The following is a 72,089-nucleotide window of genomic DNA, read 5'->3' as shown; positions in this document are numbered from 1 at the left end:
TGATGATAAAAAGATTGATGGACTAACAGATGAGGGACATCATGAAGGACTCAAATTTGACAACATTGAGATATACTGTGATGATAGTGAAGATGAGAATGATGAAGAAGGCATCTCAAGAAGAATTCAGAATCTGCCTTTGGATAATGCACAGAATGCTGCATCCGTTGAAAGTCATAATTCAGCGTCCGTTGAAAGAAGCAATGCAGCATCCGTTGAAAGACAAAGTGTATCATCCGTTGAAGTTAATAATGAAGCATCCGTTGATCACAGTCTGTTAACGGATAATCAATTCACTTCATCAGTTGATAGAGCTCCCAATTCCTTTTAAAGGATCAACAACTCAGGGGGAGTTTCAACAAATCAACATTCTATCTCACATCATGACAATACTGAGGTAACCTCATCTAGGGCTAATCTACCACCTCAAAGGAAATGGACCAAGAATCACCCTTTTGAACTAATCATTGGTGATGCTACATCAAAAGTACAAACTAGAAGGGCTACTCAAGATGAATGTCTGTATAGTAGCTTTCTATCACAGGAGGAACCTAAGCGAGTAGAAGAAGCTCTATTGGATCCAAATTGGATTTTAGCAATGCAAGAGGAGCTAAACCAATTTGAGAGGAACAAAGTATGGAAGCTGGTACCCAAGCCAAAGAACAAGAGTTCTATTGACACAAAATGGGTATTCAGAAACAAGATGGATGAAAATGGCATTGTCATAAGGAATAAAGCCAGATTGGTTGCTAAAGGCTATTCTCAACAAGAGGGAATAGATTTTGATGAAACATTTGCTCCAGTTGCCAGACTTGAAGCCATCAGAATCTTTCTAACCTATGCAGCTAATGCCAATTTCAGAGTCTATCAAATGGATGTCAAGAGTGCATTTCTAAATGGGGAATTGGAGGAAGAAGTTTATGTAATCCAACCTCCAGGTTTTGAAGATCCAAATTTTCCAGACTATGTGTATTATCTGTTGAAAGCACTCTATGGACTAAAGCAAGCACCTAGAGCCTGGTATGAGACCTTGTCAAAGTTCCTTCTAGATAATCACTTAACACGAGGTACTGTTGACAAAACTCTCTTCTTTAGAAATTTTAATGGCTCTAAGATACTTGTACAAATTTATGTAGATGATATTATATTTGGATCTACAGATGATAAGCTTTGTAAAAAGTTTGCTAAATTAATGCAAAGTAAATATGAAATGAGCATGATGGGAGAGCTAACTTACTTTCTTGGTTTACAAGTTAAACAAGTTAGTGGTGGAATTTTCATTAGTCAAACTAAATATATTTATGATCTTTTAAAGAAGTTTGACTTAATGGGTTGTTCACCTGCAAAAACTCCCATGGCCACTACCACTAAGCTTGAATTAAACAAGGCTGAAAAGTCTGTGGATATTACAAGTTATAGAGGCATGGTTGGCTCACTTTTATATTTAACTGCTAGTAGACCTGATATAATGTTTTCTACATGTCTCTGTGCTAGATTTCAAGCTGGCCCTAAAGAATCTCACTTAGTGGCTATTAAAAGAATTTTCAGATATCTCGTGGGGACTCCAAATCTAGGAATTTGGTACCCTAGAGAGTCTGGTTTTGATCTAATTGGCTACTCAGATGCAGATTATGCAGGTTGCAAAATAGACAGGAAAAGCACAACAAGCACCTGTCAATTTCAAGGGAACAAGCTTGTATCATGGTTCAACAAGAAGCAGAATTCTGTTTCCACATCAACAGCTGAAGCTGAGTACATTGCTGCTGGTAGTTGCTGTGCACAGATACTATGGATGAGGAATCAACTATTTGACTATGGTCTGACTGTTGACAAAATTCCAATATTATGTGACAACACAAGTGCCATTGTCATTACTGAAAATCCAGTGCAACACTCAAGAACCAAGCACATTGATATCAAGTACCACTTTATTAGGGAACATGTGATAAAAGGTACAGTGGAACTTCATTTTGTTCCAAGTGAAAAGCAGATTGCAGATATATTTACCAAGCCACTTGATGAATCAACATTCACAAGATTAGTAAGTGAGTTAGGTATGCTTAATTATTCATAATCTATGTCATCTATATAATCTGTCTTGAAGCCTGAAATGAATTTGCTGCAAGAACAAAGCTGGCTTTAATTAAGACTTATCCTATCAACGGATATTCTCTATCCGTTGAAAGCCAAAATTGTTCTATCAACGGATGTTTATTATCCGTTGAAAGACAAATACATTTCTGGTAATTTTATCCTTCAACGGATAAAATGGTGTTATTCATCAACGGATAACTATTTCCCTTATTCGTTGAAGTGTCACGTCAGTTACTATAAGTGAGTCACAGCCGTTGATTCTTTAACTCAACCGTTGATACATATATACAGTGTTGTATGTATTTGTATTTAAGGTAGTTTTCAGAATTTCTACAGTTTTATTTATTCTTGAACGGCTGTAACTTACTTAAAAGTATCATTTAATCATTTTATTTACGTTTTAATTCAAGAAAGTATAAAAGCCCAATTGAACTCTTATTCTCACTTTACGCTTTCTTGCAATTCTTATTCTCTTTCTCTCTAAATTCTCAAGTTTTTCTCTGCAACCTCTACTCACAACAATGGCACCAGTAGTCAAAATTATGTCTCAAACAAGATTTGTTTATGAAAAGAATAATTTCATAGCCTTGGTTGAAAAGAATGAAGCCCATTCTGATTATCACAAAATGATGGACTTCATCAAGAACTGCAAACTAAGCTATGCAATGCTGGAAGCCCCAACCATCTATTGTGAGGTGCTTGAGGAGATTTGGACAACTGCAGAGTTCAACTCCACAGATATGACTATTGCCTTCTCTCTCAAAGGTAAGGACTATTGCATTAATTGTGATGATGTACAATCTTGCTTTAAGTTGCCTGAGAATAATGCCATGACACCACACACTGATAAAGATGTCTCTGCTATGCTAGATTCCATAGGCTATGCTTTTGATTCTGCTAGTTTAGGTAGTATTAGAAGGAAAGGCCTTAGGAAAGAATGGAGTTTTCTTGGAGATGCCTTTATTAAGGTTTTCTCTGGGAAGATTAGCAATTTTGATGTTATCACTTCATCTCTTGTTAATATGCTCTATACGCTAGTTTCTGATAGGTACTTTAATTTTAGCAACTGTGTTATGCTAGAATTAGGTTCCAGATTAGGTAACAAAGCTAATAGACCACATAACATCTACTATGCTAGATTCTTTATGTTATTGGCTAACCATATTGCTGAAGGTTTGGTTATATCCAATGAGAATAATAAACTCAAATGCTAGGCAAAAGAGAAAAGGGTCCTTGCAGACCTTTTGAGAATGAACCTCAACAACCAGGTGCCATTGGTATACTTGCCAATCATGAATGCACCACAGGTAAGTGAGGTAAATACTTCTATAACCCCTACTATTTCCAACCCCAATATTTCTTTGCCTTCTAGTGTGGCTATGGAACTTGTGTCTTTGTCCAAACAGGCTCCTACCAAAGCCACCAAATCTAAAGTTTCCAAAGTCAAGTCAAAGAAACCTACCTCGGTTGTTTCTCAAAAGACAACAGTTGTAACAACTACCATAAACCCTGAAGGGAGTGAACAGGGTGTGAGTGGTGAGGGGAGGGGTGAACATCAAAAAGCCCCCCAGGATAAGGTGGGAGAGGTGAGTGGTACCCAAACCAGCCAAGCCACAGTCTCTCAAAAGACTGTGGTAGTTCAAAAGGAGTCCAACACATCCCTAGTTGCATCCTCCCAAAAGGTTGTAACTATTAATTATAGTCCCCAACCAGGGACACAGAACAAAAGAGGGAGGGACACTGAAGCCACACATTCACCATTTAAAGCCTTTTCAAGGAAGAAGAAGGCCAAGACCCTAGTTTCCACACAAGGGACACACACAACACAGATACATCCACCTGTATCTGTGCCTTCTCAAATTCAGCTTGATGTGATTCCAGCAAATGTGGAATAACAGCCCCATTCTCTCAATATAGAAACACACCATTCATCAAACTCTCCAACACCCTCTCTGGATGTGGATATGATATTCACATCAATTCCTGATTCTCCCTCATTAAAACTTAGGGAGGAGCCCCACTCAAAACCTGGTGATCATCATCTTTTAGATGCTCTGTTGGATCATCAGCCAATTATTTCATATGTAGTTGCAGAATCTGTGTCACCACACTTAAAATCAATCCACACAGATTCAACAATTATATCACTTTCTATATCTACATCTTTTCCTTCTTCAACGGATATCTCTCATCCATTGACAAGTGGTTGTTCTTCAACGGATAAGCTTAACAGTAGTTATCCGTTGATGCCATCAGTTTCCACTTCAACGGATATTCCCTATCCGTTGATGGTCTCTATACACTTAACAGAAACAATTCCAACTGTAGAGGACATGGCAACTGTACAATCACTTTTAGGTTTGAGGGAAGGGAGTGATCTTTTGAGTGAGAGGCTGGGTTGCTCCCAGGCAAAAGGAGAGGTTGAGAGTCACCATATGCATGATATTTCTTCCAGCATGGCAAAAGTGAGTGAGAGGAGTGCCACCTTAGAAGGTGAGGGTGAGGGTGTGAGGGTGTGTGTGAGCCAGGGGGAGCCCCTGATGCAAGAACAGAGAGAAATTGAGAGAAAGGCAGGTACAGAAGCTATAAGGGTGGATCCAGCCATTGCTAGTGAGTTAATGAAAGTGGATGATGCAGAAAAGGGAAGACAATTTCAGCAACATTACAAAGCTGTCATTGATAACATTTCCTTGGATGCTAACACTTTTACTCACCCTGTTCTAGCCTATCAATTATTGGCTGCACAGGGCAATGTGGAGGCAGAACATACACTACACATTGTACACACTTCAGAATCTCTTCTCAGAGACAAAGCTGCTGTCAACAGGCTGCCTTCTCAAGCTGGTGAGCCATCTGAAGAATTTGGAATAAATTCTAATGATGATGACTCTAATTCTTTGAATGAGAGCATGAACTTAGGGGGAGTAGCAGGCCCAAGTTCTGTTCCTGATCTTCCTGAATGGGCATGGGCAAAACCATCAACACCAGGAGAGTTTGGTGTCACTTTGGTCAGACAAGTTATGACAATTCAGAAGGCCCTTCAGGAGACTCAAGATGCTGGTACCAAGGCAATTCTTCAAGCTCATCTGGAATCTCTGCATCTCTTGCAGTTGCAGCATTACCAGCAAAATCTAAGTGTGGATGAGCTCAAGCAGGACATTGTTGATCTGAAATCCTACAATGCTGAGAAATTGGATTCAGTTATACCCTATGGTACTATGCAAGATTTGTTGGGGAAACTGAGGAAAATATCTGATGCTGACAAGAGGCTGGCCAGGTTGGAAGATAGGGTTCAAATCATTGAAGACTCTATGGTCACCATTCTTCAGAATCAACAATCTCAAACAAATCTACTCATGCAGCTGGCACAAGCACAAGGCTTGACCCCTACCCTTGATGATAACAAAAAGGGGGAGAATAAAGGGGAAGGGGAAGGGGAATGAGAGCCATCTACAACAGTTCAAATTTCTCAAGTGCTAGTTCCTGTCATCACAACTTCTCCAACTATTTAAGTCAAAGGAAAGCTAGATGGAATTGATCTAATCCAGATAGCAGCCGCTGAATTGCAAGTCAAAGAGCAAAGGAAGAAGATTGATGAAAAGATGTAACTAATATTTGGTTCTACAACTTCTCAATCACAATCTGTGAAGCATAGCACAAAAGTGGAATCAATTATTATGGAACTCAAGCCAGTAGGGAGGCATAAGGATGGAGAAACTTTTTCCAAAGATCTGCAACCTATGGTTCTCAAGCCCAACAACAGATCCAATAAGGACTCTATAAAGAATCCTCTAAAAGAGGTGGATTTTCCTCTTCCAAAAGATGATGAGGACAAGCTTTTAGGTAGAAGTATTGCATATCTCAAAGAGACCATGGATGAGGCTGTAAGAAGAAACATGGCTATTATCTTTAGAGAGGGAAAGAGCATATGTGTGATGCAAGGACATCCCAAATTCTCAATAGCCAAGAGGGAAGAAACCAAAAGGTTGAAGGAAGAAGCCAAACAGCTAAAGGCTGATAAAAGAGCACAAACAAAGCTTAAAAAACAGCTAAAGTCAAGTCAGGCTGTAGAACAAAAAGAAATTGAAGACAAAGGCGAAGATGAAGCTATGGGGGACATGGTTGGTACTGAGATGGAGGAAAGAAGTAAGGAAGAATGGCAGAAAGGGAAAAGAAAGAAGGTCAATGCAAAGAGAAAGAAGGTAGATAAGACTGAAGAAACCCAATCAATATCCAAACCACTACCCTCTATTCCTGAACCCATTATACCTGACCCCTTCATGAACATTCATGGTGAAACAATCATTCCCAAGGAGGAACCAATTGATTGGGACACCATCAAATTACCCACCTTTCTAACCTCTTCTCCACCATGAAAGAAGCAGAAAAGAAGAATCAAATCAACACCCTCTAAAGCCTCAATCAAATTCACACAGAAGCCTAAGCCTAAACCTCAAACCTCTAAAGATGATTATGTTCACATCTGTGACATAAAAGAACTTTCAGACATTGAACTCTATCTGGATGAGTTGGAGGATGTAAGGGGAATAGCTGCCTACAGACAGCTACCAAAAAGACTAGTGTTCAAATACAAAGGAGCTGGGGAAAGAACATGGCCTCTTTACAGAATTCTGAATGAAGGCTACTCTACCTTGATCAGAGTCTACTCAGCCATACAAAGGGATTCTGGCTTTACCAGGACTGCCAAGACTGAGATTCTCAACAAGATTGCCAACATAAGGAAAACTTGGAGGGAGCCCAATCTTTTGCCTAGAACTTTACTCATTCAAGAAAGAGGAATTACAATTCACAAATCACCTCATTGGTTCATGGAGTTCAGAGACAACAAAGGAGTCAGAAGATTTTTCAGAATTGAAGATCAGCTAAAGATTGCCAGTAATGAAACTCTCAAGGATATGCAATCTAAGTTAGATATCAATGAAGAAGATGAAGCTGAATTATACAGACAACTTCAACTTCAAATAGAGGAGAATGACAGGAGGCTAGGAAAGAAAACCATGGATCAAAGGAAAAGAACGTAATTTGCTCAGGCTAAAGGAGCACCCTTGGAAACAATATAATTCTTCAATTACATCTCAGCATATACATTTTTGTAGCACTTTTGAATTTCTGCTTTATTACAGTTTATAAATTTGTTAAGTGTTTTGTTATCATCAAGCTAAACCAAATTTATGCCTACAGTTCTAGTAGACATAAATAGGGGAGATTGTTAGGAATATGTGTATTAGCTTGATGATAAGCTACAAGAAAAAAGTCCATAAACATCGGTTTTTGGCCGATGTCTATGCTGTTTGGCAACCGATGTTGATGTCGGTGATGTCTATTCTAGACATCGGCCATAACCCGATGTCTTTACTGGTTTAGACATCATTTCTGGGGGAAAAATTGATGTCCATGCATTGTTTTTTTACAAAAAAAAATAGAAATAAATAATTTAATAAATAAATTACACCTATTACACCAGATTAAACATATAATGAGCTATGTTTTTTTCCACATAGACATCGAATATTTTCATTTAAGTGATGTAAAATCAGATATTAAACATCGATTTCTTTAGTGAAAGGTGATGTCTATGTCTACATTTAGACATCAGTTTTATCTCAAATAAAGTGATGTCTATGTTTCTTTTAGACTTGAACATGTTAGTCTTTGACATCAGTTTTTTTAGCAAAAACGATGTACACTAAATTTTTTGACATCAATTTTTCTTCATTAAAAGTGATGTACAATAATATTTAGACATCAGTATTTATTCATTCAAAGTGATGTACAATTATTTTTTTGACATCATAATTTATTCATTAAAAGTGATATATAACAAGTTTACAGACAAAGTCATCCTGTCTCTCATGCTCAGCAAAGTTACACTTCAACAGAAGTTCTTTATACCGGAAAACCTCAAAATAACTAAAAGTCAAGACAGGCGGTAACAAAAACTAAGTCTACAAATTTCATGGCCTTCCTAAACACCTACTATATTATCAACTGTATTATTTTTGTAGTCCATCTATCCGTGTATAATTTTATCATCAAAGTTTGGTAGATGGGTATATTTTATACAACAACTTTTGTAAGAGGCATGAACTCAATTTTTCCAGCTATAGCTTTTGGATCGTTCATCTTCTTCGTCTTCCATGTTATCACCAATTGTAGTAGAAGTCCTTCTGGTGGTATCAGTCAGCCGTAGTGAACCTTCAGGAGAAGTAGACTTGGAACGGGTTTGGGTTGATGATTCAGCATATCCAGAGATTCGTAAAGCTGATCCTAGAGTAAGTGCCGAATCTGCTGATTTTCTGGTTGGGGATCGATGGTCATAAAGTCGGTATTTCTGAAATAAACGGAAACCATTTTAGCATTTCACAAAAATTAAGGGATTATAGAAGATTATCTAATGGAGAGCTTAAACTTACTTGAAAATGACTCTTCACCTCATCATTTGTAAGGCCATCAACTTGTATTAGCTCTCTAATTAGTTCCAGGAGTCACAAGAGAAAGCCCTGCAACTGGAAATGCTTACTTAGCTTCTAACTTTGCCTCCATTCTAACTGCAGCTTGAAAACATAGGAAAATAACAAAGAAAAAGTTTTCTAACAAAAATAGAAAATTACAGTTGCTTGCTTTGACGGTCCAGAGACCATATATTTTGTAGTACATATTTACAATAAAAAATGAGCCATTAAAAATGCAATTGACAGAGAAAATGTAAGGCGTTCATGTTAATATTTATCATATTAAATAACTCTAGTCCTTACCACAAAGAGTGTCCAAGTATCAGCTTTGAAAGGCTTGTGAAAACCACATTCTGCACAAAAATATGTTGATTAAGCTTCCAACTCCAAACTTAGAATAGATAAATTGAAGTTGTCACTGAACCTCAGACTGTATTATACTTGTCAGAAATATTCCATAGTGGAAACAACAGTGTGCATATCTAAGCAATCAAAGATTTTTCATTCATAATTCTGTTGAATAACTACTGCACTTACGCGTGATCCAAACTAACAGATGATGTTTTCAAACCCTTGGTTCGATGATGATTTAAACTTACTCTGAGAAACATCAGATCCGAAGTAAATGTTGTTATACAACTGCAGTCATATTACATATTTGTTAGCTCTAGAAAAACATAAATTCAAATTAAAGTCAGGTTACCTCTTGGCTTATAACCAAGGTATGCAAAGCTTAGGCCTCATGTGAGGTATTTAAATTCCCGCAATTGACCGTTTCTATACACACAAGGTATTTATAATTTTAAAAAATTATGCTTCTTGATACCTGGCCCTATATAAAATTCCAATGATACACAGAACTCATTGGTAATACTTCCAACTTTATTAACAACCGTCTAGATTGTGGGATAATTTTTATGAGGATTAAAAAGAAATAAAATATAAAACGATGCAAATGAGGGATGTCCATAAGCAGAATTTTCTAAAACATGACACCATCTAACTGATAGACATGCAAGCATGTGCATACAACCTATAATTAAATGTCTTTTTCTAGGTATTTATTTCCAGTTTGTGATATGTAGTTCTTAGTCAGGAACCGCTAACCTAATTTCCCATTTTAAAAAAAGAAACATAACTATTAAACTATAAGGCGTTTCACAAATGAAGTCAAGTTCTTCAATTTGGAGTTTCAACAACCTTCTTACAATAGATGGTCAGAGACATAGATTAATACTTAAGAACAAATAAGGAAGATATACATTGACAAATCATTTAGACTATTGAAAGATTCAGGCGGCATTTTCCAGTAAAGGACATGCCCTGCAAAAATACTGCATATATTTAATTAATCATAAGTTAGAGATAAAGGGTCTAGCAAAGATATAGGAAAACTCTTTTCATTAAACTTTATCAGGAGGTATACAACCGGGTAAAGAAAAAAACTAAATAATACATAAATACTTATAATACTTAACTATCATTTCGAATGATGTCTGTGTTGTTAACCCAGGAGGAAGAATATGCTTTAACACGTGATCTATTATGAAGTATCAACCATTAAAGCAGTCAGTAACAGGTCCAATTGGCTAATCCATCAGATGAACTGATTTACATAATCAATGTAGTAGTAAAAATGTAAAACAGTGTACACGATTGTTGCAAGAAGATAAGGTTTAACAAGAGTGAAAGTAGTTGAGGGGTGGAGTTTCGTTTACTAATGTAATAAAAAGCAACAAAATATTTAAGGCAAAGTATACATACTTTACATGATGGAAGGAAACAACCATATTCATTGATCATACAGTTCATACATTTTATTCTGACGTGCGAGTCAAAACATCAATAAATATATGTATGTATCCGTCTTATTGCATGTGTTGCTTTCAAATCAGAGGCTTTACTTTTTATATTAACATCAACTAGGGTGCTTCTCATTGAAGCTCTAGCTTTTTAGTGGATTAGTCTTGACCAAGTAAAACACATAATGGCAGGAGGAGGTTCAACCTCAGACTCGTGAAGATACTCGACACAAATCAACAAAGCTTTCTTTAACAATTTTAGGTAGAAAGGTAAGACTTAAAAAAAAAGGAAAATGATAACATAGAACAACTAGAAGTTTTAACTGAAGCTTTTAAGTCAAGCTAGAATAGAATTTGTAATATCCTACAAGTCCCTAACAACTTTAAAGAAGAAAAGCTTACACTATATTCGACCAGCATATGCAGCCTATCCCTAGCTATAACAGGGGAGAGGAAATGCTTTTTTTAACCCATAAAAAATATAGTATATGACAGTAATCCAACGAAAATTATTATGAATATACAGATTTAAATTTACAGAAAAGTACCGATCATCCATCAATCATGTTCCTTAAAGAAACTCACATAACATTTTGAATTAATATCACTCACCTGCACTCCAGTAGGAATATTTGAGGGTCATCGAATAAGGGACCACTTCCACTTTAAAAAACTTCTTCGGTTCATCAATTTTTTCACTTGGAGTATCAGCTAATTCTGTTATGCAGAAAGATAAAAAAGACATTATTATGAGTTTACGCTGGTTACCCAAAAAATTACATATTCATCCAATGAAAGTTCTAATAGTCGATATTGTGTGTGTGTCGTGTGATACATCCTACTGTTTACATACCTAATACTCCCTCAGACCTCCCAAAAGAATGTTTTAGGTTTAAGTAAAACAAGAAAAGTTAAAGTAAAGAAAAGAAGAAACATGGGGTATATTTTAACCACAATAGATGCACTAACATATTTCTTTATTTCTTAGAAGATGGACTGTAAGTACACTTTAAAGTTCAGAGCAAGCAAACGTACAGATGACAAGAACAGGAAATCTGGAACCAGCAATACAAGTAGGAAGACCGAAGAAATTATAAAAATGGTAGCACATCGAGAGACAGAGAGGGATAGAGGGAGATAGGGAGAGAGAGAGAGTACATCGATGATTTGTTGCTCAAGGTGGGCAACCATGAGTTCTTCTTGAGTTTGAGCAATCATTTTGAGATACAATAATAACCCGGCCACAAGGCACTAGAGCAAAGCAGAAGTATATAAATCAAGTTATGGGTTTTAAAATTGTATTCTTTTCTGGAATCATGTACCAAGTAGCATTAGGAACAAATAGATCCTTGCTCAAGCATGAACTGCAATTAGGGTTTAGAATTGAAATATCCCCAAATTAAAACTAAATAAAACTAAGAATTCGAGTTTTGTAGCTTACTTATGTACCAGTTAGAGCTTTATATCTTCGAACAAATTGAATAAGCTTCCACTCGAACGAATCGGGTCATCGATAGTAGAACTTCGGACAAATTAAACCAAGTTCAACATTTGAGGGGAACTTCTGAACCTTCAGTGAAAGATTTAAGATTTGGGAGGGGGAGGGATGGAGAGAGAGGGAGAGAGGGGGGGTGAAGGTGGGACGAGAGAGAGTGAAAGTTTTAATTTTGTTTCTGAAAATTAGGGGGGGAGAATTGGTAAAGGAGGGGGAATCTGAAAATATTTCGCTAAGGGAAAATAAAATTGAAGGAGCGCGCCCTGATTTTTTTTGGTAATTTTAGACATCAGTTACTAGATAACCGATGTCTTCAAATAACATAGACATCAGAAAAATACGGGATGATGTTATTGCTTCTTTTAACATCAGTGGCAACATCAACCGATGTCTAATGTATGATGTCTATTCAACTTTTTCTTGTAGTGAGTTAAGCAAAACACTTAAGTAGAAATCTAGTGTTTGTAGCCTCAACGGATAAGACCATCTTGGCTATCCGTTGAAGGAGTAGCTTTACTTAGCAATAAGTTTAGTATTGTAGCACATTTCACTCTCTGGTTTCAAGCTGTAATTCTTAGATGATGTTAGGAAATAATCAGTCATGTTGACTACTAATGGATGTACAAATAGGAGGGCTAATTATAAATATTTCATGCCTTGTAATTTTGTATAAGTGAAGAAGTGTCAACGGATATTGAAGACCTTCAACGGATAAGAAACAAAGCTTCAACGGATGTCTCTAATGCTTCAACGGATAATATCCATCAACAGATAAGTGCTTCAACGGATAAAGACTTCAACTGATAATGCATCAACGGATAAAGCTTCAATGGATAAAGCCTCAACGGATAAGGCATCAACGGATGAAAGCTTCAATGGATGCTTAATTCATTAACAGTTGATAGTGACAATTCACAAGCTGACAGAGGCACATGGGTTGACAGAGACATACTGGAATGTGGAAGCCTCTAGGAGGAATCAAGAAAATACAGCATTTCCATTCTGATGCAAACAAGGAAGTATTCAAAGATTTACAGATTATCCTAGATTGCATTGGATAGAGAAATGAAGAAGAAACATGTGAAGAATCTTTTCAATTGTATTTTACAGTTTGTCTTCACTTGAGCAGCTAGTAATTATATATGAATTTTCCTGAGCTGTTTAGAAATATCAAAAGAGAAAATCATCTAGTTTGTACTAGGAAGCAGCTGTGATTTAATTCTTTGAATCACAGATTTTCTGAAATAACACATCTCTGGTGGAACAACAAATCCACCAGAAAAGTTTTTAAGTTCTTTGTGCTCATTACATTTGTGTTTGAATATATATATCTGTATGCATCAGCTTCAAGCAATTCACACACATTTGATCACTCAAACACTTAGCCTTAGAAACTGCTCAAAACTTGAAAAAGTTTTGAGATTTACATTCAACCCCCCTTCTGTAAATCTCATTGTTAGTCCACTGGGAATAACAGTTCTCGATAATGTAATTAGATTCTAAGTCGTTGCGTTATGTTAGCACATTTTATTAATTAGTCTGTAAAAAAATAAGAGTAGCAAAGTTCTCGATAATGTAACTAGTTTGTAGTCGTTGTTTTATATTCGCACATTTTGTTAATTAGTCTGTAAAAAATGTGATTGTTAAAGTTTTTAGGTTTCTCTTTGTTAGCTTAACTGTAATTAGCTTGTATAGTTTGATTTGAACATTATACTTGTTTATGCTGCTTATTGATAGTGTGACTGGTTTATAGTTCTATCAATTAATTTCATTTTGCAGATGGTTCTCATCTTGAGAGCTGGTCTTGCTCTTGCAGAACATGCATCTTCTATCTTACCTGCAACAAAGACAAACTACTTGGGTAAGAAATGGTTTCACCTTGTTTCAGTACAACTATCTATCCCAATGTGTATATTTCAATATCATATGATATAATGGTAAGCATGTAGTTTTTTATTGTATTTTTTGCTATGAAATAAGGGATGAGCAGATATGAGGTTTTCGTATTGTTTTGTTTATTGGTGTATATCCCAATGAGTAAGGTCTTCCATGCTGTTTTGTTTATTCATGTATGATTTTCATTGTTACCAAATGCTTTTATCTTGTTTCTTTTATTACAGCGGAATATTCTAATCTGATCTTAAGACTGCAGACTTTGTAAAGCTGCTGACAAGAAGCAGCCTCTGTAATTTAATTTTCACATCTCTCTCAAAGGTAACCCATTTCTTGCCCCCGATGTTGGTCATTGCATATCTCAGTGTTCCTGGTTTAGGGTTCATTATCTTCGATTACTCCCATGAAATGTACGATATCTCTAGGCTCATACTTAGATTTGATAAAATGACAACTTTTTAGCTATATTATTGGTTAAATCAGGTCATAATTAACTTTTTATAAGATATATTAATCTGAAATGAGATATAAATTTAAGTCATGTGACAGATTCACGTTTCAAGAACAATTTAAGGTCTCAATAGCTTAGATGTCCATACAGTAAAGAAGGGTTCACTGGTCAGCCTGCCTCTTTCATTTTTCTGATTGCACAAGAATGGCTGCCTAGACAAATTTGTAATTGATTACCCTTACCTCACAATAAATAAAACATCCCTTACATGAAGTATCATCTGCTCTAAATATTCACATTCCTGATAAAACTAGGGGCATAAATGGAACATAGTTGCGCAGCTATAAAGATTGTTATACTATATTAGTCATATAGCTAGGTAATCAGCACATGTAGTATCATTTTAAACATTACTAACAGTATCTTTGCACAAAGTTGAGAAGACAAAGCACGGATTCGGCATGAGAACTCCTAGAGCAGCTACATAAGTTCCAATCTTCTCAACCTATGGTTTTACTTGTGTAAATAATATGTATCGTAAAGTCCACATACACCACACTCTCAACTATTATATTATCATATATTCTTTCTTTTTGTCTATATAGTTTAGAGTTATGGTACAATGTTGTTCTAGTCTTGACTGCAGGGTATATGGATAATGCAAAGGTTGCTATATTTGCATTCTCCATCTGGTGAGAGTTCTCTTTATGTTTTCAATCTCTTTATGTTTTCTACACCAAAGAATCTGCTGCTAATTGTCATAGTTTTGCAGCCTCCACATTAATGGATGGGAATTTATGATATGCCTTGGATTTCTAGGAGCTGCACGGTATGTCACTCTTTATTAGAGGCGTACTGCTGATAATTTTGTAAGCTTATAGCCTTTAATTATAACTTCTACCTCTGGTAGTTCTTTGTTTATTTATACATGTCTTTTATCTCTATTATTTTCACCTGGATTAATTAAGGAAAAGAATTACAATCTTATGGATCAAGTGTTCCAGTTCAGGGGAATATTACATAAAAAACTCTCATCGGATTACCAAAAAAGCAGAAGGAACTAAATCAACCTTATGGAGCTATCTGTGCATCCCCTAGTTGGGTTCTTGATCCACATGGCTTACTTAACCTATTGCCTCTTACCATCTCCGCATTTTACTGCAAAATATTATAGGATATATTTAAAGATTAAAATTATCATATTCTTATTTTCTTCCGTTTATTTAGAACTTGTTAATTCTTTTTAATGTAGTAGATTACTAGTCTTGTACGTGTCTTTCTTGTGGATTCTGGTTTGATATTAACTTTTTGTATGACAGAAAATATTATACTGGAATTCAAGAAAATATTAATGTAGCTCACCATGGAGAGAAACAAGCACACGGAAGAAGAATCATTATCAAATAACGGCGAACAAACACCATGTAATTTCATAGCATTAGTAAACAAATGCATGAGAATATTCATATAGCATTGTAATAATCCTATCAAAAGGAAAAAGGTAGTCTTATTGGTTCAAGTTTATTTATATAAGGATGGTAGTATGGTGATGGTGAAGGTAGTGGTATTATTAGGTAACTGATGTTATGGTTGGTGGATTGATGTTATGATTTGTGGATTGTGTTGGTTTTAAGACAATGTCTTATTTATGGCATGCTAATTTACAAACAGTTTCTAGCATTTTTTTTTGTAAAAGCGTTGTAATATGTCTTTATAGTGTTGCTAATAATCAGTGTAAAATGTTACAAAAAACACTAAAAAGCGTTGCAAAAAACACTAAAAAGCGTTGCAAAAAACACTAAAAAGGGTTACAAAAAGGTTGCATTGATACCCCACATGCGGGCCTCATTGTGGGGCCCACAAATATTTACTGATAGCCCAAACCCTACTGTAACACTTTTCAAGACCTATTGCAACCCCGTTGGTGTTGCAATAGCACGTTTCTGTAACGGATAAACAAGGGTTGCAGTAGGGTGTCACCGGGGTTGCAAAAAACTCTATGGCAACGTCTAAAATTGCAAACCCGAAAAAGAGTCATCATAGCCTTTTTTCGGCCTTTAGCAACGCTTTTTTGGCCTTTAGTAACGGTTTCTTGGGATTGCGGAATTCAATCTATGGCGTAGTGCTTGTACCTCTTACGGAAGGTCACGAGTTTGATCCCTGATGTGTGCGTGTGTTATCAACAACATCTCCTAAAAAAAACTCACAACACAAGACAGAGAGGTCAAGAACTTAACAGTGCACCAAATAAGTTCAATGTTTGTTTGTGTAAACTCACCAATATTTCTATCATTGACATTCGATTTCTATGCTTGTTTATGGCCCACCAACCTTAAGTTGATAATTAATTTACAAGTTTCTGATGCTTGCGATTTGCACTTTTCATAGTAAAGTTTAATTAGTTAAAACGATGACATATTTTATATCTTCCAATGGAGTGGTAAAAAAGAATATATATAAGAAACTTCTCAAAATATAGAGTAAAAAAACTTGTTCGTAATTAAAGTCTAGCCCCCAATATTGAAGGCGGGGGCGGACCCACCATATAATTTCAAACGAGGCTCAAATATTTTTTCACTCTAACTCAAGAAACAGCTAATAAATGAGCAACATAAATTAAAAATATGAAATCGAAAGCATAATTTTATTCATGCTATTAATTTGAAATTCAACATGTAGGTTGAACAAGTAACAAGGATACTAGTTTATGACAAAAAAAATATTAACAGATTGATAAGAAATACAAGCTATGTTCGTCAACTATTATTACAAAAATTAAAATTTCCTGGTCTCAAATGGAGGTATTAACAATATATCCCATCATACTATATGTCCTGCTTCTTATTACTAAAGACGCTCTGCCAGGAGATGGAAATGATCATGAATAAATACTGGTGGAACTCGAATCCACGGCAAAATGGAGGTATGAACTTGCTTGTTTGGGGTGATATGAGCATTTCTAAACACAGAGGTGGTCTGGGATTTCGAAGCCTGTACGGATTTAATATTGCCTTGGTTGGTAAATGGTGCTGGAAGTTTATTAAGGGGCCTTAATCGCTTGTAGCTCGTCTTTATAAAGCTTGATATTTTCCTAATTGTAGTCTTCTGCAGGCTCGAATGCAATCAGGAGTAAGCTTTATTTGGTCAGGGTTGGTGACTGCGAAAGATTCATTGTACAATGGTTTCAGGTGGGTTCTAGGGGATGGGATGGATATTAATGCCGTCAAAGATCCTTGGCTCAGAAATAAGGAGGGTTTCTGTGTAGATCAGGGGCCTGCGTATGGAGCGCCCAATATCTCTGTTTCTGACTTCATCATGGGTGATACTAGACGTTGGGATGAGCCTAAGGTATGTGACTTTTTTTCAGAAGATGATGCGCGATTGATATTAGAAACTAGGATCCCTAATGGCTCTGTTAAGGATCGCATTGCTTGGACAAAGTCCTTAGATGGCAAATATACTGTCAAATCGGGGTATCAACACTGGTGTGACACTAACATGGGCAACACGAACGCTGTGCAGAGTAGTGGCTGGAGCAAACTTTGGCGTTTAAATGTCCGTCATAAAGTTAAAACCTTTCTGTGGAGGTTCTGCCGTAATAATGTTCCTGTACGCAATAGATTAAAATCTGGAAGTGTGGACCGGCCAATCATCTATCCCATGTCTGATTTAGACGTTGAAAACTTACTGCATGTGTTCTTTGACTGTCTGTTTGCGTCTAGTTGCTGGCAATATGTTGTAATATCTTTAGACATGAGTGAAGTTGAGTATGCTCCTGATTGGATTCTCCCAATGCTAAGTACGGCCGGGCAAGTTCAGTTAGTCCAATCATCTATCCCATGTCTGATTTAGACGTCGAAAACTTACTGCATGTGTTCTTTGACTGTCTGTTTGCGTCTAGTTGCTGGCAATATGTTGTAATATCTTTAGACATGAGTGAAGTTGAGTATGCTCCTGATTGGATTCTCCCAATGCTAAGTACGGCCGGGCAAGTTCAGTTAGTCCAAATAGCTAGAGTGTTGTGGGGGATCTGGTTCTTCCGAAACAAAAAAGTGTGGGATGACAAATCAGTTAACGGAAGGATAGCCATGAATTGGAGTTCTAAATACTTTGCTGATTGGAATGTAGCAAAGAAGAGTCGAGCAGCAACGCCAGCTACCAGCACCATAACTAGTCAGACCTCTCCGCACAAATGAAAACTCCAGCGATTGGTTCTTATAAACTGAATACAGATACAACAATCAAGCTAGGAGATAGTACTTTCTCTGTTGGCCTAATTCTACGTAATCACGAAGGTGGATTTGTTATGGGTAAAGTCAGGAAGCTGTTAATGGTGAGTTCTGTTTTTGAGGCCGAAGTTGATGCCATCAGGGAGGGTCTCCAGTGGGTGTTTACGTTGCCGTACCAAAGAATCAAGGTGGAATATGATTCTCTCCTTGCTGTTCATGCTCTCAGTCGTCCTAATGATATTGCTCTAGAAGTCAGTTTTGTCCTAGATGAATGTCGTGCTATTATTCATTTTAGACCGGATTTGTCGATTAATTTTGCTAAAAGGCAAGCAAACAAAGCAGCCCATTTGATGGCTCGACTTCCTTGTTTGCTAGAATGCCCAAGCATTTTTACGTCTCCTCCTAGTAGTTTGGTGAAGGCTCTGCTGTATGATGTTCCTGCTTAATGAAATTCATTTTGCTTAAAAATAAAATAAAATAGTAGTTAGTAATAAATGTAACTAGTTGGTCATTTCCCACCGTTATTTCTCTATAGGTGATAAGATCATTTCCTACCCCATGGACGTGGTAGGAATACCCAAGATAATGAGTCAAATTCATTAAATAAGGAACACTATCTTAAATTAAAATAACCCCAGATAAAACATATAAAAAACTAAAAATTGGTATTTAAAAACATGATATATCATATACGAAGTTATTAGAGTGATATAGAAGTAAAAAATAGTGAAATGAATACTCACACTCGTTGAGTTGTCACTGAACAAAGGTTGAGATAGGAGAGCCGCGGGAAGGCAAGTTTATAGGACAATCATTTAGGCCATTAGGACAATCAACAATTTAATAATGGAAAATATGAATTAAAAAATCATTCCTTACTTAAGTTGGTAGTGATGGTGTAATTAATGAAATCATTTTGCATATGAGAACTCATACAGACATATGCATGCACAATTGTAATAAACTAAAACTCAATCTGCAATTTGATCAAACCCATACAGACATATGCATGCACAGTTGTTTCTAAAGTTTTCTCATTTTTTACTCAAAAGGAAATTACAAGGCATATATAGAAAGGCACACATAAACGTGGCTGAAGAATAGAAAATAAACCAACTCATATAATGACTCCATTACTAATTCAAACTCTTACACCAGACTAATTCACTATAGACATATTTGTGTTACATAAGTAAATCACCCTTTTAATCTCTTAGTTAATTGCATGTTAGTTAATAATCTTAGTTATAAACAATCTCAACTTGTTATCATCTTAGTATTGAATAATAACCATGCCATCGTTGCATAAGTACATTAATTGAAATTAACCTAAACCAGTCTCTATGGGAACGAACTAGAATTAATTCAATATTACTTGCGATAGCGTATATTTGCGTGAATATTAGCGCCTATTTTCATCCTTACAGCTGTGTAGAGAATTTGAGATATGAATAAGTCATTTTACAGAATATTAAAATTATTTTATGTTCAATTATACTGAATATTTATTGTTGATTTATTGATTACAAATTTAAGTCAGAAATAGAGATTAACCGGCTAATGAAAGTAGATTGTGAATGGCATGTGCTTCTGGACAAAGGCAAGTTTACTCTATCCCCTTATTCATGCTTATTAAATTTTAAAAATCATTTTATTTTATGTTTATTTATCTTGAAAATATATTTTCCTTCTAAATCCTGAAAAATATGGACGTGCTATCCCTTTTGTACATAGAATATTCATTTGGGTAATTTATCTCTTTGAATAATGATGACTTTAAATCTAGGTGTGTTTATTTTTTTTGAACCACCAAATTGTCTACAACTTCAACTCAAACATCCAAGCCCTCAGAAGTGCCAGATGAATTTAAGGTGGATCATACAAAGAACTTTAATGGTGAGCCAATAGTTCCCAAGGATGAGCCTATAGACTGGGATAGTTTGACTCTTCTTGAACTTAACTTGCCAATCTTCAACGAGCTAAAGAAGACAAAGACATGAGCAATCAAGAAGGTCAAGCCTGTGAAACTCAGAACCAAAACCTTAACCAAAGCTCAACCAACTGTCAACAAGGGAGATCTTCTATATATCTGTGACATCAAGGAGTTTTCAGATATAAATCTTTATATGGATGAACTAGAAGAAGTGAGAGCAATTGATGCTCACGGAAATTTCCCTGAAGGACTGGTGTTTAAATACAAGGGTGGGAAAGAGATTATATGGTCCCTTCACAGAATTATTCAAGAAAGTTGTTCTGTTCTGATAAAGATCTTCTTATCCTTCAAGAAAAATTTTGGATTCAATGTGACTGCCAAGAAATTTGTTATAAAGAACACAGAAGAACTCAGGAACAGAAAAGCCTCAAATGCACTTCGAAGAACACTATCCATTCCCTTCACAGGAAATACAGTGCACTTTAGGCCTTACTAGATGATCGAATTCATGGATGACAAAGGTGTTAGAAGATTCTTCAGATTGGGTGACTAGTTGAGCATCTCAAGAAATGAGACTCTATTGGAAATGCAAGAAAAGTTGGTTCTATCAAATGCTGAAGAATTTGAATTTCACAGACAACTCCAAAATCAAATAGAAGAAAATAACTGGAAGCTTGGGAAGAAATCAAGATAATCAATGAAATAGAAATCATCTGCTCAGACTAGAGGAGCACCTTGAAAATGATTGTGAGAACTCTTTGTACACATTACTTTATTCAATCTTCAAATAAACTGTAGCACTTACTAGTTTTATGTACCATTATTCATCTGTTCATTTAGGGTGTTTTGTTATCCTCAAATTTCTCTTAATTTATGGCTACAGTTCCAGTAGACATAAATTGGAGGAGATTATTAGGAATATGTTATGAACTTGATGATAAGTTGAACAAAACACCTGAGTAGATTTAACTTAATGTATTTGTAGCTCTCGACGGATGTTCCAATATATTCCCGACGGATGAAGTTTATAGTCTCGACGGATAACAATTGAACATCCATCGAGAGTGTAACTTATGTAACAATAAGTCTTGTAGCACATTTTTGCTAATAACAATGCACTAGGAGATGTTGTAGAATTCTTTAAGTCATGTTGAGTACTAGATTGATATACAGAATAGGTTGGCTAAATGTAAATATATGATGTCTTGTAATTTTGTATAAGTGAAATAGAGTCAAATGACGGAAAGGCTCTCGACGGATGATCTACAAAGGCTCACGACGGATAATCACCAAGGCTCCCGACGGTTGACGAACATAGTCCCGACGGATAATCATATTTAAAATAGCAGTTGACCGTGACAACACAGTCACATGTGTCGAGTGTTTGCAAATGGAATGTGGCAGCCTAATTTCAGGATTTAGAGAGCAAATAGCATTACCATTTCCATGCAATTATGAAGATATTCAAAGATGTTGGATAGAGTAATGAAGAAGCATGGAATTAGACTAGAAACAATTTTTGTTTTATTTGTTTGTCTTTTTATCATGTAACTTGGTAGTATATAAACCAAGTGTAGGAAGTAGAACAAAAAAACTGAGTAAGCATAATTTTCAGAGAGATAGATAAAGTTGTATTCGTTAAGAATTTCTCTGTAATTTTGTAATTTCACTTGTAAGCAGCTGTGTGCTATTAAAGCATCACACAGTTCTCATCTTTATATATATCTCTGCTGGATAAGTTCAAATCCACCCGAAAATTTTAAAAGTCTTGTGTTTTATTACTTTGTGTTTTGATTTCTATTTTTTTTTATTTCGCACTTCTTACAAAATCAAACAAAGATATATATTAGGAAAGAACATTCTTAAAATCAGAAAAAGAAGTCACAATTACATTCAACCCACCTTGTGTAATTTTTGTTGCATTATTTGGGAATAACATATTGGGAATTGAGAAATGTTAACATATAATAGAAACCCGAAATCTGAATTTATTTAAAATTCATAATGCCAAAAATCCTAAATATAAACTTTTGTCATGACTGGGATCCCATAATCTTCAACATTAAAGGAAATTGAGATGATTGTACAAACAGATGTCAATAGATATATTACCACACCAGAGTGACAATATATAATCTAATCATCAAGCCTAGCTAATTTTGGTATGTTCAGCAACTCTCTAAGATCCCATTCCATGTACAGATGATCCCATTCCCATTGTGCAGTTTCTTGCATTTTCTTAATCCATGACTGGTTGGCTTTAAATCGTACCTGCTCGTGGAAACCCTGTTATATAACCAGATCAGCCAGCACCTTTTGCCTAGTATATTAATAAAACTCTAGAAGAAAATAATAATGCTTGTACCGACTGTTAATTAAAACTCACCGCACTACTGATAGGATTCATTTGAACAGGATCTGTTACCGTAAATTTAGATGGAGTTGGTGTATCATTTCTATACGCTGGCTTAACCTGGCCTTCTGCAACTCTACAAGAACAATCCATATATATGATTAAAGTTTGACGTGAACAAGAAAAATATCTAGTTGGGCAGGTGATTAAATTTATAAAAAAAAAAACTAGCATGGAGTGTTTTATCGCTCATAGACCCTTAATAGATATGCACAGTTGTATATGTATACAATGATAACTAAACTAAAAATTATTTATACACCTTTTGATGTCAGACCAAGAATTGATTTCTCGAAGAATAACCATTGCAGCTAGCTTCTTTGGTATATGAAGGCAAAAGATTTGTTATAAATTTGTGGAGAGAAGAATAAAAGCCTGAGCTTTTTTTATAGCTGTTTAAGTACCTACCTCCTGCAAGATATTCAATAAATTTCAGATCTCTTTTATTTATATATTGGTATTAAAATAGTGGGGATTATAGATACTGTATTATTTGGAATATTTGACCGTTTCTACTTGTAAATCTTTCGGTTTTACTTGTAAATCTGCTGATATTTGTAGTACTTTTACTCAAAAAATGTTTTGGAGATATAACATTCATATACTATACTTAAGCACATGATGACGTGAATGATGATGAAATCGATACCAAGTGTGTACTTGCCTGAGCATGCTGAGGTACATAATGATAAAATATATATGATTATAATTTCCCTACTTTGATTTTTATGTATCTTACCAAAAAAAAATTATTGTTCTTTCTACATCTATATGATTTTATGTTAGTAAAGGTGTTAACCGCCGAAGAAATATTTCAAAAATTATTGACATAGATAGTTACAAAACTGTAAACTTTAAAAGGATCATGGACATTAACCGAGAACATCATCAAAAAAAACTTGTGCATTAGTTACAATTTTTTTCTTTATCTTTGTAATCCTAATCCTAAACTTTGATGGTACTTCAGCTTTTATGGCTTTACTACTAGAAGCTCTCGACATCTTGACCAACCACTACAAGAAATATGGCTATTTGTGACCGAAAAACTGCGGCGGAAAAAAATGTGCGCCCAACTTACGACGGAAAAAAGTAAAACGTCGTAATTATTTATGACAAAACTCAAAACCGTCGCAAATCCGACGATTTGATTATTTCGTCGTAGTGTAAAAATTCCGTCGTAATTGAGCATATTTCTTGTAGTTAACTATAAATGAGTGCGGCTGCTTTCGATCGAATTTATGTGCACGAGTAAATTGAATCAACTACGATCGAATTTAGAAACGGCCAAATTCATCAATCGGTTATATTTAGCAGCTAAATTCAACCAATTTTTTATTCGATTGAATTTAGTACCTACCAAAAAAATGAGGGAAACTTCCCTCTAACAACTTGAGTTTTAACAACTTGAGTTTTGAAAAATGAATTATATCATATTTGTTCAAATTTAGTAAATGATTATAGCGGAAAATATCCCACCTTTTTTAAATTTATTGAAAGCGAAAAATTTGCCACTAAAGAAAAAACACTGAAAATTTTTCATTTCCCAAAGTTAAAAAAAAAATTATGCTCTGAGTTTTAAATTTTTTATGATGTCCCACTTGTATCTGTCCTTGTTGAACTCACTGTTACGAAAATAAAATGTTTCATACATGTCTGCAACCTTTTCATCATGTTATATTATCAAAAGTTACCTTATCATTCATGTACTTTAATATTTAGTTGATGTATTATTTATCTTTTTTAACGTACTTCACAAAATTATAGGATAATCATAACATATCGCGTGAATAAAAATAAAATTGATAAAAAGAAAATTATTTCGAGCCCTTTGTAACTACAAATTCTATATCTAATTCACACCAAATCTTTGGCTTGACCTCTTGCTTAGTTTGTGGGTGCAATATGCATTGCTTTGTGAATTTAGTTGTTATAAATGGTATTAAAGTTCAATCCGAGGGGAGTGGTTTAGTAAATTTTTACAAAGAGGGACAACTATCCAATAAATTAAGGTGATTGTAACATCTTGCAAAGATGAACTCACAACTAATAAATATAGCTCTGCCCGAGTAACCTGACATAATATATATAAACCTAATTAAACTCAGTAGATAGTATGGACTTGATGATAATAATTATTGGGTAATTATTTGATGGGTAAATAATTAATATTATAATTAAATTAGGTAACTTGTCATGACCACCAAGTTTGTGATAAATATGCTAAATTTGTGATGACTACACATGGACATGTTTTTTTAAAGAATATTTACTAATTAAATATTTTAAAGAAGACTTTTAATAATTTTTACTTGTTTTTAATCAATTTTAATGTCTAGAAATATATAGAATATATTAATATTATATTTTATTATTTTAACATATTTTATCATACTTTAATTTTACATGCATTTTTAAAGATGTAGGTCTCTAGAGTGTCCAAACTATACTCCTCTTTGAACTATTTTCTTCAGATAATCAAAACTGCCTTACTATATAGGATAATTAGAACACATGTATAAGTACTTTTTTATTAGCTGAAGGCATGTTTATTTTTAAAGTTAAGATGGAAAGAGTTGTAAATAAAGATTAGGCTAAAGTTCTCATTTTATCTTGTATAAATGATAATTTACATTCCATTTTTTTATCAAAATGAGTAAGTTTTGAGGTGTTACACCTACTATCTAAAATAAACCAATTCTTGCTTTCATGTTATAAAATATGAATTAGTACAATATATTTTGTTAAAATTGAAATATTGAGACATTTTAACAATTAACTTTTCATTATTAATCAACTTAACTGCTTGTGTCCAATTTAAACACAATTAAATTATTTATTTTTAGGTGGAAATGAAGTCTTGACTCAAAATTCTCACCCATTTTGGTCATATAGCTCAGAACTATAACTTTTAAATGGAAAATAATTTGAATGATTATCCTATAAATTCATTAAGCATGAATGATTATTATTAAACTTTTGGTTCAATTAAAAAAATAATTGTATTATAATATTGCAAATATAAACATTATTTTCTCACATGATATTTATCTAATAAATAAAAATGTCAATATGATTTTAAAATTTATATCTTTACAAATAATGAAAGACATTACCAGAGATAAATTTAAAAAATTGTAATTATAATGTAATTATATTTATGCATTTATTTATTCAAAAATTAGAAAATAAAAATTATTGCATTGCATAGGTTCCGTAAGTAATAACATACATTTTATTTAGGAGAGTCCAATCAACAATATAATGATGCTAATGTTAGGGGAATTAAGAAAAATATACCATATCCACATAAAAAAATGAAGAGAATCCACAATATATATAAATATATATAAATAAATATATATTAAAATTGTATGGTGTCCAGCTTTTTTTCTTACAGTCCTTGACTCCATCTATATTCAACAAATAAAATATCTTGTAAAAGTGTTAACTTACTAAACATGTTTCACAAATATTATTATATCAATATGCAATATTCAAATATCATACAAATACATTTACAAGTATTATGTTCTGCAACTAAACATGTATGTTATATGAACATTTATATAAACTAAGCATGTTATATAAAATAATATATTTTACAATGTTTTTGTAAAATGTATGAAATCCACAAGATTTATAATAAAATAGTGATATTTTAGAACATCGTGACTTGGATTTGAAACGCTTTTGTAAAATTGTATAGTAACGGTCATGGTACCCATTTTGGTTTGCTGGAAACTTGATGTTGGATTATGATTTGTTAATTGAATGTGTGGTTTTTATGCATTGCTAGTATTATTTACAGCAAGTATCTTTCATTTTTTTAAAAAAAATATTTGTTGTTATTTTATCGAATAATGTTGCTACAAAGTTACAAAATCATTACAATAGGGTCAAAATCATTACAATATCTTGATTAAAATCATTATCATTGATCTACAGTTAAACCTCGATTAAGTAATATCCGATAAAGTAATAACCTCGCTTAAGTAATAATTTTCATCGGTCCCAACTTGGGCCAATGTTGTAAAGTAATATTCTCGCTAAAAGCATAAGATAATAAAAAATTCGAAAGTCATTAAGGGCCCAAGTAATATGTAAAGTAATAATTCCATAATTATATATATATATATACTGTATAATGTATATGATTACAAAATTTAATTCTTATTAAAATATGAATCTATTGTAGCTTGTTTCTTCTTTCCACCAAAGCCAAAATTAATCTCGTCCTTGACTTTATGTAAAGCAAAAATAACTCCTGGTATGTTTTGCTCGTGTTGTAACAAGTAATTGTTCAAAGTGGTGAGTGCTTGAAATGCTTCCTTTGATGACACGCTTGGGATGACATTGCTATCGTCGGGTTCAGGATCAGTCCCTTCATCAGTGCTCATTACCGACTCAATGATTTCTTCATCCGTAGGTGATTCCATAACCGCATCATTCTCGTTTGGATAGTTTAAGAGATGCTCGACATCCATCACATTCCTATATCGTAAATTAGAGATAACTTCATTTAATCCTTCGACGCCTTCATTTATTTCTCCAAGTTCTTGTTCATCATTTTCTTCTGAACGAATCTTGCAATGCCGAAAACAATTTGCAATTGTGGTTGTTTTCACATCAATATTCCAAGCCATGTTAGCAAAACTAATAGCATTCAAGATATTAACTTTTTGGATATAAGTAATCATAATAAAAGTAATTTTAGATCAAGTACATTGCATGTGATTAATTCTAGTTTTTATACGTACATTATATATTATACTGTACCACGTAAACATAAAAATTCGGTAAAGTAATAAAATATTATTTTATCGATAAAGTAATAAAATATTATTATATCGATAAAGTAATAAATTCGGTAAAGTAATATTTTTTCCCGGTCCCAAGGGTATTACTTTAAAGAGGTTTAACTGTAATATTGTTGCCTTAAAGTCACTAAAATGACACGGATTTAAACTAATGTAATGTTATTTAGGCGTTGCAGTAGACTGCTATTTGTTGCTATATGAATTTATTGTAATGAAAAAAATTCATTACTATAAGATGTTATATTCGTTACTAAATCGAGTAATTACAACGCACTCGGATGCAACAACGCCCAATTTTGTCCTATTTGTTGTCATAGAATCTGTTGCAATATAAATAGCACATAAGGCAATATTTTTTCGGCGTTACTATAAGCAATCTATGTTGTAGTGGAACTTAATAACAAGCTGTAAGATAGTTTGGTAAATATTCGGTAGCATATGAAAATTAGTATTAGTTAGCCATAACATTTATTCCCCCTCCAAGTGTAGAATTTTATTTGGTACCATGTCTTTGGGATACTAACATTTTTGTAATAGTAAAAGTATCGATCAAATGGCTTATTTCTTGGAAATGCTGATTTGAGGACTCCTATCACTACACCATAGATTGCTTATAGCAACGCCGAGATAACATTGCCTTATGTGCTATATATGTTGCAATAGAGTCTATGGCAACAAATATGCAAAAATTGGGCGTTGTACCTGATTGCGTTGCAATTGGTCGATTTAGCAACGAATATAACACCCTGTAGCAACGAAAATAATTCATTGCAATAAAAGGAAATAGCAACAAATATTCAACGCCTAAATATTATTGCAGTAGCTTTAATTCGTTACTTTTTAATGACTTTCAGGAAACAATATTATACCAATGGCAATGATTTTAACCAAGATATTGCTATGATATTGACTCATATTGCAATAATTTTGACCCCTATTGCAATATTTTTATGCCTTTTTAGCAACATAATTCTATGAAATAGCAACAATATTTTTCTAAAAAAATTGAGCAGGTTCTTGTTATAAATACAGTTAGCCATGCAAATAAGCCACAAATTTCAATTAGATTAATTCATCAAGTCACAATCCAATCATCAAGATCCAACAGTCCAAAAGCGGTACCATGATCGTTAGAATGTAATGTTACAACGCATTCCCAACCAAAGTATGTCAATCTAAGTCGCATACGTAAATTAGCCAATAAAGTCTAAGGCATAATTTAAAAAAAAAGACTTAGTCTAGCTAGACAGAGCTAGATAATGAAAATTACTAAGTTCAAATAAGGCATAATAGACGATCAAGTAGCTAGCTAGGCAGATTCGTCTCCACCATCCGAATCGACCTCAGCACCATCTTCATCGCTCTCATCTCCTCCGTCCTCGTCCCCATCATCATCATCTTTGTCTTACTCATCGTCATCTGATCCATCAACCTCAACCGAGCTTTCACCACACAATTCGTCGACATTCATATTTATAGCAGGATTCATCTCTTCCGATCTCCGCAAAATCTTCATGAGCTTCTTATTCAACTTGTCGTCCATTTCAGCAGCAATTTCTTCCCTCACCTTTTCCACATCTGCAGAATCTGCGTGGCCAGTTTTTGCCAACTGTTTATTTGATTTCCTTGTTCTGCCACTTCTTCCCAATAGCCAGTTTGGTCCATGAGCTTCAAAATCGAGCTCTGCCGTCTTTTCACTATCATCATCGGCTAATTCATCATCTGGGTTTGCCTGCAAATATATGCCAATTCATTACTAAATAATTGCAATAACATAATCGACAAAAAAAACTGCAAATATGTATAAACAATTTTTACCCTGTTTGTATGACCCTTGCGAGTTTTTGGATACAATTGACGTTTTGCAGCAATTGTTGTAGATTCACCATCCAAGTTATCAATTTTCTACGATAAAAGAACCTAGAATTAGTATTCGTACATAAATGAAATTAAATACGCCAAAAATAGATCAGTGGCTTAACGTACCATTTTACCACTATAAGAAAAAAGGCTAAATTCGACCGAAAAAATCGGTCAAATTTAGTTTAATTCGACCGCACAACTAAATTCGGCCGATTTTGAATCGGTTGTAATAAAGGGAGTCGAATTTAGGAGTTCGGTCGTATTTAACTAAATTCGACCGGCTAATTACGACCGCTTAAATTCGACCGGAGAAATTCGTTCGAGGTCGGTCAAATATTAATTTTCGCTTCAAATTTAAAAATCCTGCCCAAAAAAATTGAATTTTTTGTAATGATTTAAAAGGCCCGCCCAAAACTCAAATACAACGGCATTTGATGCAAAATACCATCCTAAATTCAACAATATTCAGTGGAATTAACGAACACTGATTTTTAAAAAAAATCGCCGGAAACTGGAAATTTCCCAGAAACCGGTCAGATTGCTACATTCCGGTCAAATTTTTTGGAACAACCATTTTATAAATGAAAACATTCTAATAAAAAATGAATGACTATTTCTAAGAATAAAAACAAACAAGAAATTATTGAGTTTTAGGATTCTCTCAATCAAAACTATTGTTCAGGCCGACAAATACAGTGCCAAATAGTTCAGTACATTCGATTACATACTAGTCACTTATTTCAATTAACTAAAACACATTGCTCTGCTCTACCAAAAATACATATACCTGTCTGTATAATCACTACATATAATTCATCCCCCGCATGGAAGAACAACAATGACGGATGAAGAAACAAATTGACCGGTTCCGCCTATTCACCGGAAAAAACAACAAAACAGCCTCTAAAAAATCCAAATCCACCAACCCAAACAACCAAGCTCCAAATTCAAAAAGAAACATTCAGGAAAAAGATATAAAACAAACACAAATTAATCGCATCTTATCAATCGAAATGTGCATCGACATCCTGAATCGTATACTTACACTCTCCTATAGTGTTTCGTGGCTTAATCGAAAGTCATGGAAAGAACATCCTTAGTGTGGCCCAGAAAATGAGGAGCAGTGGTGCGGTTAGATATGTATCATAAATGGAGCTTACCGTCCTTGTCCCTGGAGCCGGAGAGATCAAAGTGACCATCGGAAAAAAGAACAACGTCTTGAACAAAGTGACTCCGCAATTTCTGAGTTGTTGATTGATGTTGCAACAATTTAGGGTTTATGTTGATTGAAGCTTTAGGGTTTTTTTTGTGAGTTAGTGTTAGTGGGCTGTGTTATGTTGATTTTGAAGGCCCAATATACGGTATGTTAAGATTTGGCAAAAAAAGTGTGCAGTGAATTTGGTTTATTTCAATAAAAAAAATCCTGGAATAGTAATTTTAGTCAATTTATTACAAATTCCCCCAAAAAAGTATGCAATGAATTTTATAATTAAGTTTACTTCTACCTTATTTATTAAAATTTGTATAATATGATGATTAAAATTTATATAAATTTTGAATATAACATTTTTTATCCATTTTAACATTTGTACGGTTGAATCGTTCAATGATTATTTTAATTAAATAGGAGGAATAGGGTTAAAACCTAGCTACTAAACTATAATTGCTATAATATCCAGGAAATGAATGTTAAGATAATAATTTTTTACATACAATCCTAACATTTTTTAATAAACACATCATTATGGTTGGATTATTCAATTTTTTTTAATAAAACATAAACTTCTGCCCTAATTCAAATTCATAAACCCTAAGTTTATCACCGCTAAATTACATATCAATGTAGTATATTGTTATTGCTACAAATCAAGATGTTTATTTTTTTTATCTTTTTTAAAAAAAATACTCAAAAAATAAAATTAATATAATAAATTTATATATTTTTTAAATTAATTTAATAAATATACTTTTTTTTAGTCCTGAATTGGTGTTTCGATTTTTAAATCCAACTGTATGGATATCAATAAATATATATATTAGTGATATAACCAAAGTTTCAGAGCAAAATAATTTTATTTTGTTTGTCATTTTAACAGTCAAACATCAGTTTGACTAGTACAACTAAACAGTGTTTAGTCCTGAATTGGAATTTTAATTTTTTAAAAAATATTTGTCATCATTCTGACCCTATGGATGTCAATAGATATATATTAGTGATATAACCACAGTTTCATATCAAAATAATTTTATTTGGTTTTTCATTTTAATAGTAAAATATCAGTTTGACTAGTACAACTAACTAGTGTTTAGTCTTGAATTGGTGTTTCGATATTTTTAAAAATATTTTTCGTCGAACCAACCATATGGATGTCAATATATATACATATTAATGATATAAACAAAGTTTCATATCAAAATATTTTATTTGGTTTGTCATTTTAACATCAAACATTAGTTTGACTAGTACAACTAACTAGTGTTTAGTCCTCAATTGGGGCTTTGATTTTTTTAAAAATATTTTTCATCGATCCAATCGTATGTATGTCAAAATATATACATATTAATGATATAAACAAAGTTTCAGATTAAAATAATTTTATTTGGTTTGCCATTTTAACAGTCAAAATCGGTTTGACTAGTACAGCTAACTAGTGTTTAATCCTGAATTAGGGTTTTGATTTTTTTAAAAATATTTTTCATGGATCCAACCGTATGGATGTCAATAGATATACATATTAATGATATAAACAAAGTATCAGATCAAAATAATTTTATTTGATTTGTCATTTTAACAGTCAAACATCATTTTGACTAATACAACTAACTAGTGTTTAGTCCTGAATTGGGGTTTTGATTTTTTTAAAAATATTTTACATCAATCCAACCGTATGGATGTCAATATATATACATATTAATGATATAAACAAAGGTTCATATCAAAATAATTTTATTTGGTTTGCCATTTTAACAGTCAAACATCAGTTTGACTAGTATAACTAACTAGTGTTTAGTCTTGAATTGGGGCTTTAATTTTTTTTAAAAATATTTTTCATCGATCCAACCGTATGGATGTCAAAATTTATACATATTAATGATATAAACAAAGTTTCAGATTAAAATAATTTTATTTGGTTTGCCATTTTAACAGTCAAACATCGGTTTGACTAGTACAACTAACTAGTGTTTGGTCCTGAATTGGTGTTTCGATTTTTTAAAAAATATTTTTCATCGATCCAACCATATGGATGTCAATAGATATACATATTAATGATATAACCAAAGTATTAGATCAAAATAATTTTATTTGGTTTGTCATTTTAAGAGTCAAACATCAGTTTGACTAGTACAATTAACTAGTGTTTAGTCCTGAATTGGTGTTTCGATTTTTTAAAAAATATTTTCATCGGTGCAACCGTATGGATGTCAATAGATGTACATATTAATGATATAACCAAAGTATCAGATCAAAATAATTCTAGTTGGTTTGTCATTTTAAAATACAAACATCATTTTGACTAATACAACTAACTAGTGTTTAGTCCTGAATTGGGGTTTTGATTTTTTTAAAAATATTTTTCATCGATCCAACCGTATGGATGTCAATATATATATATATTAATGATATAAACAAAGTTTCATATCAAAATAATTTTATTTGGTTTGCCATTTTAACAGTCAAACATCAGTTTGACTAGTACAACTAACTAGTGTTTAGTCCAGAATTGGGGTTTTGATTTTTTTAAAAATATTTTTCATCGATCCAACCATATGGATGTCAAAATATATACATATTAATGATATAAACAATTTTTTAGATTAAAATAATTTTATTTGGTTCGCCATTTTAACAGTCAAACATCGGTTTGACTAGTATAACTAACTATTATTTGGTCCTGAATTGGTGTTTCGATTTTTTAAAAAATATTTTTCAACGATCCAACCGTATGGATGTCAATAGATATACATATTAATTATATAACCAAAGTTTCAGATCAAAATAATTTTATTTGATTTGTCATTTAAACAATCAAACATCATTTGACTAGTACAACTAACTAGTGTTTAGTCCTCAATTGGTGTTTCGATTTTTTTAAAAATATTTTTCATCGATCCAACCAAATGTATGTCAATAGATATACATATTAATGATATAAACAAAGTTTCAGATTAAAACAATGTTATTTGGTTTGCCATTTTAACAGTTAAACATCAGTTTGACCAGTACAACTAACTAGCATCAATTTTATTTTTTAACAAATAAAGAAATTTGAAAATTCTTATAGCACATAATTTATTTTTTCAATAACTAATTTTTTTATTTGGATAACTTTTACTCTCTTATATATTCATATTTTCAAAATATTCACTAATATTAAAATACATTTTTGTAATAAAAATTAAAATTCTGAAAAATCCTAAATCTAACCGAATTCCATTGAAATACACCTTCAAAAAGGGCGGGAAATTTTCCTCACTTTTTTTGAAAATTTTAAATGTATAAGTAAATTTCCCGCCATTTTTAAATATACAATTTGACTGAAATCGGTTGAATTTAGGAGTGCCAAATAAATTATTTGCGGGAAAATTCCCTCCACTTTTTTATTGGGGCTAAATTCGACTGATCGAATTTAGGGGCTAAATTCGACCGGTTTAATTTCGACCGTTTTAACTTCAACCATTTTCAGTTAAAATTGGTTTCAAATACGACCGTTAAAATACGACCATTTGAATTCGACCGAGGCCGGTTGAATTTAGGAGTGCCTAATAAATTATTTTGCGAGAAAATTTCCTTCACTTTTTTATTGGGGCTAAATTCGACAGGAAATTTTTTTTGGTCGAATTTAGGGGTTAAATTCGACCGGTTTAATTTCGACCGTTTTAGTTCAACAGTTTTTGGTTAAAATTGGGTGTAAATACGACCGTTTAAATATGACCGTTTGAATTCGACCGAGGCCGGTCGAATTTAGCCTTGTCCTAGGGATTTGACCACCTGCGGTCGAATTTAATCCTAGTCGAATTTAAATCAGTTGTATTTAATCATGTTTTCTTGTAGTGTACTACGAAGCTGGGAAGAACTGGTACGACCAGCAGAGTGAGTATTAGTCAGATTTTTCCGGTTTGCTACACTTTTTTCAGCTTTGTCTTGCACAGCTTCATCACTCCAGTACTTGAGTATTACCATGAGATATTCCAATGGAATGTTTGCAGGCTTGCTTTTTATACGGTCCCTATCATTGTCAAACTTCTTAAAGCATCGTGACTTAACACGGCTTTTGTATACCCTCCAGTTGTCATCAAGCGTCTTCAATACCCAATATTTCCCTTCCTCGGTAATAATATACTTTGTCTAGTGAAATAATTAATTAAAAATGTTCATTAAGTATACACTAAACAATTAACAACTAGTTCAATTTAAAAATATAGTGAAAATTGAACAAAGCAATAAAAAACAAAAATAGTGCTTTTTACCTTAACATATTCCCACCAGCCATTTTTTTCTTCCTATGGAACTCTAGACCAATTAACAAAATCCAGTGGAATATATAGCCTTGCTATCCTCCCCAAGAAACTGCTCATTCTTTAACTACTTTATCTTTCTTTGAGTAAGGGTGAAATTCAGAATTTAAGCAGATAATTGGCCTATCGTCAAGCTTTCATGTGAAGATATGATTCATCTTTGTAGGTCCTCTGCGCCATTGATTTTTAGTACTACTTTCACCTATATGAAAGTAGACACAAATTAGTGGATTCATCTTGAGTGAAACCATTACTTAAGAAGCTTGTCCTTGGTCTTACTATTACATGGGGCTGGGTCTGACTTGCAGGCTCAATAGTTTTGTTATAGATCTAGGAAAGAACCATTTTTTATACCTTCTCCAAGACTATTTGCTTCTGCGTCAGTAGCGATTAATTTCTATCCACCACTTATTTTCTTTACATATACGCCTCCAATTTCACTATACCCGAGATTATCTTTAGCACATTCCATGATAATCGAGTAGGAAAATCTATCAGGGTCAACAGCTTAAGCAATAGTGATGCAGCTTCCACGTAAATACTTTTTTTTTGAAATTCTCCCTTATAGCAAAAGCTTAGAAAAAAATAGTTGTCTGCCATTTCCTGAGGATAACAAAAACATGAAAAAGTCATTAGTCCACACATTTTACCAATATAAGAAGGTAAAAATTAACAAGTAACTAAACTACAACTAATATATTACCGCTAAAACTTAACAAGTAAATTATAATTAATATATTAATGCTAAAAATTACCAAGTAAATTACAACTAATATATTAACGCTAAAAATTAACAAGTAAATTACAACTAATATATTACCGCTAAAAATTGACAAGTAATGTAACTGGTAACAAATCAGGGGATTAATTGTACAAGCATAATCTTAAATGGTACTGAATAAATTATAACAAATTAGCATTAATCAGTTACAAGTAGGGGAAGTACTTATTGCATTACAAGAAAGGAAATTGATAGAAAAACAAAGAAAATCACAAAGCCAATCATTCAAAAATTTCATCATCTGCTTCATCTCCACTACACAATTCAAGGCAGATTTCATCCAGAATGTCATCCCTATACCATCTAACATCATCATTCTAATTCTACAATTCAATATTGACTTCCGTATCATGCATAGTGGGTCCATAAACATCTTCAAGGACACCAGCATTTGTGCCTATATCATGGTACTCCTTCGGTAATTTCTTAACAACAAAATGCAATTTTTTTTCAATGCAGTCCTGAATATATAAAACTTGTTGTACTTGGGTAGCTAGAACATACGTATCATCATTTTGAACCTTTTTGGTGAAATTGACGCGTGTAAGCCCATAACAGTCCTTATCCTTTTTATACCAACAACACCCGAACAGAACGACCATAATTGCTCCCCAATAGTCTACTTCAATAATATCTTCGATTGCTCCATAGTAAGTAACATCCCCTACTGTTGTATTTTTATCCTTAGAACTCGCAAAACTGGTGGTTAGGGCTGTCAAAATGACACTGTTATTTTGTGTAGTACACTTGGAATCTCTTTTCTTCGTGTGGAATCTGAACCCATTTACGACGTAGCCAGTATACTTCTTAGATGCTTGTTGAGGGGCCCCTTGCCAAATTTAATAATTCTGATGAAGGTTCATTTATTTTTTGTACCTCATCTTTGAACCAGTGTTGAAATTCTATTGTATATGATCTTTCTCTTGCGTACCTCTTTGACTTTCCATGACTTTCAAGTAAGATAGGATGTTCCCTAAAATTTATACATTAATATCAGTGCTACATAGTACTATTTTAAGCTACTCTATTAAATTGAATAAATACTAGGAATATACACAATAATGTACCCAATTAGCTTTTCAATATCGGCGTTTCCATAGTTGAAAGGCACGTACCGATAAATCTTAATCCAAACCTTTTCTGCCTACTCTACAGACTTACCATCTCTTTTCTTCCATGCCCAATCGAGTATCCAATATTTGTTCTGATCAATCTTAGTTTTGATAGCATCACTTAGAAATCTAGAAAAAAAAATGTGACACACACTTCTGCCAAATAACCTTCAACAATGGACCCCTCTGGTTTACTCCATTGCGGACATACGATTTCAATTTGCTCAAGTATCATTCGATTCCGAACATCCATCTAAGGTGCACTGGTCCTCAAAATTCCAGTTCCTTACACAAATGAACTGGAAGGTGAACCATGATGTCAAAAAAAGGCAGGTGGAAAGATAGTTTCTAATTCACAAAGAATTTCAATTATTTGTTCTTGCAATTTTGGAATATCTTCCACCTCAATCACTTTTCCGTATAACCCCCCGAAAAAAGCGCTCAATCTCATTAAAGCCATTGCTACCTCTGGTTTTGAGGTCTTTACAACAGCAAATTAGAGTAAATATTGAAGCATAAAGTGTGCATCATGACTTTTATACCCAAATATCTTTCTTTCACCAATTTGCATCGACTAATATTAGATGCAGTTCCATATGGAAGTTTAGCATCTAGAAAATAGAGGAGAATAGTTTCTTTTCTTTTTTCATCATGTCAAAAATTGCAGCATTAATTTCATATTGATTGCTATCACCAATTCTCACAGGGTGAAGAACCTTACGAATACCCATTTCTTGTAGATACTTTCGAGCGCTGAGATGATATTTCATCCTTCCCCCAATATTCAACAAAGTTCCTAATATTTTATCACATATGTTTTTTCTATATGCATGACATCTAGATTGTGCCTAACCAAGTTTTCCCTCCAATCTGGTAACTGGAAAAATATGGACTTCTTTTTAAACGGACAACCTATCTCCCTTTTCTTTTTCTTCGAATCTCGCTTCTCAAAATAATTCTCATATTGAAATAGCAGTATTTCGACGTCCATTCCAGATAATGGAGGTGGAGGAACATCTGTTTCAACCAAACCATTGAATCTTCTATAATCAGATCTATGCTTATGGTCAAGAGGAAAGAACTTTCGGTGGTTCATGTAACAAACTTTTCGACTATGTTTCAGATAGGATGAAGAAGTGCAGTAGTGGCAGTTGGGACAACCTAATTTACCCTTGGTGCTCCACTCCGATAAAAGTGCATACCCTGGAAACTCGCTAATGGTCCATAGCAGACTCGTGTGCAACATAAATGTCTGGTCAGCAAAGGCATCGTAAGTTTCTAAACCTACGCTCATAATTCTTTTAACTCTGTAACCAGTGGCTGCATATAGACATCTATGTCATTACCAAGATACTCGGGACCAGGGATTAGTGTCGATAAAATTAAATTCTCTGGTTTCATAACTGACCAAGGAGGAATATTATAATTGACGAGAACAACGGGCCAAGTGTTGTGACTTATGTTCATTGATCGGTAGGGATTAATGCCATCTGCGGCCAAATTTAAACGAACATTTCGAATCTCTGCTGCAAATTCCGGATGACTAGCATCCATTGACTTCCAGCCCTGTGCATCCGCTGGATGTCTTAACTTTCCATCTTTCGTTCGTCTCACTGCATACCACTTCATGAGTTCAGAATACTCTTTACACATAAACAGTCCTTGCAGCCTTGGTTTCAATCGAAAGTATCCCAAGACTTTTGCAGCTTAGCACTTTTTTCTTATAAGTTAGTAGAAAAAGGTGCATTACTATCTTTCTTAGGGACTACCCACCGTAACACTCCACAAAATCTACACTGATTTTCGTTCTTATTATCATCCCAATATAACATGCAATCATTTGGACAAGCATGTATCTTTTCATAAACAAGGCCTAAATCTCTAATCATTTTTTTGGCAACACTAAACGAAGAAGGCAGGTTCACATCGGGGAAAGCTTCCTTTAATAGATGTAGGACACCACTAAACGCAGCCTCGGTAGAACCATGACTACACTTTAATTGATAAAGTCTGACTATGAAACCTAAACGCGTGAATTTTTCAGACCCGGGAAATAGAGGTTTTTTCCCTTCCTCGACAACCTTATAAAAATTTGTCGCAACTTTATTCATTTTGTTTCTAGCTCTACCTTCATTACAAATCATTTCATCAAAATCATCACCTAGGCTTGTACACATATCACGATCCATTACTACATCTTTAGGCTTTTTAAACTTATCGGTTGACACTTCAAATATCCAATTCACAAATGATGGACAAGGACCACTAAACACGAGATGTTCATATACGTTATCTCGAGAGAACCAGAAATGATTACTACAATCTTTGCAAGGACATCGCAATTCATTTCCTATAGCAAAATTATCAAAGGCATTTCTGACAAAATCTGTGGCACCATTCCTATAAACCTCATTGTGCTTTGGTAGTGAAAGCCAAGTCATTTTCACAAGATTACAAACCTAGTATCTACAAAAGGAAGTAAACAAAAATTATACATAAAAACAGAGGTGTAAAAATAAAGGTGTAAACTACCGACATTGACAGCTAGATGAGTGATTAACGCATAACTGAAAATGAAACACATAAGCACTTTGTACATGCTAAAATCATTAACTATCTCAACACAAACATATGCACAAAACAAAAAAGAACAGAGCATACAAATTTAAAAATCCCAAATAAAAGCAGAGCAACCAAATCAAAAAACACAATCACAATTGATGCTTACAAACATAATCATACAAGCTGTGTCCTAATATAATAGAGCACAATCATATTTTCAACATAATTTTTAAAACTTGGAGAAAATCACAATCGAAACCCAAATTTTAAAATCCCAAATTTAAAAGTTTCAACAACATCACAACTGAAACCCTAATTTTAAAATGCCCAATTTAAAAGCATCATCAACCTCACAATCAAAGCCCTAATTTTAAAGTTCGGTTCTTACCTTCGAGTTTGATTAGTGTCCGATGTTGAGTTCTCTTCGAGCTTGAGCTTCAATCTCCAAACTTCACTGTTTCTCCAGCTTCAATCTCCGAGCTTCACTATTTCCCGAGATTCAATCTTCGACCCTTCAAGGAAAGCCCGTGAATCACCTTTGTCGCCTCTAAATCTCCAAGCTTGTGAGTGTATATTTATGTGGTTGTGAGTGTTTTAACTTAGACTAATAATGTAATAGAATATTTTTAGTAATTGTACACTTGGGCGCCTATTTTTGGAAAGCCCGAGCAAAAATAATTGGAAAGCCTGCTTCTTTTCAAAGACCCGAGAAAATTTTGGGCCCAAAACTTGAATTGCTATGCAACGGTTGTTCAAATTCGTTGCAAATTGTTAATTTTTTTGCCAAAAATGTACTCTTTTGTAACAATTTTAAAAAACATTACAATAGTTATACATTTGTCCAAACTACTTAACAAATTGCAACAATTTAGGGTCAAATTTTGAAATGAGCGTTGCTATAGGAAATATATGGTGTAGTGTATTATCACTGGACCCTATGCCATAGATTGCATACTACAACCCTTTATGTCGGGGTTGTAAAGAAAAATGTAATAGTAGCCTTTTAAACAAATGTCTATCGCAACCCCTCTTTTTTGATGATGTAGTATAGTTGCAATGTGTTAACAAAATGGCATATATAAATTAAAGATAATTTTTTTAATTTTTTTAATTTTTTAATTAATAAATATTTATATATAAATGAAATAATAATTGAAATTTATATTTTATTTATTTTTATAAGTTAATAATATTAGTTACGCGATTTACAATATTATATTGATAAATTGAACGCTTTATATATAAAACTTAACAAGTCATTAATTTCTTGATATATTTATCATTTTAAAACACTTATTAACAAGTCATTAATTTCTTGATATATTTATCATTTTAAAACACTTACATATTATTTATTTTATTTATTTCTCATTTTTAAATTTTAAAAATAATATTTATTGAAAAAAGAAATATTAATGAATTAAATTTCAGCAAAAAAAAGTTGGGATGGGCTATTTTTTAGAATGAACTTGGGCCCATAATTTAAATTGGTGGGCGGGGGATAGAAAATTGGTGAAAACTAAGAGGGTGGTTTTCATACACACTTTCGCACACTCTCCTCTGCAAAAAAAGAAACTCTACACTCACAGTTAACACACAATCGCATTCACTCTCTCTCAAGATTTCAGGTTTTCAAGGTGTTCATCTCGGGTTTTAAGATTTCGGCGTTGATTTGGCTAATTAGGGGTTCGATTATTGATAACTAGGGTTTTGATTGGGCTTCCAGTTTGGGGATTCTATAATTACAGTTGAAGTAGACCAAGCTTTCGGGGTTTCGATTGATTTGAACCAGTGCTTTCTTATTTCATCAGGTATTATTCATAAATTGAGCTTGTATTTTTATTTCAACTTTGGGTTTCGAGTTGTGTTTATTTAAGCATAAGTATGTGTATTCAAGTATGTTTGTGTCTAGGTTATGTGTATTAAAGTATGCATGTGCTCATCTTATTCACTCTCTCTTTCTCTCTCTCTCCCCCCACTCTCTCTCCCGCTCTCTCTCTCTATGTCTCTCATTCCCTCTCTCTCACTCTATCTCAATCTATCTCTCCTTCTCTCCCTATTTCTCTCTCTCTCTCTCTCTCTCTCTCTCTCTCTCTATTTCCCTCTATTTCTTTGTCTTTATCATTCTTTGTCTGACTGTCACTCTCCATGTCCCTCCCTCTTCCTCTCTTTCCCCCTCTGTCTCTCGCCATGTTTGTGTGAAAAAATAATATTGTGTGTCAAATTTTAATGCTTGCATACAATTATCTGTTAAATGTGAACATGTAAATATTATTCATATGAGGTATCCGTATAATATCGTGTATAGTTATGTACCATTATAGGTTACTTCGTATCATGTAAACAGTATTCATATCATGTATCTTTATTATTAGGGTTTAATTTTTTTAAATTACTTCGTATCGATTTAGGTTACTTCTTATCGATGTAAACTATATTAGGTCATTGTAGAAATTTCTGCTTTTCTTCGAGTTAGTTATCTTTTAATTTCGTATTCTCGTGGTAAAAAAATGTAGCGAAGGATATATTCAAGGGATAAGGTCTTTTTTGTGGAATACATCTTCTAGATACTCTGTAGGTGATGAAATCACATGCCCCTGCAAAAACTGTGTTAATCACATGTGGGATCTCCATTGTTAGTGAACTGAATTTGTGAGATTTCAGGCCCACATTCCAAAACCTAAAAATGTAAATATGGAGTTTGATGAGGGCGTGTATTTCGGACATAATTTTGGTGAAAGGTTGTACCATACGCACAACTGTCAAGACGGGGTAGGGGTTATGGTATATCAAATAAAACAGGAAGAAATTTTTATCGCCTTATTGAAGAAGGAAAGAAGCCTCTCTATAAAGGTTGCACAAAATTCTCACGACTAGGTTTTATCATTAAACTTTATACCTTGAAATATGTACATAGGATTACCGAATCTATATTTACCAATTTATTAGAGTTGATTAAAGATGCTTTTCCAAAAGCACACATCCTTCTTTCATTTAAGGCTGCGAAGAATATCATTAGAGACTTTGGCCTAGACTACCAAAAAATACACGTGTGTCCCAATAATTGCTTGTTATTTTAGGAAGAAAATGAGAAGGAAGAAGTCTGCAAAGCATTCAATGCCTCTAAGTGCGCTGTAGTGGAAAATAAAGATACAAGTGACGACATTTAGCATCAGTTATTGCACAAAGTTTCGGCAAAAGTAATGCGTTATTTTCCACTTAAGCCGAGGCTCCAAAGGTTGTTTATGTACAAGGAATATGCATAATTTATGACTTGGTATTTGTCGCGATGGAAAAAGGTGGCAAACTTAGGCATCCGGCAGATGCCGAGGCCTGGAAGACGATGGATGCCAAATTCTCTCATTTTATGGAAGAAAATAGAAATGTTACATTAGGTCTAGCATTTGATGGGTTCAGTCCATATCGTACAATGAGTAAAACTCATAGTACGTGGCCGATTGTGTTGGTAAATTACAATCTCCATTTTGGTTATGCATGAAGCCAGAAAATTTAATTCTCTCAACGATTATTTCTGGTCCAGAATCTGCAAAAAATATTATTTAATGTTTTTATGCAGCCCCTTATTGCCGAGTTGAAAGATTTATGGGATAAAGTCATAGAAACTTAAGATGCTATAGCTGGAGAAAATTTTAATCTACGTGCAAGTATATTATGGACCATTCGCGATTTTCCGAAAAATACGCAATGCTATCTGGTTAGAGCACAAAGAACAATTTCGGATGTCCGGTATCCCACTACGGGACTTCTTCTACGTACTTAAATCATAGTAAGAAAGTGTGCTACATAAACCATAGGAAATTTTTAGAGCCGAACCACAAGTTGAGGTATAATAAAAAAGAGGTTTAATGGTAAAATTGATGTGAGAATGAGTCCACTAATTTTATCTGGGCTAGAGGTTGTAGAGTTTATTAACTAGTTTTCAGAACCAGTTTGGGGGTGTTAAGAGCAAGAAAAAGGGCATGAATAAGAAAGAGGAAAAAACTGATTCTCCGTTAAAAAATCATTTTTTTTACCATATTGGAGTCGGAACTTGCATCGACATAACCTTGATGTTATGCACATAGAAAAAAACCTATGTGATAGCATACTTGGTACTTCACTAAAATGAGTGGGAAATTGAAAGTCCATTTAAATGCTCGGTTTGATCTTCAAGAAATGGGCATCAGGAAGGACCTACATCCAATTTTAACATGTGATGGGAAAGCGTACGAGATAAGGGCGGCTATATTTGATACGAAGAATAAGGAAAAAGAAATTTTTTGTGTAATGTTGGAGAATGCTAAATTGTTGTATGTTTCTGTATCTAATATTAGATGGTATGTACATACGAAGGAAATAAAAATTACGGGGTATAAAAGCCATGACGCATATTTTATTCTTCATTACTTATTGCAATTTGCTGTTAAGAGAACACTGAAACCCGAGGTTGTGTTGCCTATGATAAGATTAAGTGCATTTCTAAGAGGCCTTTGGGCCAAAGTTATCAATTTGGCGGATATAAAGAGACTGCAACAGGAAATTGTATAAATCTTGTATAGTTTTGAGATGATATTTATACAAGCTTTCCTCGACGTAATGGTGCACTTACCCGTACATTTATGCCTGGAAATTGAGTATGATGGACCAACGCATCTCCGGTGCATGTGGTCCATTGAGAGATATCTGGGTAAGTTAAAAATGTATGTGTGGAATAGGAGTAGACCAGAGACTTCCAATGTTGAAGGGTATTTCGCAAAAGAATGCATAATTTTCTATTCAAGATTCTTAAATAATGATGGAGCAGGGAAATAGGCAAGTATTCTGGTACATCTGAAATATGTTCACAAAATGTGGAATATCCAATTGGTTCAAGAAGGAATGAAGATGAAAAATCCATTACTCTAAATGATTCCCAATGAATAGAATGGCATCGCTATGTTCATTTCAACTGTTCTAACAAGGAAGCAGAAAGCTTACTTGGGTAGGTTTTTTAAGTTCTATTATTTTTTTCATATAGTATTAAAGAATTATGATCTTTCTGTGCTGATTTTGATTAACTAGGTCATTATTTTAGGGAACATCGAGCTTTAATTGAAGGCCAAGCTATACCTAAGAGATTTAAAAGGGAGAGAGTTCATACTGATGATTTTTATAAGTGGCTGCAAGAACAAGTTGGAAAAAAGGAAGTTGTTTCACCAGAATTACAATTTCTTCCAATGGGCCCTAATCGAGTAGCTAAAAAAATTAGTGGATATGTCATTAATGGATATAGATTTCATACTAGGTTTAGAGATTCTAGGTGTACAACACAAAATAGTGGTGTATTCCTAAGAGCCTTGACAACCAGCTTTGCGAGTTCGAAAGATGAGAATCCACTAGTTAGTGAAGTCAATTACTATGGAAGAATTAAAAAAAATACTGGAAATTGATTATTGGGAATAAATTTAAGTGGTCTTGTTTAAATGTTATTAGTACCAAGAAGAGAGAGACTTGTGCAGCCTTAATCGTGTCAATTTTAGTAAATTTTTCCAAAAATCATATCCGTATGGTTTGGCATCACAAGTACAGCAAGTCTACTACTTACAAGATCTTGTTGATAAATCATGCCATAATGTTATCATGAAACTTCCAAGAGACTTGTCTGAGGTTGAAATCCCAGATGCAAATAAAGCTGGGTTAAGCGATTCAATTATCAATGATACTCACTTTGGTCATGCTGGCGTTGAAGTTAGTGATGTTCATTGGTGCAGAAATGCCTCAATAATAGAGATCCCTGTTATAGAAGAAGAAGAAGAAGAAAATGCTTCTTAGAATTTAAATCCAGAATATTTAATTAACATGCTAGTATTTAGATTATTGCTTTGTAACGTCATGATTTGATCTCTGAACCTTCTTTTTAGGCTTAAATTGTAATCACAGTAATTACGCTTTGGTGGTTTTATTTTTAGTGGTTGTTTTCTTATAAGTGGTTGTTTAAGTTATATTGTTCCATTAGTTAATTAGTGGTTGTTTAAGTTGCATTTGTACATTAGTTAATTATTGGTTATTTAAGTTGTAGTTTTCTATTAGTTAAAAAGTGGCAATTTTATTTGCATTTTTTTAGTTTACAAATGTTTTTTTTGTTATAAGCATTTGCTTTCTTATAAGTGGCATAATAAAAATTTTAGTGGACTTGCCTAATCTAATATTATGTCTGATTTTTTTCAGGAAGGAAGAAGATTCATTTTATGTCAAGATTTACCACAAGGGTCAATTTCAGGAGGATAGCTATGTTTGAGGAAACCTGGCTATTTTTAAGTAGGTAGAGCGTGATTAGGTGGTCTAATAAGGTACTAATAGAGTTTGTTAAGGATGACCTCGGATACTCAGAAATCAGGGGAATATATATAAACAAAAAAAGGTAGAAATTATGTGGCAATGATGCAGGACTTAATGAATATGATAAAGGAGTCAAAAATCTGGGATACCTGCATTTTTATATTGACAATGTGGTCGATCATAAGATCCATCCTTGAAAACAGATGTAGCCACATGTGGTGATGCGACCTAGGCCAAATCTATTTGCTGGTATTGTTATTTGAATTTGCTCAATTTTCACTGCTCAAATCCAGCCTACATATCACTTGCTTTTAGTTCTGATGATTATTTTTGCACCTAAAAATCCAATAAAACAGACATTTGTGACCACTCACCGACTCTAACAACAATAAAAAAAGAAACAAACTGATGTATGCAACAGTCCTCAGAAGTCAGCACGCCTTAACAATCCACGTGATGCATATGATATATTTCCTGATATTGGAGAAGAATCTGAACAAGGTTAGCATCTTTAATTTCACAATTATCGTTCTTTCTATTGTGTGTGCTTGAATTATGTATAAAATGATTTGGTGTTAATTGTCTATCTTTCATCATACATATACTTGACAATTACAGTTGAAGTTCTTAAAAAGAAAAGACGGCCAACAATTATGAATAAAGTTCATACAAGGCCATTTGAAAAAAGAATTGTCTTGAACATAAATAAGGAATTCCAACATATATTCGACAATGACAAAGTTGTGTCTGAATTTGGCCAATTTCTTGGGAAATTGAAGAAGTGTGTGCCACTTACCTATAAATCTTGGAAAGATGTTCCTGAAAATTTGAAGACCACTTTGCTGAATTACGTCAAGGTAACTTCTAAATTGCAATTTTTCTCAGTTTTTCTTGCTTATATTAAAATGTTAGTCATAGTAGGACATAATTAAATAATTAATTTTTCATTTCTATGTAAGCAACGATATATATTTCCCGATGAGTTGGAAGGCTGGGTGTTGAAGTCAATTAATGCATGCTAATTAGAAGGCGTAAAAGAGTCGTACCAAGAAGAAATATTTTACTGTATGTTCCACCAATGAGGAGAGGTTAGCAAACATGCCTGCTAAAATTCCACTCGAGCAATTCAAACTGTTGTTGCAGTGTTGGGGAGATCAAGAAATTTAGGTATACCTTTCTATAGCCCATTATCGTCACTATTGTGTATTCAGTTATACTGGAATAATTATATCATGTTTTTTGTAGACCAAGGCCCAGAAAAATGCTAACAATCGGCATACGTATGTGGACACACACATTGCTGGTACTAAATTATTTTCACAACTTCAACACAGGATGGTATGCTCTTGAATTTTTTATTAATTACTGCTGAAAATTTATTATTTCATTTCTTTCTTATAAAAGTCAATATTGGTTTATGGTTGTATACATGAACATACAAGTTGTATACATGGACATACAAGTTTATGACATGTTTTATCTTAAATTTGCATCTAGGTCAAGGATTGAGACGCAACAGTTTTTGTTAAGACTCGAAAGAGAAAACCCGGCCACAAGTATAAATTGATGGAAAAGTAACTAACTTCATAATTGTACGTATTCTTAATTTTGTTCATCACCTTCTAGTCTTGTAGTTTGATTACAATTATTTGAATTCACTTGTTTGTGGCTTTGTTTGGTAGGAAAAATTGAAAATGTCTTGGGAAGTGATTTATCAGGACCAACTGATGGTGTGGATGAACTTTTATTGAATGTAAAAGGACATGGTCCTTCTTGGCTTGTAGAGAGAACTATCAAGCCTGTCAAAGGTTCTGGCCCGACGAAGTCACAAATCAGTGACTTAACAACAAAGATTAGGGAGAAGTTACTGCAGAAATGGAAGAAAATATGAAGCAACAAAAAGAATAAGTTGATGCAAAGATGAACAAGATGCAAGTGAACTTTAATTAGGTTCTGAGGAAACTAGGTGAAGCAAACCCTAGCATCAATGTCAATATGGCAGAGCTATGTGCCACAATTTCAAGTGACCATGATGATGAACTCCTGTTACCATGGTCACTCATATTATCGGAGGAGGTTCTACTTAGTCAGATATGTTTTAGCAGCATTATCGTTCTACTTTGTTTTTCTATCAGTACTAAGATGTTTAGATTTTGAAGTTTGTAACTTTTACTTGTTAAGACTTTCGCTTTTGTTTATGGTTGGTAGATAATGGTGGTATGGGGATGGTAGTATGTCTATGCTATGATGGTGAAGGTAGTGGTGTTTATTTTGGGATGAATTGAATGCAGTAGGGTGATTGGTTGTTGAGACAATGTTGATTATGTTAGTTTTAAGACTGTGGTCTTATTTATGGGAATGACTATTTACAAATAGTTCCTTTCAATTTTTTTTGTAAAAGCGTTGCAATAGGTCTTTTATAGTGTTGCTGGTAGTTAGTCTAAATTTGTTGCAAAAAATATATAAAATGTTACAGTAGGGTTGCATCAATACAAACATATGGGCCCCACATGTGGGCCCACATGGGGAACCCGCCACTGGGGCCCCACTGGTGGGGTCCTCATATGGGGCCACCGATGGGGCCCATAATATTATCCTGATTGGCCAAAACCGATTGTAACACTGATCAAGTCCTATTTCAACTCTGGTTGATATTTTAGTAGAAAGTTTTTATTATAGATAAGTTGGTGTTGCAATAGGGTGTACCGGGTTGCAATAGAGTTATTTCCCAATGGCTAAAATTGTAACCCCTAAAAAGCGTTGCAATAGCTTTTTTGGCACCTATAGCAACAGTTTTTTGGCCTTTAGCAACATTTTGTAGGAGTTATAGCATGCAATCTATGGCATAGTGGGAGCTGACAACTACAATTGGTGGAAAGGTCAAATGGAAACTCACTTATTCAAAGATCTATTTGTTCTAAGGGTAGTTCAGAAAGGTACTTATGAGCTTAAGGATGATAAAGGCAAAGCGAAGATGTTTATGCACTCACTTCCGATGAGCTGTTAAAGAGTGGCTATTATAGAAAAGCAAGGAGAATGCTAATCATGTGTCTTAATCAATCTGAGTATGTCAAAGTTTCTTCTCTCAAGACTGCAAAAAAAATTAGGATGCTCTTGAAACTTATCATGCGAGATCTAAAGCTTTGAGGAAAGTGAAGTTTAGTGCTCTAACGAACACTACAAGAAAACAAGGCTAAATACAACTGAACAAATACAACCGACATCAAATTCAACCGTTTTCGGTTGAAATTAAAGGCGCGGCTAAATACAACCGCATGCGGTTGTATTTAAATACGGTCGTATTTACGCGCTCGAATTTAGTATTAATTACAACCGAATAAATACAACCGTATTTAAATACAACCGTATACGGTTGAGTTTAGGCGTGCTCCTAAATTCAACCGTATTCGGTCAAATTTAGCCTTACTAATTACAACCGAATAAATACAACTGTATTTATATACAACCATATACGATTGAGTTTAGGCGTGCTTCTAAATTCAACCGCATTCGGTCGAATTTAGCCTTGCTAAAAAATGGAGGGAATTTTTCCGCCAACGAATTTTGTACTAAATTTAACCGATTTCGGTCGAATTTTTTTTAAAAATGGCGGAAAATTTCTAAAAAAAATATAGAATAAAATTTACACGAAATTTATATTTTAGTTCTTGCAAAAAAGATTATTATGGTAGTTACATATTTATCATTCAATTAATAATTATAGTTTGAGTTTCAATTTATTTTGTATTTGTTTTAAATTATAATCCAACCATACGAATATGAAAATTGTCAAAATAAAAAGTTCACGGAAAAATATAAGTAATTTGAATATTTAAATTTTAACTATTTTGACATCCGTACGGTTGGATCCTTCATTAATATTTTTAAAAATATCGAAACATCAATATGGGATTAAACACTAGTTAGAAGTACTTGTCAATTTACTAGTTGACGGTTAAAAAAGCAAACCAAATATATTTATTTTTTTCTAAAATTTTTGTCATATCACTAAAATATATAGATCTTGACATCCGTACGGTTGGATCATTCATTGATATTTTTAAAAATATCGAAACATCAAAATGGGATTAAACACTAGTTAGAAATACATGTCAAACTACTCTTTAACTATTAAAAAGGCAAACCAAATATATTTATTTTTTTCTAAAAAATTTGTCATATCACTAAAATATATATATCTTAACATCCGTACGGTTGGATCATTCATTAATATTTTTAAAAATATCGAATCATCAATATGGGATTAAACACTAGTTAGAAGTACTAGTCAAATTACTAGTTGATTGTTAAAAAAGTAAACCAAATATATTTATTTTTTTCTAAAATTTTTGTCATATCACTAAAATATACAGATCTTCACATCCGTACGGTTGGATCATTCATTAATATTTTTAAAAATATCGAATCATCAATATGGGATTAAACACTAGTTAGAAGTACTAGTCAAATTACTAGTTGATTGTTAAAAAAGTAAACCAAATATATTTGTTTTTTTCTAAAATTTTTGTCATATCACTAAAATATACAGATCTTGACATCCGTACGGTTGGATCATTCATTGATATTTTTAAAAATATCGAAACATCAAAATGGGATTAAACACTAGTTAGAAATACTGGTCAAACTACTCTTTAACTATTACAAAGGCAAACCAAATATATTTATTTTTTTCTAAAAAATTTGTCATATCACTAAAATATATAGATCTTAACATCCGTACGGTTGGATCATTCATTAATATTTTTAAAAATATCGAATCATCAATATGGGATTAAACACTAGTTAGAAGTACTAGTCAAATTACTAGTTGATTGTTAAAAAAGTAAACCAAATATATTTATTTTTTTCTAAAATTTTTGTCATATCACTAAAATATACAGATCTTCACATCCGTACGGTTGGATCATTCAATAATATTTTTAAAAATATCGAATCATCAATATGGGATTAAACACTAGTTAGAAGTACGGGTCAATTTACTAGTTGACTGTTAAAAAAGCAAACCAAATATCTTTATTTTTTTCTAAAATTTTGGTCATATCATTAAAATATATAGATCTTAACATCCGTACGGTTGGATCATTCATTAATATTTTTAAAAATATCGAATCATCAATATGGGATTAAACACTAGTTAGAAGTACTGGTCAAACTACTCTTTGACTATTAAAAAGGCAAACCGAATATATTTATTTTTTCTAAAATTTTTGTCATATCACTAAAATATATAGATCTTGACATCCGTACGGTTGGATCATTCATTAATATTTTTAAAAATATCGAAACATCAAAATGGGATTAAATACTAGTTAGAAATACTGGTCAAACTACTCTTTAACTATTAAAAAGGCAAACCAAATATATTTATTTTTTTGTAAAAAATTTGTCATATCACTAAAATATATAGATCTTAACATCCGTACGGTTGGATCATTCATTAATATTTTTAAAAATATCGAATCATCAATATGGGATTAAACACTAGTTAGAAGTACTAGTCAAATTACTAGTTGATTGTTAAAAAAGTAAACCAAATATATTTATTTTTTTCTAAAATTTTTGTCATATCACTAAAATATACAGATCTTCACATCCGTACGGTTGGATCATTCATTAATATTTTTAAAAATATCGAATCATCAATATGGGATTAAACACTAGTTAGAAGTACTGGTCAAATTACTAGTTGATTGTTAAAAAAGTACACCAAATATATTTGTTTTTTTCTAAAATTTTTGTCATATCACTAAAATATACTGATCTTGACATCCGTACGGTTGGATCATTCATTGATATTTTTAAAAATATCAAAACATCAAAATGGGATTAAACACTAGTTAGAAATACTGGTCAAACTACTCTTTAACTATTAAAAAGGCAAACCAAATATATTTATTTTTTTCTAAAAAATTTGTCATATCACTAAAATATATAGATCTTAACATCCGTACGTTTGGATCATTCATTAATATTTTTAAAAATATCGAATCATCAATATGGGATTAAACACTAGTTAGAAGTACTAGTCAAATTACTAGTTGATTGTTAAAAAAGTAAACCAAATATATTTATTTTTTTCTAAAATTTTTGTCATATCACTAAAATATACAGATCTTCACATCCGTACGGTTGGATCATTCATTAATATTTTTAAAAATATCGAATCATCAATATGGGATTAAACACTAGTTAGAAGTACGGGTCAATTTACTAGTTGACTGTTAAAAAAGCAAACCAAATATCTTTATTTTTTTCTAAAATTTTGGTCATATCACTAAAATATTTAGATCTTAACATCCGTACGGTTGGATCATTCATTAATATTTTTAAAAATATCGAATCATCAATATGGGATTAAACAATAGTTAGAAGTACTGGTCAAACTACTCTTTGACTATTAAAAAGGCAAACCGAATATATTTATTTTTTCTAAAATTTTTGTCATATCACTAAAATATATAGATCTTGACTTCCGTACGGTTGGATCATTCATTAATATTTTTAAAAATATCGAATCATCAATATGGGATTAAACACTAGTTAGAAGTACTGGTCAAATTACTAGTTGATTGTTAAAAAAGTAAACAAAATATATATATTTTTTTCTAAAATTTTTGGCATATCACTAAAATATACATCCGTACGGTTGGATCATTCATTAATATTTTTAAAAATATCGAATCATCAATATGGTATTAAACACTAGTTAGAAGTACGAGTCAATTTACTAGTTGACTGTTAAAAAACAAACCAAATATATTTATTTTTTTCTAAAATTTTGGTCATATCACTAAAATATATAGATCTTGACATCCGTACGGTTGGATAATTCATTGATATTTTTAAAAATATCGAAATATCAATATGGGATTAAACACTAGTTAGAAGTACTGGTCAAACTACTCTTTGACTATTAAAAAACAAACCAAATATATTTATTTTTTTCTAAAATTTTGGTCATATCACTAAAATATATAGATCTTGACATCCGTACGGTTGGATAATTCATTGATATTTTTAAAAATATCGAATCATCAATATGAGATTAAACACTAGTTAGAAATACTGGTCAAACTACTCTTTGACTATTAAAAAGGCAAACCAAATATATTTATTTTTTCTAAAATTTTTGTCATATCACTAAAATATATAGATCTTGACATCCGTACCGTTGGATCATTCATTAATATTTTTAAAAATATCGAATCATCAATATGAGATTAAACACTAGTTAGAAATACTGGTCAAACTACTCTTTGACTATTAAAAAGGCAAACCAAATATATTTATTTTTTTCACTAAATTTTTGTCATACAGATATTGTTTAGTCCCATATTGATCTTATGATTTTTTCAAAATAATTTATGAATGATCCAATCGTAAGGATTTTAGGATCTATATATATTAGTGATATGATAAAAAATTTAGAAATAAATAAATTTATTTGGTCTTGCTATTTTAAAAGTCAACTAGTAGTTTGACTAGTATTTTTTAATAGTGTTTAGTCCCATATTAATGTTTCAATTTTTTTCAAAAATATTAATGAATGGTCCAACCGTAAGGATATTAAGATTTATATATTTTAGTGATATGATAAAAAATTTAGAAAAAATTAAATGTCTTTAGTTTGCTATTTTAACAATCAACCAGTTCTTTTACGATATTTACCTATAAAAATAAATGCTTTTAATTATCAAAAGATACATAAATTATAATAAAATAATTAAATTGACACTTCTAAATTCAACCGAATACAATAGAATTTACTGCCAAGTCATCGATTCGTGTTAATAAGATCAACGTACCAAATTTAACTATAAAACATAATCCAATGGGCATCTTTAGATTACAAGTAAAAAAAATAAAACAAAATTATATAATAATTTCTTTAGACTAAATGACTTTTTAGGTTTTTAAAATATTGGAAACCAATTTTGATAATTATATTAATTTAAAAAATTTAATTTTAATAATTTTTCTTGATTGAAATACATCAACACAGGTTTAAAAATAAAAAATAATTTAACAAAACATGAATCAATATGAGTGAATATAAAGAGAATTGTGAAAAAATAGTAAAATAAAATAGCATGCCCAAATCAGGGCATATGACCTGGACCGTGGGAGATGGAATGTAATTTCTATCTGTTGCTAAGTATTTTGAAGGATAAAATTAACAAAGCAAAACTTGAGTAAAAAGTCAGGTACTTATATCCACCAATAAGAATAGAGAAACAGACCTTAGCGATCCGCCACTAACATATAGGACAAATCCTGACCGTACATTGAACTACAGAAAACACAGAGAACACTACTCCTAACCGTCCGATCCCCAAAGTAAAAGCACACGGATAAATTTTTGTACATCAAACGAGACTTATCTGCTCTTTTACTTGGGGTTGCTGGTACTCTTCTTTTTCAATAAGCTTCCGAATTTGTGAAGCAATTGCTTTGAAACTAAATTATGTAAACCATTTCTTTGAGGCGACTTCCTGAACGGATTCCTTTTCTGCTGCCTCCGGGAAATCCTTATTTTCCAAGTTGCTGCTTTTCCATTTCTTTGTTCTCGTCCTCTTTGGGCTTTCCATTTATGTCTCAAATTTAAGCTTGTTCTTGTTCGATACTCACACAATTCGAGTGAAAATAATAAAAACGGAGGGATTGGTAGTTGAATGGAGGGATTCATCGACAACTCTTTGGAAGAAATTAACACCGATTTGTAAATATTATTATATATGCTTTCAATTATTTTCCATTATTTCGTCGAGATTTGGGTTTTCAATTTCTGTAAATTTGTTGTTATTGTTGGCTTTGTATATGAATAGCTTGTATTCTTTTGAGGTATATGATTAGTTAAATTTTGGTTGCATTTTTTATCTCGTCGTAGTTTAGGCTGCCGCCTTTGAATTTTTATTTTTCGGCGTGAGCTGTTCTCTAAACATTTAGAATGGTTTTAAAGCTTCGTAGATTTAAAACTAGGCATGTTGAATTGCACTGCAAAATCGCCTCTTGAAAATTGTCTTTTGATTGAGTTCGAGGTTGCCGGAAAATGTCCAGATTCCGGTGGTTTCCGGGATCCGGCATTTTTTTAAAAAAATCTGGACTTCGTTATTTCAACCGACTGCCGTTGAATTTAACATTGCATTTTCAACCATATATGGTTGAATTTAATTTGGGCGGACTATTTAAATTTTTTCGGAAAATTTAATTTTTTGTGCAGGATATTTGAATTTTAGCCGAAAAATCTAATTTGACCGAAAGTGGTTGTATTTAGCCGGTCATATTTAGGCGGTTGTATTTAATCGGTCGTATTTAGTATAAATACAACCGCCTTACTAAATATTACTCGAGCGAATACAACCGGTCTAAAAACCGGTTGTATTTAGCTAAATACAACCGGATTCGGTTGTATTTAGCTAAATACAACCGTTTTTTTACCGGTTGTATTTAGCCGTTTTTCTTGTAGTGGAATGATATTGAAAACTTCAATCCTGAAGATGGTGAAACTATCAAGGAAGCTCAAGCAAGGTTCTAGAATACAATAGATGGTCTATAGAGATTTGGAATAAAGATTTCACAAGAAAAAATTAACATGAATGTACTTAGCTCGGTTCCATTTATCTATCAAGCCAAGACTACAGCTTTGAAATCTATTTTAAATGCTGATACAATGGATCATCTTACTATCTTTGCTGAGCAGGAACAATTTGAGAGAAGAATTGAAGCTAGCATATATAAACATGTCAAGCTATCAACTGAGAAAATGAAGAATCTAGCTCTCCGCTCTTCTTTTAGCAAGCTGGAATCATATGAAGACTTAGAATCAAATGAAGAAATAGCTCTCATGTCCAGAAAAATCAAGAAATTGATTGAAAAGAAGAACATAATGAAGAGAGACAAAGGAGAAGCTTTTGGTGCAAAGAAAGATTCAAAGCTGATATATGTTATGAATGCGGAAAGAAGTGGCACTTCAAAAAAGATTACTATAAGCTAAAAAATAAGTTAAAGCAGCCTAAGCAGCAAGCTAATTTCAGAGACAAGAGGAAATTTAAGGCAGTTTTGACTTCGACTAATGATAAAGATTCAGATTCTGACGAGTCAAGTGAAGAAAGGTTAATCTAGCTCTTGATGGACTTGAAGAATAATGTGAAACTGATTAAAATGGTTCAGAATTAAGTAGTGAGGTAAATTCTATTATTTCTAAAGTACATAATGATAATTTTTCTTTATATGAACTAACCATGCAGGATAAAAATAGTTAATCTATGATTGAGCTCATGAATTTAAAGAATAAGAATTAAGAGTTTGAACAAGAAAATATTCATCTTCGAAAACTTATCTCAAATTTAATGGATTCCAAATCAAGTGTTGAAATGATTGCAAATCTTAAAGAACAGGTTGTTCAATTGAAGGAAATAGCAAGTAAATTCTGAGAAGGAATTACACACTCACAAATAAACTTTCACTGAGAACTGATCTCAAGGCTCAAAATGCATATTTGGAGGAAATTGAATTAAGCAAATCAGCAAGCTTAATTGAGATATCTAAACAAGCTGAGAAGATCAAGGAACTGGAAGATGAAATCAAAAATCTTTAGAAAAGAATGGGAAAGTTTGTTCAAGGAGGAAAAGTAATCAAGTCCATGATGAAACAAACTTGAGTTCAATCTCTAAAGTATGAAGGAGAAAATGGTATTCCATATCACTATGCTATGCCATATAAAGTTTGCAATTCATGTGGAAAGAAAGGTCATCTCGCTAGCCACTGCACAGTAAAAAAGTAATATCAGCAAGCCGGAATAGACAGATAGCTCACAGGCAGCAAGCTGTTAAGCCAAGACAATAAGTTGGCAGAATAGGCAGAACAAATAAATAGACTTCCATAATGGTCCAAATGTCGATCAAGAAATCTAATCTGAATGTTTTATATGTTCTATCTACTAACCAAGCCGGACCCAAACCAATATGGGTACCAAAACGTTGAGTTGTTTCTGTTTGTTTTGTAGGTTTGTCTCATGGTAAAATTAAAGTTGAATCAATAGATTTTGGACAGTGGTGCAACAAGGCACATGAGTGGAGACAAATCTCAATTTTTTATTCTAAAGATGAAGAATGGTGGTAGTGTCATAATTGGTGATAGCAAGACTCTTCCTATTCTTGGCAAAGGGAAGATTGGTAACAGTATTGTGTCTTTAAATAAAGCTCAATATGGTAAAGGTCTTACATATAATCTGCTTAGTATAAGTCAATTGTTGGATGTTGGTCATAAAGTAAATTTTGGTCAACATGATTGTACTATACTTGTTGGTTTTAACAAAATTCCTCTAGTTTCTGGAAGGGAAGGAAATAAATATGTATTGGATTTTGAAGAACAGGAACAAGAATGTTGTCTAGAAGCAGTCGATACAAGTCCAGAAATTTGGCATAAAAGGCTTGGACATGCTCACATGGAATTACTTAGCAAGATGTCAACAAAAAAGCTAGTTCAAGGATTTTTTAACTGAAGTATGTTAAGACGGAATCTGTACTGCTTATCAACTAGGAAAGCAAATCAGACCTCACATAAAGTCAAGAAAATGGTATCTACTACTAAACATTTAGAGCTTTTACAATTGGATTTATTTGTTTTAGAAGCCTATAAGGCACTACACCCTAAGTGGGTTACTGTAATGCCTAAATGGTGTTCCAATAGGCCCAAAAACGTTACGTTAGGTCTATTGTAACCGCAAGGGGCGTTACGTATATGAGCATTACTATTGACATCCTAATATAACACTTCACTGATCTATTGTAACAGAGAAGAAAACGTTACAATAGGCAACTATTATAACACTAAAAGGCCCAAATGTAACGCAAAATGGGTGATACAATAGCTTGATCAAGATTGCATAAGTGGGACCCACTGGTGGTGCCACGTGGCCCCCACAGCCTATTGTAACAGTCTGTTTTATATATTGTAACACCATTTTTTTATAATTAAGCAACACTAGCATATGTAATATAACACTATATGTAAAAATATATTACATTAAATTCATCAAATCTAACAGTTATTTTTAAATTTTTTGAAATATATACTTTATTTAAAGAACAATCACATAATCAATAAAATATCAAATTTGCATACATGAGTCTCAATTTTTTGAACCAAACTATTAAGTAACAGTCTCAATTGTCCAAACCATACCACTACATAAGAGTCTCATCTCTAACGCCAACAACTACAACATAACATCCAAGTTATCCTTGGATAGGAAAAAACTACTTTTCGACTATCCTTGGATATGAAATTATACAAAATAACCCGGCAGAGAAGCACTTGTTGCCCTTCTAAACTTTTCTAATCTGGAAACAAAATAACTAGGCATAGAGCTACTTGTTTTCCCTCATTCACCATTCCTTGCTCCGGTACACAAGTCACACCAAATTGCATAAGAATCAATAGAAGTTGTTTTGGTATTAAAATGGCAAAGTAGCATGCATAGTTGGATACTTACGGTAAAGTTTAGGATGAGACATGAGGAATCAGTCACTTTAAACTTTATAATACATAGAAATCCATCAAAAGGTACATTTTAATAACTCTCAAAAGGTACATTTTACCAGTTGGCAATCAAGATATTTACCCTTGGCAGTGACACCAAGAACCCGACCCCTAGTAGCTATTCAATAATTTCAACTCATAAAAAGATTGTAGTTACTAGTATGCATGTGGCAATGAAACAAAGGGTTATGCTGTATTATTTTTTTCCCAAAATAAATCATAAATTAAGTTAGGATCTCACCATCGTCCATCTACACCTCAAAGCAACGGCCTGTACAATTTTGTTATGTAGCAGAGCTCATCGCATTCTCTTTCATGGTCACTGCCTCTATATTCGGCTTGCCTTTACTTATTACCTAATAGAACTTACTTTTTCTTCTGCCTCTAAATTTCTCTTTTCATCAAGAGCCATACTTGGAGCTTGTCCTTCATGACTCCTCTGCTTCCACATTCTCAAAATAATGCTCATCTATTTCTTGTTGGCCAGAATGCTACCTTTTGAAGAAAGGTGTATCTCTTTCTGCTTCTAATTCTCTTTCTTCTTTACAGCTAGTTCTTCGTCCGTAACATCCTGGACTGCATCTAGCAATGAGGTAGGTTTCTCCCTTGAAGTCACTGTAGCAGTTGAGGCAGAGATAACTACTTTCCTATTGTTAGAACTGTCCGCAGCCTTGGAAATTTCAATTCCATCTCTAGTTGTTTTATCATTTTGATCCGTACAGGGAATATATTTTGATATCATTGTTGCCATCATATTATGAACCTGAGAAATTGGTATGAAAACTGAGTCAAAATAAAATTAACGATTAGAAAAAAACATTATAAAAAAATAAAATAAAAAGATGCTAAAATGAAGTAACCAACAAGTACAGGCTTAACCTGACAAAAATAATAATAATTCCAGGCTAAAGAACTTATTCATGTCTCATAAGCACTCAAACCTGTAATTTTATCGTAATTAAACAAGAATAAGCATCGTAAAAATAGCTAATGAATCACTCTGAACTGCAACCTCACCAGATTGCTCTTTCCCGCCTGTCAATTTTTTGTCATCTGGATTATACCCTTTGGGAGCCCAAACGATAGCACCATACTAAGAAACAGAGGATTATATTAATAAACCTATATAGGTACCATCTCTAAATGACCAGTACTGACTTATATATAACCCAGAATACAAAAGGGTTAATAGTGAATCAGTGCATAATAATATTAGCATTATATCAGTAGCACCACAGACTGGAAAAATTCTTACATTTGCTACACCTATGAGCAATGAATCCACACATAAAATAACATTGGGAATTAATTGTTCCAAAACATAAAACACATTCGCTTAACATAGAGACTATGGAGGAGCTGGAGACTATAATTCTCGCAATAATTTGATTCACAGACATGTAAATTGGTTAAATAATATGAAAATAAACCACAGTACCAATCATTTCACGAACATAACATTTTCTTCTGAAAAGAAATTAGATCACCAGCAAGTTGTTTCATTTAAGCTTTCTTTGCTCGGCAGCCATTCATACTGTGAGTAATTGGTATCGCTGATTCTGGAGTAAAGTCACACATAGTAATTTGGAATGAATTTTTCAATATCTAAGCTTTAGAAAACACAATAATATTCCAACACACTCCATAATCAAATTGAAACAAACATTTTTGTAGGTCCTGTTTTAAGACAAAACTAACAAGAATCTCAGGAAAAAAAAATTAAAGGTAACAGAAGCTTACCTTCCCCATCCAATGCGTGAATTCGCACCTATCTCAACATGGTTCCCGATCCTCGGTTTAATGCCTTAATAGGAAGCAAAAAAAAAAATCAATTGAATTTAAAGAACAGCAAGATGTCTGTTCACTAAAAGAAAATTCCAAAGATATCAAAAAAATCAAAATTAAGTATATTTTGCTACACATATAGTACAAGGAATGAGGTTAAAGAATCATAGTATCGCCACATTAATATTGAGTCAGTAACAATAGAACTTATTCAAATTTTTATTAACCTGAGGTTTTTCGCCATGTTTCATTCACATCATAAACTCAGATCATATGAGGAATATTGGTTCATATAGTGTAAACGAGTAGATTATGAATATCAATGATGAGGCATAACTTTTCAGATATCCCAATAAAGTAGAAAAATGAAATGATGTCAATCAAAAATCAATTGATCAGGTACTATCTGCTTCTATTAGTATGTATAGATCAAGGTTCAAAAGTCATATTTGTATAACCAAGCTTGTTAGGCATATTAGGTAAGTATTAATGTATTACTACTAAAGATATAATAAATTAACTTAGATAGAAGCCAAGCACATAGACGGAACAAAAGAGCAGCAATTGTGATTAAATTTGTTAAACTATCGGACATTCAACTGCATCAAATCAGAGAACTGATCAAGGTTGAAGGATACAAATAAGTTCATGCATAAGAAGAAGGACATGTGGACTATAATTTTAAACAATCTATAAGAATGAAATAACTTCTTTTGCACACCTATTAGAGTATTATCAAGTTTTTTAGTAATCCAAACCATTTTTGTTCACAGTTGAATTTTTTCAATGCCGCAAATCTAAACATTGTTCTTGTAGACATAATATACAAGGAAAAAGAGACTCTATAGGTCACAATAGACAAGTTCTCTATTAGAGAGGCTTACAATGATATGTACCATTATTTTAAAGATAGGGCCATACTGAGTGAAGACTATGCAAACTTCATACGATTATTTGGCCTGTAAAAGATATTCCCAATAGGGCACATTCGAACCCAGTTGAAACACCCAATCGGTGAAAACCCCTTAGTAATTAGTACACAACTCAACTCAACTCAATTACCCAACTCAACTGAAAAAATAAACAAAAACAAAGGTAAAATTTTAATTACCTAACTGAATACAAAACCCTAGCCAGTCAAATAGAAAACAATTGTTAATCGAAGCTTGATGGGAGGGAAGATGCTAAGAAGTTCAAAGCCCCTAATATTACCTGTAAAATTAAACCACAAATTGAAAATTAGAAAGTCTATCAGGGAGAAGAAGATGTTGAAACATTCAATTATCCGGAAAACGACGCCATGAAGTTTGTGTTCGTGAAGAGGGTGAGTGAGAGAGGGGAGACTTGTGGCACAAGGATACAATCAACAAGAAGGCATTGATTTTGATCAAACCTATGCTCATGTTACAAGATTACAATCTATCAGGATATTACTTTCATTTGCATGCTACAAGCAAACCAAGTTACACCAAATGGATATAAAGAGTGCTTTCTTGAATGGATTTTTTAAACAAGAAGTTTATGTCAAGCAACCTCCTTGATTTTAAAATTGAAAAATATCCAAATTATGTATACATGTTGAAAAAAGCTTTATATGGATTAAGGCAAGCACATCGCTCTTGGTATGAAAGATTAAGTGAATTCTTGATCAAGAATGGTTTTATTCGAGGTGCTATTGATCCAACTTTATTTACTATGTTTAAAAGTAAAGATATCTTAGTTGTGCAAATATATGTAGATGATATTATATTTGGTGCTACTAATGATTCTCTATGCTAGTGATTTTCTAAGTATATGCATAGTGAATTTAATATGAGCATGATAGGAGAGCTCAATTATATCTTGGGATTAAAAATCAAGCAAACTCCTGAAGGTATATATACATTAATCCAAATATATCAGAAACTTACTCAAAAGATTTGGCTATGATAATATCAAGTCAAAATCAACACTGATGAGTATTTTCAGCAAGCTGACAATTGATAAACAAGGTAAAGAAGTTGATATTCGGACTTATAAAGGTATTGATTGGAAGTTTATTATATCTTACAACTTCTAAACCTGATATTATGTCTAGTGTTTGTGTTTGTGCAAGATTTCAAGATAAACCTAAAGAGTCTCATTTGAATGTTGTTAAGAGAATATTCAAATATTTGAGTGAAACTATTACTCTTGGTTTATTTTATCATATCACAAATCCATTTGATCTTGTTGGGTATAGTGATGCAAATTATGCAGGTAGTCAAACAGATAGAAGGATTACAAGTGGTGTTTGTGCTTATTTAGGACAAAGTTTGGTTTCTTGGTTAAGCAAGAAGCAAACATCGGTTGTTTTATCCACAGCCAAAGGAGAATATTTAGCAGCTGGTAGTTATTGCTCACAAATGCTTTGGATGAGACAATAACTTATAGATTTTGGAATTTTTTATGGCCAAACTCCTATTTATTGTGACAATACACTATCAATATTTCTGAGAATCCAGTGAATCACTCAAGAACCAAGCATATTGATGTTAGACGTCATTTCTTAAGAGACAATTTTGCAAAAGGGAAATTAAGCTGATCTTTGTTGCTACAGATGCTCAAATTCTTGAAATTTTCATAAAACCTCTAGCTGAAGAATGTTTCAGCATGCTAAGAAGAGAATTGGGAATGTGCAATGTTCAATAAGCAAGCTTATAAGTTGGTATCAGGTATTATCAGCTTACTCTTAAATATTTTAAATCTATTTATTAGTTTGCATATGATGAGAATTATGTTACTATTTTTGAATTTATGTGATAAATAATCGAACCGTTATGTGATTTATGTGTTCAGTATCTTGATCTATTTGTTTGCTTAGTTTCATGATTCTAAAATTAAGTTAATGTCATATTTAAATTTTGAATTTATTGTGCTCTTATAAATTGAGTTTTAGATAATAGATTGTTATTGATACAATATTCTATTATTCTTTATCATGAATTTTATTCGGGGGTTGGGTTATTTAATTTTATCCTTAAAACTACTCCTTGTTTAATTCTTAAAGAAGTGTAAAAGAGGCTTATCACTTCAGACTCTTCCAATTCCTATATACGCGGCCCTCAATTAAATCCAGGGTTTTCACTTTTCTCTTCAACGAGTATTCTCTTCTCATCATTGCTACTACAGCCGGTCATTTAATCATGAGGGAAAAGCATAAGGCATACGCTAAGGGTCAGGCTGGTGGAAGATGGAGTGATGATGATCCTCATGTGAATGCTAAGCAAAACAGAAAACTCAGGGATAAGGAAATTTCTGATACAGGGGCAAATCCAGTCATTGTTGAGAGTGGAGATGAATATTGAGGGGTTTAAAGATCTGAAATCGGAACTGGTCGTGCTTCTAAAAAGGTCAAATTATACTTTGGGATTCAAGACGAGTACAAATCAAGGTTTGAATCAAAGCATCTTGACACACGTAAGATTATCCTCGTTAAACCTCTTGCTGGTAAGGTTTTCTACAACTATGGTGTTGTTTAGATTTTTCAAGAATTAGGGTTTACTTCGCTTTTGATTGATTTACCTAAAGTATGTTATCCAGTGATTGTTAGAGAGTTTTATGGTAATTTTCATGTTGAAAAAGACCGATATATGTCATTTTTTAATGGGGTCAAGATTAATCTAAATGCAAGTGTGTTAAGTGGTATGTTAGATATTCTGAGTCCATCTAATGTATCAATTTACAGCAAGAGAGGACCTAAGGATGTTGATGTTTTTTCTACATTAGATCAGATTAAGTTAATTACTGGTTATTCTGAGTTATCAGGGTATTTTGCTCCTACTACTGCCCAAGTGATGCCAATGGCCCACTTATTGTTCAAAATTTGTTTGGAGAATGTTTGTCCTAGATTGGGAAGTAGGTCAAACTTTTGTGCACAAGATGTCCTTGTTGTTAGTATGCTTTTAGCTAGTAAGAGATTTGATTTAAATGAATTAATCTTGAAGAATATAGTTGAAGTTTTTGATGGAAAACCAACTACTTGTTTAACCTATGGTCTTTTGTTGACCAAGGTGTTTGAGTGGTGTGGTGTTGATGTTTCTGACACTAAGACTTTGAATGCTAAAGAATTTTTGGATGGAAAATGCTTGTCTCAAAGTGGTTTGAAGGTTGAAGCTAATAGTTCCCTTGTGGTTGTTGAAGTTTCTAAGCCCTCCTCTATTTATTTGTCCCCAACTATTGTTCAATGTGTTGAGGATTTGCCCAAAAAGCTCAATGATTTTATGGCTGATGTCAAGGCTGGCAGACAGAGAATTCTGGAGAAGTTGGATAAGATTGTTGATGATCAGAAGATACTCAAGGATGAGTTGTTGGATATTGCCACTCCATCTAGACCTTCTGATCCTTCTGGTGCATTCCCATACACTCCAACAAGAAGAGCAGTGGACAATATTTTGGCTACTGCTGCAGATCAGTATGGCATGATTTTTCATACTACTTCTACTGCCACCAAGGATCGGAGCACAGCAAGGAGGACAAGGAGAACAATGTCAAGGATAAGGATGAGGATATTGAAGATAATGCCTAAATTTTACTTCTTTTTAATGATTAAGGGGAGTAATTTAGGAAAGTGTTTTATCTGTCTTGTTTAAGTACTTCTAATTGTTGATTTTGAACTTATTTAATGGTGGTTGTTTTTTATTAAGTGATTAAGTTCACTTTTTATGTTTGATTAAGTTGTTTGAGAACTTGTTCACCTTAAGCTGTTATTTGTTTTGATTTAGATGTTTAGTTTGTGTTTAATATATTATCTAATTTATCTTAAGTCATTGTTTGTATGATTTATTGCTTAAGATATAATTGTGAAGAGGTATTATATGATTTAGTCCCTGCTAGGTTTTTACCATTACCATGTTTAGATAGTTCATGTTGCGAGCTTCGTTTTGATATGTGGTTCGTTTGATTCCGATGTACGGTTTAGGAGAAACGACCGTTTTAAGTAACGACGTTTCGCGAACGAGTCATTACCCCTAGCCTTACTTTGAAACATATGTTAAAGACCTAAAAGGGCTAATTGGAGTATGAAACATTTATGTAAAGTGTGTTAGGCAGTTGGTAAGACACTCGCGAAAGAATCGCCTTAAAACTCGTAATGGTTAATTTATTAAAAATGGTGGAGCCAAGGGTACTCGAGCGACTTAAGAGAATCATTAAGCGCAAAGCGAGCGTTAGAGTCTAAATTGGTTAAAGTATAGATTTACAAGTGACTTTGGTTTAATTCCAACTTATATGTTGTTTATAGGTTACCAGACTCGTCCCAAGCCATTTATAACTCCCAGTCGCCCAGGCAAGTTTTCTACCCGTTATACTGTTATTGTGATGTATATATGTATATGCATTATCTTGTGATAGATGCATGATGGTTAATTAGCAAATCTTGCGATATATTGGAGCATGCTGATATGGTTTATATGCATGTCTGTTTCGTAATCTTGATATCTATCTGTTGATTTCAATGCTTATAGTTGCATAATACCTATGCTAGAGATAAGTAGTAGTTGCGTATACCCTTAGTATAGGGGACCCAAAGGTAAACATATTTCTAAACCGGGAGCCAATGTTCCCGAGTATAATATATATATATATATATATATATATATATATATAGGGATATAGTTTTCAAAACTATTGATCGAATAAGGTTTATTTGATAACTTTATTTTATTTAATGAATATTATTTGAATATTCATTCGAGGACTTATGACTATGTTTATTCTATTTAATGATTATTAATGGATATTCATTTGAGGATGTATGACTCCGTTTATTTTATTTAATGAATATTATTTATAATATTCATTCGAGGTATTATGACTCCGCTTATTATTTAATAATATTCTTTATTTTATAAAAGAATAATGTTTCGATAATCAAACTTATTTTCGATTATTCAAATAAAGATAGTACTTTCGTATAAATATATCTTTGGTTATTTAATATTCATTTCAAGTATGAGTTTTAAAACTTCTACTTCGATTATTTTTATAAGGATTTTCTTTATGAGAATATTATTTAAATAATAATATTCAGATATTTTCTAATATATTGGGACTGATTTATTTCATTAAATCAGCATTACTCCAAACATTCTTAAAAATGTTTTCGAGTCTTCAAAATGATTTTAAAAGTTAGAGCGGATCCCAAAAGTCATTTTTATATTTAAGATCTTCCTTTTAAAGGGGATTTAAATACTCGCTCAAAACTTGAGGGATCCGGCTCTGTGGTGTATTTTATATTCGCAACGAGGTTTCTATTTTGATAAATGAATTGATTACTTGCCCAACGTTCGGGAAGTAAGTCCCTCTAATTGAGTCGGCATAAGCGACAGGTCGGGGTACGGTCTATCAAAGTGTAAGTGGCTGGGTGGCAGTCCATCAACGCGTAAGAGGCGACAGGCCGGGGTACGGTCTATCAAAGTGTAAGTGGCTGGGTGGCAGTCCATCAACGCGTAAGAGGCCGGGTGGCGGTCCAGCACAAGGTCCTTTTGTGGCCAGGGTGATGACCGGTGGGGGATTCATCCATCTACTAGTAGAAAAGGTTACTTATTGGTATATTTGCCTGATCAGCAAGATATCGGGTTTATGCCAAAATTCTTTCCTTTCCAAATTTATTGGATATTACAACTCTGTTCGTACTTTACATGACAGAGGTTTTCAGGAAATGTATGGGAGATATATATATATGAATATATTTATATATCGGGACTTAATGAAGCATCTCGTAACTTCATTATTTATAATGATATTTCAAGGATTGAATCTATTCAACTCTTATCTTGTAGTCTCATTTGGGTGATGAACTTTTAAAACTGATTATAACTTGAACGGTGGTAGTTCAAGTAGTATTTGGATATAAGTATATTGGAGTATCTTGTAACTTCATCTTTTAAACTTATATCTAGTAAATGATTATCTTGTGCATGTCAAAGATTTTCGGAAAAACGTTGAGACAAGGTTAGATATATGAGATCACCTTACAACGATATTTGTATACAGTTATAAACTGGAACTCTGTGTATATTATACATGTCAGAGGATTTCAAAGATTGTGAAAAGTATATATGTATATATACTGAATATTTTGCGACTTCATCGCATTAAGATATCAAACTTGGTTCATTTCTTTTGACCAAGACTTTCATGAGTACTATGAGAAGGCTCATATATTGTTAATCATTATACATATTATTTTGGTGGGCTTGCTGCTCACCCTTGCTTTCTTCTTTCATCACACAACATCAGATAGACAAGATGAACAGGACCAAGCTCCCAATTCACGAGCGGATAGGAAACGTTCCGCAGTTTCCTGTAGGCGTTGATGCCGCCGTAGCTGAGGTAGGAGCTACCAATAGGCTAGGTTTTCAACTATTGATGAACCAGACTTATGTATCTTTATCAATTGTAATAATGGCAAAGAAATGTAAATTTATTCAGAAACCCTTTTAAGGTGTAATGGCATATAATTTTGGAATAAAATGACTTGTGTTATTTTTGGATATTCATCTTTGAGACTATAACTTGTGGTGTGTGTGTTTATTGTGGGGTCACAGTACAGAGTAGTTGATTATTTATTAAGATTGGGTGTTATTAAGGGAAATGGAACTCGTGACAACCCGGATCCCCGACCCCGGATTTGGGGGTGTTACAGGAAGTGTACGATGCCATTAGAGAAGTTTACAAGGCCTAACTCAAAGCATTCATATATATTGAAAAAATACTGGAATGATGAAAAAAATGAGGGTTTTAAATTAATGTCAAAAATGTTACTGAAGAACCTTGCTCAAACAAAGAGTTTGGTGAACTACTGGAGTGTCTGAGAGTTTTAGTGAACCATAACTACTAGACATACAAGAACGCTGTTGACATAAATGTGAATTTCCTGAGGATTCTACTAGTCACAAATGGAATGATGAAAGAAAGGAGGGTTGTAATTAATGCCAAAGATGTTAGGGTTGATAGGTGTATGCAGGTCTCCTTATTATTTCTAAAATCTAGGAGAGCCTCAGAACTGGATATCTTCATCAACAAAGTGAATGTGATGATTGTAGAAGACACCCTCTTGCTAATTAAAAGAACTCAAATGAGGGCAAGAAGAATTTTTTCTTGAAGTCTTTCTTCTTCCTAGCAAATTGTTGCTTACATATGCCCAACCACCATAAAACGCAAATACTTCCAAACCCCTAAATATTGTGTGATGGGAAATAAAAGATTGATAATGAATTTGGGATCAGAGTTGAAGCTAAAAAAGAATAAAATTATGAAAGATATTGAAATAATCAGGATTATGAGGAGATACATTGACAATGTTGAAAGCATGTTACCCAAGACTGTTATCAACACTAAGGATGAGGATAAGGATGATGATGAGCAAGGGAAAGATGAGCATAAATCTCTTGGCTCAGATCATGGTCACTCTAGAATAAGCAGTGGAAGTAATAAGGATGGGAAGAGTAGCAAGGATGAGAAGAAAGGGAGAAATAAGGATGGAGAGAAGAAAGAAAGTGACAAAGATGTGAAAGATACCAAGAAGACACCTATAAGCCAAAAATCTCTAACTCAGAAAACTCAAAAGCTAATGCCTAGCCAAACTGAAACTCCAACTATTCAAACCTCCAAGCCAAAGTAATTCTACAAACTCACAGCTAATTCTTTACTAAAAACACATATCCTAGCCAACCAAGTTTGAAATTAGGTTGAAATGGGAGCACTACGGGCATGCTATAATCAAGATATTTTTCTACCAATCTCCGAAGAATTTTCAGAAAATGATTACAATAATCAACAGGCTGAACTCATATGTAAAGTCTCTGTGGATACTTTGGGAGAAGTAAAGATCTACTTGAAGGATGGCTCATTCAACATATTCACTACAACAAAATAGGCTAATTACGACGGCCAACTTACGACGGAAAAAAATGTGCGCCCAACTTACGACGGAAACAAGTAAAACGTCGTAACTATTTACGACGAAACCCAAAACCGTCGTAAATTTAATATTTTATTAATAAAATTATGCACGACACGATTAAACAAAAATGAAAATTATTTGAAGTTATGACGATTTAAACATTTGTCGTAAGTTAATTATTTTTATTAAAATTTTAAATTGAAATTGAATAAAAAATTATTTTATCTAAATTTACGACGAAGTATTTGTGACATAAAATATCAGATCGTCAATTTTACAACGAAAATTAAAATTCTTCGTAAGTTATCAAAGAGGGAAATTAAACTTTTTCCCAAAAAAATTTGGCGGGAAAATAAAAATCATTTGAAATTGCGACGATTTGAACATTTCATCGTAAGTTAAATATTTTTATTAAAATTTTAACTTGAAATTAAATAAAAAAACATTTCATCTAAATTTACTATGAAATATTTGTGACGGGAAATATTGGAACATCCAATTTACGACGGAAATTAAAATTCGTCACTAATTCAAGATTCAACACTAGTTAACTATACTAGTCAAACTGGTGCTTGACTGTTAAAATATCAAACCAAATAAAATTATTTTGATATAAAATGTTGGCTATATCACTATTATATATATCTATTGACATCCATACAGTTGGATCGTTGAAAAATATTTTTAAAATAATCGAAACACTAATTCAGGATTAAACACTAGTTAGCTGTACTAGTCAAACTGGTGCTTGATTGTTAAAATATCAAACTAAAAACAATTATTTTGATATGAAAGTTTGGTTATATCACTATTATATATATCTATTGACATACATACGGTTGGATCGTTGAAAAATATTTTTAAAATAATCGAAACACCAATTTAGCATTAAACACTACTTAGCTGTACAAGTCAAGTTGATGTTTGACTATAAAAATGTCAAACCAAATAAAATTATTTTGATATAAAATTTTGGTTATATCACTATTATATATATCTATTGAAATCCATACGGTTGGATCGTTGAACAAATTTTTTAAAATAATCGAAACACCAATTCAGGATTAAACACTAGTTACTTGTACAAGTCAAACTGGTGCTTGACTGTTAAAATGTAAAACCAAATAAAACTATTTTGATAACAAATTTTTGTTATATCACTAATATATATACCTATTGATATCCATACGGTTGGATCGTCGAAAAATATTTTTAAAATAATAGAAACACTAATTCAAGATTCAATACTAGTTAGCTGTACTAGTCAAACTGGTGCTTGACTGTTAAAATATTAAACCAAATAAAATTATTTTGATATGAAATTTTAGCTATATCACTATTATATATATCTATTGACATCGATATGGTTGGATGTTGAAAAATATTTTTAAAATAATCGAAAAACTAATTCAGGATTAAATACTAGTTAGTTGTACTAGTCAAACTGGTGCTTGACTGTTAAATTATCAAACCAAATAAAATTATTTTGATATGAAATTTTGGTTATATCACTATTATATATCTATTGACTCGTTGAAAAATATTTATAATTTAATTCAAAAAAAAGTTTATAATTTAATATATATTATAAAATATTTATTTGGAATAAATCTTTTATTGGAGGGTTAAAAACGTCAAAAACCATGGCTGATATATCAATCTCTCCCCACTTCGTATCTCTCTCTCCTCTAATATTTTCTCCGCATACAACGATGCCAAACCCTAGCTTTCTCAATTCTCTCAAATCTACACACAAGGTTCGATTATTCTATACACACAACTATTTTGTATATATATCTTCTCTTCAATTTCATCTTAGAGTTCTCAGATTTTGATTTCGATTTCAATTCGCGAGCTTATATATATGTGCGAGCTTATATATATGTATGTATATGTGTCTATATATGTTGGATGGGCGAGAACAAGGACAGCGACGTACGAAACCAAAATTATCAGTGTACTCCCAAAATTAAACTAAAACAGGTGGTTGTCGACTTATCAGAGTATAATCAGGTTCATCTGAAGTATCTTCAATTTCCTAGACGGCTTCATATTTGTAGGTGATTTAAGCTGAAAATGGTCTGTACTTTTGTGCAAGATATTATATTATAATATAGATAGTATATATGGAATTAGGTGATGATACGATACTTTTTGTCAATAATGTTACAGAAGTTTTGAGAATATATGATCACAGGGAGTATTTTTATGTTAGGATGCCTTCTCAGTCTGTTTGCCCCAACATTTGGCTTTCGTTTAACATGGCTTTTGGAGGTGTTGGTTATGATTTGAGTTATCCTTTGTCTAAGGCTGTTGCCAAGAACCTAGATTTGTGTCTTAAAAAGATATCCAACTTTGTATGGAAGTGATCAAATTATTCATTCCTGTATTGCTGATCTTGGAGTTTCACTAACTCTGGAAAAAGGATTTCACCAGGTAAACAATTTTAGCCATTATCTTAATCTACTTTTAACATCAACATCTACATTTCTGAGTGATAATCTGTTAATGTTTGCAGATTGATTTACATCTGTTAATGGTATTTTACACACCCAAGTACACACACAAAAGATATTTTTTGTTTTTGTGATTTCTGGATTTTTAACTTTGTGAAATAATGTATTGAAGTGTTTTTGTCTGATTTATATGGCTTAATATAAGTGGAAAGTTTGTTAGTGTTAATGAGATTTTTGTTTATATGTTTTGCAAACTAGTCCAGACTACAGGCATATAGTCAAGAATAAGTTTAAAAAGTTATGGATTTAAGTTTTAGATATAATTGAGTTATCCGTATATCAGTTTGTAATTATCAGCATCAAAATTCATGTATATACTTGAACATATTATCAGTATCCTTATACTTTATTCAGTATGTTAGGTCAAATGCTAAGCTTAATTCTGAAAGTTTTAACTTTGATTGTACTGAAGTAGAGAAGATATCCGGTTATACCATTACAATCAGAAAGATAATGATTGATTATTGTATAATATCGTTAATTCGGTATATCGTGATCAACCCTTAAACTAAGTGAGGTAGGTCTGCATCTTCTTTCTTCCCTAG

General features: G+C 32.9%; 3 protein-coding genes and 1 long non-coding RNA gene across 12 annotated transcripts in view; 2 read left to right on the top strand and 2 right to left on the bottom strand.

The window, feature by feature from the left end:
* Nucleotides 1-18,400: 18,400 nt before the first annotated feature.
* LOC141674955 (uncharacterized) lies at nucleotides 18,401-18,883 on the top strand. Its single transcript, XM_074481656.1, has one exon. It carries the CDS (start codon nucleotides 18,401-18,403, stop codon nucleotides 18,881-18,883), a length of 483 nt encoding a protein of 160 aa, XP_074337757.1.
* Nucleotides 18,884-26,946: 8,063 nt separating this feature from the next.
* LOC141674954 (uncharacterized) lies at nucleotides 26,947-27,426 on the bottom strand. The gene has a single exon (XM_074481655.1). The coding sequence runs from the start codon at nucleotides 27,424-27,426 to the stop codon at nucleotides 26,947-26,949; it is 480 nt and encodes a 159-aa protein (XP_074337756.1).
* Nucleotides 27,427-38,163: 10,737 nt separating this feature from the next.
* LOC141674953 (uncharacterized) lies at nucleotides 38,164-39,314 on the bottom strand. Its single transcript, XM_074481654.1, has 2 exons — nucleotides 38,624-39,314; nucleotides 38,164-38,486 (listed from the first exon to the last, which is right to left on the bottom strand). The coding sequence occupies exons 1-2, from the start codon at nucleotides 39,312-39,314 to the stop codon at nucleotides 38,164-38,166; spliced, it is 1,014 nt and encodes a 337-aa protein (XP_074337755.1).
* Nucleotides 39,315-70,682: 31,368 nt separating this feature from the next.
* LOC141671369 (uncharacterized) overlaps nucleotides 70,683-72,089 on the top strand; it is a 3,349-nt gene continuing 1,942 nt past the window's right edge. For 2 of the 9 annotated variants that reach the window (XR_012555111.1, XR_012555112.1), the window contains exons 1-2: nucleotides 70,683-71,107; nucleotides 71,244-72,089. The exon at nucleotides 71,244-72,089 is cut by the window's right edge and continues 230 nt beyond it. This is a non-coding gene — a long non-coding RNA (uncharacterized LOC141671369). Of the gene's footprint in view, nucleotides 71,108-71,200 lie in introns of all 9 variants that reach the window. The other 7 variants (XR_012555115.1, XR_012555116.1, XR_012555118.1 and 4 more) reach the window with 7 other exon arrangements.

This window comes from Apium graveolens, chromosome 7 (assembly GCF_009905375.1).
Source record: "Apium graveolens cultivar Ventura chromosome 7, ASM990537v1, whole genome shotgun sequence".
In the NCBI taxonomy this organism is placed as follows: domain Eukaryota; kingdom Viridiplantae; phylum Streptophyta; class Magnoliopsida; order Apiales; family Apiaceae; genus Apium; species Apium graveolens.
Note: the sequence above shows the minus strand (reverse complement) of the source record. Positions and strands in the feature narration are given on the sequence as shown.

What these genes read in the sequence shown, in the direction of transcription:
- LOC141674954 (XM_074481655.1), bottom strand. Translation starts at nt 27,426, where the DNA reads ATGGCTTGGAATATTGATGTGAAAACAACCACAATTGCAAATTGTTTT.
- LOC141674953 (XM_074481654.1), bottom strand. Translation starts at nt 39,314, where the DNA reads ATGACTTGGCTTTCACTACCAAAGCACAATGAGGTTTATAGGAATGGT. An exon ending in GGTAGTCCCTAAGAAAGATA is followed by an intron (nt 38,487 to 38,623) that starts GTAATGCACCTT and finishes AGTGGTATGCAG; the next exon opens with TGAGACGAACGAAAGATGGA.
- LOC141674955 (XM_074481656.1), top strand. Translation starts at nt 18,401, where the DNA reads ATGAAAACTCCAGCGATTGGTTCTTATAAACTGAATACAGATACAACA.